Source organism: Peromyscus eremicus, chromosome 4, assembly GCF_949786415.1.
Source record: "Peromyscus eremicus chromosome 4, PerEre_H2_v1, whole genome shotgun sequence".
In the NCBI taxonomy this organism is placed as follows: Eukaryota; Metazoa; Chordata; class Mammalia; order Rodentia; family Cricetidae; genus Peromyscus; species Peromyscus eremicus.
In genome coordinates this window covers 84,819,363-84,891,451 of record NC_081419.1, presented here as the reverse complement: position 1 = coordinate 84,891,451, position 72,089 = coordinate 84,819,363, and the positions used below count along the sequence as shown (strand labels likewise).

General features: G+C 38.2%; 1 protein-coding gene across 1 annotated transcript; it reads left to right on the top strand.

The window, feature by feature from the left end:
• The first annotated feature begins 19,259 nt into the window (after nucleotides 1-19,259).
• Nucleotides 19,260-60,953, top strand: Bbox1 (gamma-butyrobetaine hydroxylase 1). Its single transcript, XM_059259476.1, has 7 exons — nucleotides 19,260-19,510; nucleotides 20,683-20,797; nucleotides 35,851-36,049; nucleotides 49,591-49,696; nucleotides 55,551-55,747; nucleotides 57,916-58,082; nucleotides 60,547-60,953. The coding sequence occupies exons 1-7, from the start codon at nucleotides 19,292-19,294 to the stop codon at nucleotides 60,705-60,707; spliced, it is 1,164 nt and encodes a 387-aa protein (XP_059115459.1). The 5' UTR covers nucleotides 19,260-19,291; the 3' UTR covers nucleotides 60,708-60,953.
• Nucleotides 60,954-72,089: the final 11,136 nt, after the last annotated feature.

Sequence of the window (72,089 nt, the reverse complement as noted above, 5' to 3'; positions counted from 1 at the left end):
TGATTTTTGTCTGCCTTAATCTCTCTCCTTTCACCCCTTTGTCATCATGGCTGGTCTGACCCTCACATATGCCAGGCTGACATCTGCTCAAACGTTTTTTTTTTTTGTCACTCGACTTTGGACTGTTCTCATCCTCGCTCTAATCTTGCTGTCCTCTCTGTCTGCAATGTTTCCCAGCTTCCAAAGATAAAGCCCTGCTCCTCACACATTTAGCTTCAGCATTTTCCTCACTTAAACTAATTTAAAACCCAACTTGTTCAATTCTAGCACCTTATTAGTTTTATAGCTTCCTGTAGGATAAATTGCTAAATGGTCTTATTAATAAAAACCTGGAGCCAGATATTGGGGTAAAAAGCTGAGAGATCAGAAAAGCAGAAAGAAGCCAGCCTTGTTTTCACATTTGGAGATCCTCAGCTAAAGAGACCTACTTCCTGTATACCCACACCTATATGCCTTTCTATTCTGCCATCTCATTTCCTCTCTGCCCAGCAACATCACTTCATCTTCCAGCCCAGCTCTGTCACTTCCTGTCTGTCTGTACAGACCTCCAGACGTTCATGGTTAACTAGTGTTGGAATTTAAGGCATGTGCCACCACACCTGGCTCTGTTCCCAGTGTGGCCTTGAACTCATAGAGATCCAGATGGATCCCTGCCTCCCAAGTGATAAGATTAAAGGTGTGTGCTGCAATTGCCTGACTTTTATGTTTAATATAGTGGATGGTTTTTTCCTCTGATCCTCAGATAAATTTTATTGGAGGACACAGATAAAATATTACTACATTTTCCCTTTTTTTGTCTAAATAAGAAGAAAGTTATAACTAATATAAGAAAAACTATATACAATAAGTACAATAACTATATACAATATGTATAAGCAATAAATACATCAATAATGTCTAGTCCATTTGCATTTGACAAATTCAGCGAAAAAGATTCCATTTTCTATCCCATTTTGGTGAGTCCAAAATGTACCTAATTCACTTTCTACCCTATCTTGTATTACCAACAGAAAACTATCTTATGATATCTTTCAAATTTATACACTTTACACCTCTTAGTGAGTTTCTTTTTTTGTATTTCTTAACAAGGAAAACTATAACTATCTAATCTTCAACTCCCTCAGGAACCTGAGAATGAAATACTATTACCAGTAAAACAGAAAGTACAAAAAGTGACTTCCAAAAAAAATGTGAGTTATGACAGAAACAACCAGCTACCTGGACAGTCACCTGAGGTTTCTCTGCAACGTTGGGGCATTCATTTGTTTTCTTGATGACAACCATTGAAACCAGGATGCCATGGAATTTCATTGTAGTTTCAGTTTTAATTTTTCTGATGCCTATAGTTACTGAATATTTTTCATGTGTCTATTGTATACTTGTATTTCTTCTTTTCAAATCTGATCAGTTCACTTGTCCATTTATTGATTTGATTATGCAGGGTTTTCAGTGTATATTTTTTGAGCTTTCTATGTATTTAAGAGCTCATTAAGAAGTGAATCTATTTCATGTGTTTCCGTTCGTTTGGCTATTTGTCTCTGTGCTTTATCCGACCTTGGTCTCAACAATACTCTCTCATATAAACCCTCCTCATTCTCGCTAATTGGACTCCCAGAGATCCACCTGGGGCCTAGTCATGAAATATGAACCAATGGCTGAGGGGTCACCAACTGGATCAGGCCCTCTGAGTGGGTGAGACAGTTGATTGGCCTGATCTGTTTGGGAGGCATCCAGGCAGTGGCACCGGGTCCTGTGCTCATTGCATGAGTCGGCTGTTTGAAACCTGGGGCCTATGCAGGGTCCCTTGGCTCGGCCTGGGAGGAGGGGACTGGACCTACCTGGACTGAGTCTACCAGGTTGATCTCACTCTGTGGGGAAGGCTTTGCCCTGGAGGAGATTGGAATGGGGGGCGGGCTGGGGGGAAGGTGAGGGGGGCGGGAGGGGGGAGAACAAGGGAATCTGTGCCTGTATGTAGAACTTAATTGTATTGCAAAATAAAAATTAAAAAAAAGAATAAATATTAGGTGTTTATTGAAAAAAAAAAAAAAAAGAAGTGAATCTAGCCGGGCGGTGGTGGCACACGCCTTTAATCCCAGCACTCGGGAGGCAGAGGCAGGTGGATCTCTGTGAGTTCAAGGCCAGCCTGGTCTCCAAAGCGAGTTCCAGGAAAGGCGCAAAGCTACACAGAGAAACCCTGTCTCAAAAAAAAGAAGTGAATCTAACTAGCATTTGTCATTCTGATTTTTGAAGGTAGCTTCACCAATGGAGAAGCCAAGCAATAATACATCTTTGGCAGGGTCAGAGAGATCAAAGTTTACCAAGAGAAAGTCCTCAAGCTGATGAATAGAAGGGCTTGTTCAGTAATCTTTCCTGGGTGAATTGACCACAATCAAGTACTGTCTATGTGAAGAACAGAAAACGTCAGTCTCCTAGAGTTGATGACATTTACTGGGACTGCGGGACTGCCTTACAATATCTAATTTGAAGTATGTAAAATAGATGGCAGTTTATTCAATTGTGATGAGAATTCTAATGCACAAATGTCAAATACTCATTATAAGCTGGTGAGTTCATTCTTTTCTCTAAGAAAAAAATCCATAGAAGTCAGATTTGGATTCAGTAATGGCTTAATCAAAGAAAACTACCATTGGACATGTGCTGTAAAGAATAATGCTTCCATCTGTACTGCCACATTCTTGCAATAGTGCAGGAGAAATTCTGTCATATTCCTCTCAACTTCTTTTCTGTCAATGTTTTTTTCATATCCCAACTGGGCCTTCCCTTAAATATATTAATATTCTATGATGACGTGGTTCTTACTAATTGAGTCAGGTAACCATGTAGTCTCTAGGACAGGAAGAAACTATTTGACTACTCAGTCACTATTCCAGAATGTGTTTTCTAAAATTAATTTATCTAATCAAATTATCAATATGTCTTTTAAAATAATAAAATTTTTTGAGAAAAATTAATACAAGGCGTATTAATTATATTCAACCACCCAACTCCTCCTAAATCCACCTTCTCCTCCTTAGCACCCCCCTATTTTATGTCCTTCCATTTTTTAGAATACAGTGCCTCACAGCAGATGTCCTCTTACAATCCTTGCACCCCCTCTTCTATGATGCTTTCTGAGCCTTCGATGTAGGAGTTGTGTTACAAATGTATTAATAGGGGTGGGTACCCATGGTAAGTTGATGACTGTGCTTTGACCAGCTGTAGTTTTTGAATTATCAAAGCATCTTATTTTAAAGATAAATTCTACTACGTCTCGCTGTATTCCATGTTTACTATTGGTATCTATGACTTAACACATTTGAAATATGTCCATGATTGTATGATTATTAAGGGTTTTCAGATATAATGACCATTTAAAAATATTCCATCTTTCCCCCTTCTAAAAACACAAGGAAGAGTCATAATATTCGTGAAGAAAAGCATGTTTAACTAAGAATGGATCTGTGATGGGTCACTCGCAAGTAAGTGTCTATAAATTTCATGTTTTATTGCCCATGCGTGCTCTCTAAACTCTGTCACAAGTAGCAGGGACTTCAACCTTAGTTATTCTGCAGGTTTCTGAGGCTTCCTGTGATGGGAATGAGGTTTATGTGAGCAATGCCCTCACTGTGGTAAGCTCCTTATCTACTTCAGTATTATAGCTATCACCACACCCCAAGCTATTCTAACTAATATTTAAAAAAATAGAAATGTCTACATTGTCCTCTGATGCCATCTGTTTTTATGCTAGCTTGAAAGTGTGTCATGTTCATCATTTATAAGATCAGATCATTGAATCAGAAAATGTCTTAAGTTTTTCCAAGTCACAAATTGTATTTATGAACATACTGAAGATTTTCCCCTGACTTTTCTTCAAAATGATGTTCATATTTACAAATCTGTCTTTCCATTCAGCCAGCTATCCAAATGACTTTTCAATATATTTATTTTCTCATTATAGGTTTTCCTCTTATGAAGCTCTTTTGGAGAAATGACCAGTTTTTGCTAGCAATGTAAGACTCAAAGGCATGATCTTTGCCATGTTTATAAGCCATTCTTCCTCAATGCATCAACTAAAATATCAAGGATGAAGAAGGTGTTCATATAGGATGTAAATAGAGCAATGAAACATACAGTTTAGGAGGGAAAACATCCTCCTGAGAGTTAGATACCTGCCACTTTAAACTATTTTAAACTGAGAAAATAGTAATGCTTATATGAAGTGTATAAATCACCAACCAATGGGATATGCTCATGACACGCAAAAATTACATATAGAAATTGCTGCTCACCAAAGAACTTCCATGTAATTAGGCAAATAGCCTAGAGGACTACTGAATCTTTTGTTCTTCCTTGTTCTGTACATGTTCATATTCAAAACTCAAAACATTCCTCACTGAGGACAGCATATGGAATAACTAAATCTCAAATTTTAATCCAGAACCATTTTTCTGTTACTGTCCCAGGATACAAATCACAGCTGAGAACAAAGTCAGAGCACAAAAACAAACTTTCCTTCTCTGGGCTCGGATAACAGACATACAGCCAAATGGAATTTTACCAAACCTTCTGAAATGAGTAACATGATGTGAGTGCCGTTCCCCTGGGGACTTCATGAAAAGGAGATGTCTACCACTAGGGTTCTCTAAGAAAAATTCCTGATTTAAAGGCAAATGCAGAAAATTGCAGACATCTAAGAAAAGCCTAAAACTTGAGTTTTCCCCAAAGATAATAATTAAAAAATTATTGAATACCTATGATTCATTCTTTCAGCAACATTTATTGGTTGTAAATAAAGTGCCAAGAATTGTGTTCAGTGCTTTCATATGAACTGTCTCCTTTAGTCAAACATGATGTGAATGAAGATCAGATTAATTTGTAGACTGGTGATGTGCCTAGAGTCACAGGATTAACAGAGCCTTTTATACAAGAGGCATTTAAGAGTGTGCTGGGACTTTTATATATACTAGGGTAGACCATAAGAAGCTCAGGGTGGGTGTAATAATTAAGGTCATTATACCAAATGGACAAAAGCTTAGAATTATAAACATTAATGTTCTGAAGTCAATTCTCATGTGCTTGAGAAAGCTGATTGTATGTCAAGCTTCCCAAATTCCCATTTAGTAATATTTCATTAGTAGACTGAAATAGGTCAGCCTAACTTCATTTTGACCTTTGACCACAATCAACGCAAACACTACCTTGGAGTGAACATTTGCTTTTATGTTTATTTGCTTTCCAAGAGACTTTAGTTAAGCATTTACTAGCATGGCATTGCTTATAAAGTCTGACTACTGAGTTATTTCCATCATCTAAACTTGAAAAAGTATTTTCACATAACCAAGAAAGCAAAGTTTAAATTTATTCCCAGATTCTTTTTGTTCCAGGCCAAAAGTTGGCAGAGTGAAGTGGGGAAGAAGCAGTTCTTTAGATCGCAATCCCCAGACTGCAGGCTGAAAGCCTAGATTCTTCTCCTCATGTCCCAATTTTCATTATTCACTAAGAAGTTCAGGTGAGCCCATTTGGATGTTCAAGTATATTCCTCTAATCTCACTGATTGATATACCACATTAATCTAGAGGTGTCCTTGACCATCCACTTAGACACATCTAGTAGAAGTGCAGGACAACTTCAGTGGACAGGAAGAAGGGGATGGATACACTCAGACCTGAAAAGCAGACCCACATCTTTACCTAATACATCTTGTTCTGGATTCCATAACATTACCTAGAGCAGAAGGATGGAATAGACTCTGGCTAGGTCCTTTGTTCACAGTATGATGGAGGCCTGCTAAAGCACAAGGCCTAGGGTACTAGTCCCCAGTGCCTGATCTAAGAATCATGCCAAATGCAGAACTTTTTTTTTTTTTTTTTTTTGGTTTTTCGAGACAGGGTTTCTCTGTGTAGCTTTGCGCCTTTCCTGGAACTCACTTGGTAGTCCAGGCTGGCCTCGAACTCACAGAGATCCACCTGGCTCTGCCTCCCGAGTGCTGGGATTAAAGGCGTGCGCCACCACCGCCCGGCTCCAAATGCAGAACTTTTAAGGTCCTTATGGAAGTCCTGGTCCACTAAGAGATGATATAAACAAACTTTTTACATATAAACAAATGTTATATTAAACATCAAATTGTCTTGTTAAACATAATATTAATAATTTTCGTTTATCAGCAGCTTTCTGGGTTTTTTTCTCACTAAATTGTTGATGTTGAAATGACTACAATTTCAGAACCTGCTCATTTGATTTAACTCACAAAAAAAAATCTAATAGTTATTGATCACAAAGTAAATGTTATTGGAAAGACTCGAGGATGCTTACCATGTAAGCCTCTGCCACTGTTCAAGCAGAATCCTGTGGCAAATTCTGGACTGGCCTTGCTCTTTACTCATGTCACCGTGGCTACTGAGGGCATCACCCTATTTCCTGGTAGAAGCTTGTGGACCACATGGCAGCAATGCTGCTCTGATGCCAATGACAGCACTCATGTGTTTCATTCCTCCTTTAGATCATGAACCATTGTGCTCATCTCCTCCTTCTAAAATTCACAGAACTGACAGCAGGAGAGGAACTAAAAGGCACATATGAAATCAAGCTAAAGACTTGAAAGAGTTAATGCAGAAAGAACCAAGCCCTTAGAAAATATACTTTTTAATCCCAAGAAGTACTAAATCACTTATTTTAGTTAAGGTATTGGTTAGAATACAAATGGGGTGTGTGTGTGTGTGTGTGTGTGTGTGTGTGTGTGTATGTGTGTGTGTGTGTGTCTGTGTGTGTGTGTGTGTGTGTGTGTGTGTGTGTGTCTGTGTCTATGTATTGTTTGGTATATATTGTTTTGTTTTGATATATGTATACATTGTGAAATTGTTAAACTAAGCTATCCACTACCTCTTGTATTTAATTTTGGTTGTGAGAACATTTAAGATCTTAGCTATCTTCAAGTAGATCACCCTTTATTAACTAGAGTTACCTGTGTAATAGAGCTCCTGAACTTCCTCATGCCTACTAAATATAACTACCTCCTAAATATAAGTCCGTACTACAACCTCCATCTAAGGGCGACCATCATTCTTTACTCTTTGCTTCCATGATCTTGGCCATTTTAGGCCCCAGGTATAAGTGAGATTGTGCGTTATTTCTGTGTGCCTGGCTGATTTCATTTAACACAGAGTTCTACAAATCCTTTCACACAGATCTCATTTTGTAGTAGTCTATGGTGTGTTACACATTTTATTAATCCAGACATCTTTGATGGGCATTTAGATTAATTCCTTGTCTTAGCCATTTTAAATAGTGCTGCAACGCCATTTGTCCTGACAATAATTTTCTGATATAACACAGAAAATAGTCAGCAAAACCAAGAATATCAAACTAAAATTTTTCTGCAGAGCCAAAAACACAATTTTAAAAAGTGAAGAGATGACCAATGGAACAAGATAAAATATTTGTAAGCAGGTCCTGATTAGTTTTTATTGTCAACTTGACATGCCCTAAACAAAGGGTCCCTGGGAAGAGCAAGTCTCAGTTGAATAACTGTTTTGATAGAATTGGCCTGTTACTTCGTGTCCCTGTTAATTTTCTCTCAGTTTCACACAAGCTAGTCATCCAGACAGAGGAATCTCAACTGAGAAGATGCTCCCATCAGATTTGTCTCTAGGCAAAGTCTGAATTTTCTTGATTAATGGTTTATATGGGAATATCTAGCCCACAGTGGGAGGTGCCACCTCTAGGCAGGTTACCCTGGGTTTTATAAGAAAGCAGGCTGAGGCCGGGCGGTGGCGCACGCCTTTAATCCCAGCACTCGGGAGGCAGAGCCAGGCGGATCTCTGTGAGTTCGAGGCCAGCCTGGGCTATCAAGTGAGTTCCAGGAAAGGCACAAAGCTACACAGAGAAACCCTGTCTCGAAAAGCCAAAAGAAAAAAAAAAAAGAAAAGAAAGCAGGCTGAACAAGCCATGAAAGCAAGCCAGTGGGAAGTGTTCCTCAGTAGTCTCTGTTCCAGCAGCTGCCTGCAGGTGTCTGCCCTGCTTGAGTTCCTGCTTTGGTTTCTTTCAGTGACTGTAAGTGTAAGGTGACATAAACCCTTTCTTTCCCAAGTTGCTTTTGGTTAGTATTTTACTACAGCAATAGAAAGCACACTAGAGAACCATGCCATTGAGAGATTGTCCTGATTGACAAGTGATGTGCAAAGGCCCAGCCAACCATAGGGTGATCCCATCCCAAGGTAGGTGGACCTGGGCTGTAGAAGAAAGTTAGCTGAGCATGAGCCACAGAATGAACCAGCAGGCAGCACTTCTCCATGCTTTCTGCTTGAGTTCCTGCCCTCGCTTCCCTCAATGATGAATCTTTCCTCTAAGTCTAGGTCGAAATAAACCAAGCTGTTTTTGGTCATGGCATTTATCTTAACAACAAAAGGAAAACTAGATCAACATATATCTAATTAAGGGTCAAATGCAAAATATATATGACCTCAACTCAATAGCAGGAAAGCAAATACTCTGATTAAATATAGAGAGAAAAGACTTGAATAGAGTTTCATCAAAAGGAGACACACAAATGGGCACTAGGCAGGTGACCATTGCTTCAAAAATGCCCAATAATTAAAGATGTAAAAATCAAGCCACAAATGACATCATTTCATGTTGTTAGAGGTGTTTGTCCAGAAGATTTAAAAATAAGTGCTTGACAAGACATGAATAAGAGGGGTCTATTGGACACTTTTGGGAGGCGGGATGTGAATAAGTTCAACTATTACGTAAACAGGATAGAGGTGATTTAAAAATTAAACAAAGATCTGCTACATGACTCAGCAACACTACCACTGGGTGTATAGCCAACTGATATGAAACCATTAAGTCCAAAGGTTACTTTGAGAGAACCCTTCCAGGGAAGAGTGGTGTTTCATTTGCCTGCTTATTTTATTTATTTGCCTATCTGCTGATGGAAACTAACTCTAAGTTTTTTGGATTTTTTTTTTCCGTTTTTGTTTTTCGAGACAGAGTTTCTCTGTGTAGCCTTGGCTGTCCTAGAACTAGCTCTGAAGACCAGGGTGACCACCAAATCACAGAGATCCACCTGCCTCTGCCTCCCAAGTGCTGAGATTAAAGGTGTGCGGCACCACCGCCTTGCCTTCTTTATTTAAAATTTAAGCTTTACCTATTGACAAATGTGTTGTTTCTTTTATTTACTCATAACGTTAAAAGCCATGGTCATGTGACTTAATGTTTTTCAACAACTTTTTCATATATAGGTATTTTTATACCATATTTTTAAAATTGTTTATGCTTTGAGATTGTAATTACATCATTTCCTCCCTCTAACCCTTCCTGTATACCCTTTCTTTCTCCTTTTCAAATTCTTGGTCTCTTTTATCATTAACAACTTTTTTTTTTAAGCTGGAGCTGAATTTACTTAATTTATCCCACTAATAGTCATGACAGCAAACGAGATGAAATAAAAGTCTCTTATGTCTCTTTCATTTGTGCCCTGAATTGTTAAGGCATAATTAATTGATTCTGGTATCTCTATAACTTCTGCTCCCATGGGGTTTTCAGCGCGGACAGCATTTAGGATTACACCCACGTCTGTACCCTTCTTCTGTGGGTGAAAACGGAACCTGCTATTATTTTCCAGGGCACTGGGTGCGTCATCAGTAACTTTAACTTACAGATGGAAGTCAAACTGAGGAAGTGAGACAAGCGCAAGGTTGATACTTTACTGTGAAATCGGCTGACAAAGCATCCCTGGTGGTTGCGGGGGGACATTACCATACTGGAGGTCACCTGGGAGCTGGGCAGCATGACTTCCCTCTTTGATTAAGGCTTTTGTTTATTTTTATATCAGTTTCCCAGCTCGGAGTCCTTAAGACAAGAAGCAACAAGTTGTAAGCTGAGATGAACTGTATCTTCTTGGGAAGCCTGACGTTGGCGGGAGGAGGCCAGAGGACTGCTGATCACTTTCTAGATTTTAGTTACCACTCAAAGATTCTGTTTTAACATAATGACTACACTGTAAGGAACTGGGTCTTGGGAACTGTCCAACAAATCCTCTGTGTACTAGGCCCTCCTGCAAGTAAAAAGTTTGTCAGCCAAGCTCTGGATCCCTGGCATATGGCCCACCCTGGATTTTCCCTTTTGTTGCCCTAAGGGCTCTGTGTTGTGAATCAAATCACTGGGCAACCAAGTATCTTCAGAAGAGCCCGAGGCTCTCTAGCTGCTACTGTTTACTCCAGACAAAACTGGACAAAGGGAGAGTATCTAGCAAAGGGAGGCCAATCCCAGCCTTTAGAGCAGACCTGTACAAAGATCTCTCTTAAAAACAGTTCTGTTGGAATATTCAAGGACCAAGTAGACGCTACTGCGCCTGTGCTCAGGTGAGAGCCGACAGCTCCTCCCTGCTAAATGCATAGGCTTCTTCAAGTGAGTTTTGCAATAGGAGAGCTGTCACTGTGAACAGGTGGAAACGAAGTAAAAGCGCCTGTCTGCTTGTTCCTGTTGCTGCAGCTGGCTCAGGCACAGGAGAAAAGACAGGTGAGAAATGCTTCTCTTCCTCTGTTGATTCGGAGCTGGGGCAAAGCTTTGCTTCTTGAGCTGTGGGAGTTTATGGTTTCCAGAAACCTGTTAGAGTACTTTCTCTTGCTAACTGCTTCTCCTGTGGACGATGAAAGCTTTTTGTTTTAGTGTTGCTGTTGTTTTTGTTGTTGTTGTTGTTGTTGTTGTTAAATGTTCAATCAAGGAAGTGACTGCACCTTCATATCAAGCTAGCCTTCCTCTTTTGCCAACCTCAACTGTGTCTGGGGGCAGGGTCAAAGTAGAGCAGCAAGGAGTACAGTGGCTTCCAAGGAAAGCACATCAGCACAATGAGGCAGATATGTCTGGAGCAAGAAGGTTTCTGTTCCAAAGGATATCTAGGACCAAAGCTGGTTTCCTTTATTTGATATGTTCTGTGTGTTTTGGTACCCAGAGAATATTTGATAACAGAGATGATTGGACTCAACTCTGATGATTTACCAGACACTAGATTAAACTCTGTGGACAGGGGAAAAAAAGAACATCTACATCAAACTCCAGGAGCATGTCATTCACAGCCCTGGGCTGCAGTAGGATGAGCCATCAGGCATCTGGAATAGGCTTGATTTCTGGAATGTAGTGGATCTGATTGCTTCTTGGCAGCTAGTCTTTTCCAATTATGTTTGGCTTAGTCTGATTGTCAAATTACTTTGCAATCCCCAAACTGATCTAGGATGTCTGTAGAGGGGACAGAGACAACTCTGTCTACAAAGCTGATTGCCTGTGATGGAAGGAAAGCTTTAATGAATTTTTTTTAAATGTTCTTTGAATAATCCACAATCCAGCCAAAAGGAAGGCGATGCATACTATTCCTTGGACCTTTGTTGAACCAAAAGAGCCAAAAGTAGCACACTTTTCTAAAATGCTGGTCAATTAAGGCCAGACTGCAGTTTTACTTTGTTCCCTGAATGCAGCTCAAGAAAAAATATTGCATGTAATTTGAATAGATTTAATTAAAAACATAAGATTTTTCATAATCAATGTGTGATGTAGTTTGAAGAATTTAGAATTTTTTTGTACTCTCATTACATCAGTAAACAAGAGGATTCATAATTTCAGTTCTCATTGACTTGTGGTAACTCCACTATGGTGAAGATCATATTTCCTTTTTACCAAGTATGAAGGAAGTTTTTGAGTGAAATCTGGTACTTTCAACAAGATAGCAAGCAAAACAGTGAACTTCTTCAAGACCACCAAGTGGTTTTTTTCTAATGGTTCCATAGAATTCATTATTTGTATGAGAATACAGTCAGCAAAGATCATGTGCCTCAGCCACTTTATTCAAGCAAGTTAAAATTAAAAATAAATGTTGACAAATTTAAAGCCTTAAGTTAAAAGTCTATAGGTAACAAATATCATGAGTTAGAGAGAGTATGTACTCCAATGTTATTAAGCTTTAATATTATTTAGGCACCATGAGCACAACCCAGTCAGCAGTAACTTTTCCACATACAAACTGTTTGATTTAAAGATTGATCTACAAGTGAATAATATTTTTTAAGTCTTAGTGATATAAAGTTTAGAAAAAAAACAAAAACCTCTTTTTCCTACTCTTTTCTACAAATATAAAACAAAAATAAAATGTCAAATGGTGAGGTTGGCTAAGCAAAGACCTTGAGAATGAGTCGCTGCTTTAATAGTATTGTGTTAATAAACTGAAATTATTCCCTGGAAGATGATACAAACATTAATTTTCCATGATGCAATAGTATGTCAAAACTACCCTGAGAATGAGCAGATGGAAATTCACAGACATTGACAGTTGATGTGTTCATGGTGTTCTCGTCTGATGCTACTAAAATATTCTGTGGGGTTAATGGTCTACAGTAGTACCCTGCAGTTCTAACTTTAAGTATGGTTACTATGACATCCCTGTATCATACTGTCATTCCTCTTTAGAGACAATTGCTCAAATTAGATATTTGATTTCTGTATTCTGTTTTTTCACAATAGACATTTTTCACCTAGTGAGTATGCATCAGACTAATGAACACAGGTTTGAGGTAATCTTGCCCACTAACAGTGGGTGTGGTGCAGAAGATCTCTTTGCCTCCATTTTCCTGCCTGGATCTGTATCTAACAAGGGCACTGAAAGCAGGGACATCACAGATGATTTCTTCCTGCCTCCAAGAGTCCTAGTACTAGCTTTTTTTTTAAGACCAGTATACAAACTAAGCTTCACAGCTGTTTTCTTTTCCTTTTTTCCAAGGAGAGTAAGAGAAACTGGTGATAAATTTCTACACATAAAATTAAGAAACAGAAAAATGACAAAGCTCACACTTATTTTTAAAGGAGGATCACGTCAAAAACAACTTAGTTATACCAAACAGAGTTCCTAGGTAAAGTCCCTAGCCGTGGAGAGGGAAACTTCAGCAGATGATTAAGAAGGAAACATACACATGGTAACACTGTGGAGTGGAAAGCAAACTCCTCCATCAGATAAGAAGTTGCCAGGACCCAAGGGCTGTTTTACAGGCCAGGCAGGACTGCTCTTTCCCACCACACCCAATATAATGCTTCATAAGCTAATAATTCTTTCTCAAAAACCAAAATAATAATAAGCATAAAATAAATATTTTCATTTTACAAGTAGAATGTCTACTGTTTTCCTTTTCTTCTTGGAAACATAATAATGTGTCACTAACCAAATTCCCACGATGCTTTTCTAAGTTCAATTGAAAGTTGGGTGAGTTAGAAACAGAGGTCAACAAATCCTGTGTGTAGCAAGCCTGTGGCTTTTCAGGAAGTTTTCTTTTAAATATTTATGATCCTTAATGGCCTTTTTCTTTTCAATTTTTCATATTTATCCCAGTAAATACTCAAACTTAGCCAAGGAAAGTTAAAATAGAGAGTGAGTTGCCCATCTCAACATGTTTTTGTTTGAATTATCATTTATATTCATTGTGAAGCTAAGAAGGAGACTATGCATTGTAGAAATGTCCTACAAAGTTCCTGTATAGACATCCAAATTGTTTTATTTTAGGAAAACCTAAGTCCTAGTGATTCTCCCATGCACTCCCCCAGGTATTCTCCATTCTGCACAGTACTGATGTCTAGGGCTCTTCTCTCCCCAGGTTATGTATTATTTAACCAGATGGGTTCCAGGCAAAGCTCAGGTTTCTTTAATGACTGGAAACACAGTTTTACCTCTTTAGCCCAAATGCTCTAAATAGAGGAGAAGGAAAAAAATTTAAAAGAGATAGATGAAGTTTTCAGAATAGGCTGGAATGAAATCACTACATGTTGGCACAGATGTCTGCAGTTCTGACATTCTGGGCATTTTCTCAGTTTTTGAAGAAGTTGACATCAGGGCATGACGCCATCTTTAAGTACAGAAACCGTGTTCATCATGATGGAAATATCTGTCTTACATGAGTATCCATTAAGTAACAATGTTTCAAATGCCAGATGGAAAACTATCATTTCAATCAGGAAATATTAAACAGGAGCTCCAGACATGGCTTGGCACATAAGAGGGCTTACTGCTCTACCTGAGGACAGGAAGTACATCCCAGGACCCTGACATTAGACAACTCACAAATACCTGTAGCTCCAGCTCTGAGGGATATAATGCCCCTTTCTGACCCCCATGACCATCAGCAACACACATAAATAAAAATAAATCTTTTTAAATGAGTATATTAATGAACATGTAATAGAGATGAGCTAAGTTTAGAACACATGCCAAGACACATGAAACCTATTTGATAGAACAAGAAAAAAAATTTATTCTAAAGGTAGATTCTACTATCATGCAAGAGTGTCCAGTTTTTGACATTGTGACACATACAATCTGCTGGCTAGCTGTTTACCACCTTAACATGAGCTAGAGTCACCTGGGAAGACGGAATTCAACTGAGAAGATGCCTGTGGGCGAATCAGTGGAGGACTTTCTTGATTACTGATTGATGTGGGAGGATTCAGCCTACCTAGGCACGTCGTTTTGAGATAGATTTTTTTTTTTAAGTAAGCAGAACAAGCCATGGAGAACAAACCAGTGAGCAGCGTTCCTCCATTGCTGTGCTTCAGTTTCTGCCTTGAGTTCTTGTCCTGACATACCTTCACGATGGACTGTAAGATGCAATAAACCCTTTCCTCTTCAAGTTGCATTTGGTCATGATCTTTTTCACAGCAATCAAAAGCAGAAGACACTATCTAGACATATACCTAGCAGTGGGAAAGCTGAATCACAGGAAGTTCAATTCTTGTTTTGTTTTGTTTTAAAAAGCAGATTCTACACGATTTTGCTTAATAGCTGTACTGATTTGTATCCCCTCAGTGTTCTTCATTCTCTTATCTTTGCTAACACTTAAAGATGTTCTATCATGTTGATTATAATAAGGACAAGAGATTTCTCATGGTGGTTTAGGTTTGTAGTCTCTGAACATAATTGCCCATTTTTTCACATACATACTGGCCATGTTTGTGTCTTCTTTTGAGAAATGTCTATGCATGTCCTCTTATTTTTAAAGGAAACTGATTTGTTCTTGTTGTATTGTGTGCCTTCTTAAACTTTTTGGTTGTAGACCCTTGTCTGAGGTATCATTTGCAAATATTTTATGCCATTCTTGTAGCTTTTACAGTTTTGAATCAGTCTCAGTCTAATCATTATATATATATATATATATATATATATATATATATATATACATATATACATATATGGTGACTTTTATCTGTGTTCTGGAAGAAGAGTCCAGTTTCAGTCTTCCAAATATAGACAAGCAGCACTCCCAAGATTATTGAAGAGGCCATCTGTTCTTCATTGAGTGTCTCAGAAATTTTACAAAACTATATTGACATTAGACACATGGTTTACTTCTGGTCTCACTAGTTTTTCAGTTTTCATATAAGTGCTGTGTTGCTTTGCCACAATAGCTTTACAATGTATTCTGAGGGCTGGAGAGATGGCTCATAGGTTAAGAGCACTGAATGCTCTTCCAGAGGTCCTGAGTTCAACTTCCAGCAACCACACGGTGGCTCACAACCATCTGTAATGAGATCTGGTGCCCTCTCCTGGCCTGCAGGCAAACATGCTGTATATATAATAAATAAATAAATCTTTTTAAAAAATGTATTCTGAAATCATGTGGCATGACACCTCCAGTTTTGTGTCTCTTTCCTGGTTGCTTGCTTTGACTATTTAGAAACTGTTGTACTGCCATACAAATGTCAAGAGCAACTTTTCTATTGCTCTGAATCATGCTATTGGTATTATTACATACACTTCACTGAATCTGTAAATCATTTTTGGTACTATGAGCATTTTAACAATATTGATTATTCCAACTCATGAGTACACGCTATTTCTTTCCACTAGCTACAATTATCTTCAAATAATTTGACAGTTGTCTTACAGTTCAATGTATAGATTTCATCTCCTTGGTTAAATTAATCCCAAGTCTTTTCATTGATGATATTGTAAGACTGTGCTCTTACATTATGAATATTCATATGCTTGTTTCGTATCCTGAAATCTTACTATCTCTTTTTAACAAATATTCCCTATGTGGAAACAGCCAAAATATTTCACTGGCTTGACTCACATAACACACAGTAATGTCAGCTATAGAGAAAGCTGGAAGTGTAACTATGTCCCAAGTTTATACTGAAAAATCAATATTATATTAGTGAGGAAGCAAAATAAGCTAGAATTGAGGTATATAAAGCAATATCAGTCACAGAGCCTCATAGAGTAAATTAAATGTTGTTCTCTAACAAATATTGAAACCATTTGACACCAGATTTATTTTGTTTACTTTGTAATCCTTTCAGTTTCCCTTGTGGTATAGAACTTCACGGTTGTCTTCGTATCTTCTAATCCATGTGTACAAAGAAGATATTATTATATGTGAGTGCTAACTTTTGCTCCATACCCAAGGAAATAAAAGAGCACTGCCTTCTGCATCAAAGCATCACAGTATACCACTGCACTAAAAGCCTCACAGCATACCACTGCACTGAATGCATCACAGCATACCACTGCACTGAATGCATCACAGCATGACACTGCACTGAATGCATCACAGCATACCGCTGCACTGAATGCATCACAGCATACTACTGCACTGAATGCATCACAGCATAACACTGCACTGAATGCATCAGAGCATTCCACTGCACTGAATGCATCATAGCATACCACTGCACTGAAAGAAAGAATAAATTTAGAAAGGACAGCTACACTACTGCTCTTGGCCAGAAATATCCTGCAGGCCACTTTTATGCATGTCCTGAGCTAAGAATAGCTGTTATGTTTTGAATGGGGTTTAAAAATTAAGAATAGAAAGGAGAAAATATATGTGCCCTACAAACCTAACAGCCTTTCAGCCTTTTTGTAGAAACTATTTGGTGACTCCTGACAGAAATAAAAAAAAAATTTGTCATTTCCCTCTTTTATAAAAGTTTAATTTATTTTTAATTATGTGTATGTGTGTATGTCTGTGAGTGGGTATATGCAAGTTACCGAGAAGGCCAGAGCTGTTGTGTTCCCTGGAGCTGGAGTTACAGGTTGTTATGAACCACCTGATTTGGGTACCAGGAACTGAACCAAGATCCTCTGCAAAAGCAGTATGCACTCTTAACCACTGAGCCATCTCTTTAGCCTCTCTCTCTCTCTCTCTCTCTCTCTCTCTCTCTCTCTCTCTCTCTCTCATCTTTGTGTTATATGTTGTTTAAAGGTCTAATTGTGCTATCTCAGAGTTGTTGACTGGAATCACCACTCTTCTTTGAAACTGTGCCTGTGGGAATCCCTGCAGCATTCACCACCTCCCATCTGGAACACTATGCTATCTATTCGACAGAGGAGCTGGTTCCAGACTTGCTACAGCTCTCTTCAAACTCACATGCTAACTTTCCAAGTTTAAACTAAATTATAATTGTAATGAATAGTTTACATAGTAATGCTCTTCTGTTGTTAGCATTTAAGAAACGCTTGGGCATGAGTTCCCAAGCAAGCATGTGCACTTGAGGCCCAGTGAATTGTCTCTCTCCTGTTTAGTGACTAGGTAAACCCAATGTACTTGAATTAAATAGAGGAAGCAAATGTTCCTGCATTGACTCAGCTCTATAATCAGAAGAAATCATCAAAGCTATTTGATTTGTGAAATAACACAATCACCTAAAAGTTGATTACTTAAATACCATGAAAAGACTATAAATTTATTTTAACACACTACAAAATGTTCCTATAATTTCAAGAAACTCAGTAAATGCCTTTGCCTTGCTTGCTAAGTCCCTGGAGCTGTTTTGGTTCCTGATACTTTGAAGAGGTTGTATGAGCAGACACTGCACTGTGTGACGGGGGTCTTGGCCATGTCATCACAAGGTAACAGTGTCATCTCTGCTGCCCTGTCACCTTTTGTTAGGATAGTTAAAGGTGTCAACCGTCCCATGAAAATACTTAAAACACCCTCGTTCTTTCATGTAAAGTTTTTAACTAAGTTCTACTCTTTGTACACATGTGGAGAATCTCAGAAAAACATATGCGGAAAGTTAAGTCTCTAACACTGTATCATTTCTGAAGGTCAGGTATATACTTACTAGCGAAATAAGGATTGACACTGAGTTGCACAGTGTAAGTAGCATGGCTCCTTTCTTTCACTTTATTTCTTTTCCTGAAATTATTGCATTGCTATAAATTTGGTAGATTTTGTAATAAAAAGAAGTCATACATTCCAGGAAAAATGTAGATATGTAAAACTACCCCATAAACTCTCAGGATAAAGTAAGACATTCCAAATGAGTAAAGGAAGATAATGTCAAAAAGCAAACCTGATAAGCTTTTGGAAGGATTTTGGTATTTTGATATTCCAGTGAGAAAATATACTGTGCAAGTAAAAAGAAAATAATAGAGCCAGGTGGTGGTGGTACACGTCTTTAATCCTAGCACTCGGGAGGCAGAACCAGGCAGATCTCTGTGAGTTTGAGGCCAGCCTGGTCTACAGAGTGAGTTCCAGGACAGGCACCAAAACTACACAGAGAAACCCTGTCTTGAAAAACCAAAAAAAGAAAATAAAAGAAAAAGAAGAAGAAGAAGAAGAAGAAGAAGAAGAAGAAGAAGAAGAAGAAGAAGAAGAAGAAGAAGAAGTAGAAGAAGAAGAAGAAGAAGAAGAACAGAAATATCACCATATTCTGAGTCATGCTAACCTTTAAGCAAATTAATTGCATTAGTAGTCCCTTGGTAGTCACTGACCATCATGGAAGCATGCTGTGTTTCAAAGGCCAGGTGGAGTTGTCATCAGTTAAAACAGCAGAGATGTGAGTTGGGGCTGAAGCTCAACAGTAGAGTACCTGTCTGGCCGGTGTAAAGCCCTGGGCTAAATCTTCAGCACTGAAAAACCAAAACAAGGAGGCAAACGTTACATTTTCCATTTGCCAAGCAATTTTTCTGAAAACACAGTTGTATAAATGGGGGTATCATTGGTTCTCACTTTATCATCTAAAATTTCTGCTAAAAGAACAAGGAATTCTTTCCATTGGATTTTGGTGTGGCATTTTTATCTTTAAGCTAGTCATTCTGTTTCTGTTTACAACATGTGAAATACTCTAATCAGAACAAAGGTCCCAGCATTGGTCAAACGGCAAGCTTACACTGCTGATCAGATAGCAAAGGCCAGAGTCCACTTGTATTATTGTAGAGGTCAGGTTCAGGTCCAATCTGCCTGCCTATTACTTTTAACATTGACTTGTCATAGCAGGGAGCTGGTAGGATTTATCTTCAAAGACCAGAAACATGCACTGTGCCATCCTAAAGGCGGAAGCAGTGGATGGGGCTCATCTGATGCAGATCTTCTGGCATGATGGGACAGAGTCCCTCTACCCATCAGTATGGCTGAGAGACAACTGCCAGTGTTCTGAATGCTACCTGCACTCTGCAAAAGCTCGGAAACTTCTCCTGGAAGCTCTCGATGTGAACATTAGAATCAAAGACTTGACATTTGACTGGAAAAAGGTAATTATCTCTCGTGAACTTTCCCTTCTCTTTTGAGTTAAATCAGGGGGTTAGTTTATAATAATGTAAATCAATCTTCTTTAACTTATATATAGAACAAGCCATCTCCGTCACATGTTTGTAGAGCACTTGGTATAGAGTAGGCATACTTAGTGGAAGAATCAGCTCTTGCTATCATAACTACAATGCTTTCCTTTACTTTTTCTCTTTAATGTGTATATTGTTTATTTTAACTGAAATTTAATTACATCACCTGTGCCTTTCCCTTTCCTTCCTCCAACCCCTCCCATATCCCCCTCCCTCTCTCTCTCTCTCAAACTGGTGGCCTAGTTCTCTTTAATATTGTTACATATACATATACACATATAAATATATATGTACAGCCTGCTGATATATTCTGTTTTCCCTTCAAATTGTATAATTTTTTACCTTTTACTACTACCATTTTAATAAAATATGCAAATTGCCTTGTTTACTTTCAGTGTGTAGCAGCCTTGAAATACAATCATTCAATTTATACCATAAAAATGGTGCATCTGTTACTCACGTTTACTCTTCCATCAAACTAGAAAAGTACAGAAATTGTTCACATCAATGTCAGAATTCAATGAGCTAATCTGGATGGAAATGTTTATCATACTGTTCAGCATAGTGCTCTCACTCAGAAATCACACTGATTGGTATTATTTATCCAAACTAGTGAGTAGGTGTGTAAGAAGTAATGTCCTAAGAGCATCACTCTCAAAATCAATGAGATGAGGCATCCACCATCTTTCTTTCTTTCTTGTTTCCAAATTCTCACCAAAAGAACAAATGTGATCAGAAAACCCATCCTTTCCCCATTAGTCAGTCTGCCATCCTCTCAGCTTAAGTTCTCTATTCCCAATTCTCACTCTCAGTAGTCATGCCCTCTCATAGGAAGTTTGAGGATCACATATTTAGAGCATGTAAAGCAGAAATGTCAGGTTAGCAAAATTCTATTTCTTACACATTGTCTCATCATCCTTAGGCACCAGAAGTAGACCTTCAACTTGTTGGGGAAAGGGAAAGTAATGTTTAACTGAATTCTCTGATCATTTTAAATAACATTCCAAAAAAAAGCAACTTCAGAAGGCAGAAGTTTATAGCTGTGCAATGTACAAATAGATGATAATTGCTTTCTGTGTTATAAGGTTTATATCACATGGCCCAACGAGCATTACAGTGAATTTGAAGCTAATTGGCTGAAGAAAAGATGCTTTTCCCAACAGGCCAGAGCAAGACTCCAAGAAGAATTGTTCTTACCAGGTAACATTGCCATCATCTTCAGTCTATACTAAAATCTTATAGTAGGAATTACTTGAAGAGAAATAGTATTATTTGAACTGGGTGTATTTACAGGACACTGTAGAATGATCTTATACATACATATATTACAAAATGATCAAATCAATGTAATCGGTATTTATATCTCTTTCTCACTTCCTAAGGATTTGCTCAGGAGAAAATTCAAGCCCTTGTATCTTCATTAAAACAATATTGTAGTTTATGAGGAATGTTTAATGTGTTAGTAACACAGATCATTTGGGCAAAACTGAAAATGAGAACAGAAACATTCTAAAGCACTAGCAGGAGAAAGGACAATGGGCTTGAGCCCTTCTCATCTGAAGTTAAAGCTGGGGATCCAAGATGTTCCTTCTGTGCTCTTTGCAAAGGACCAGAGTAAATCAGAGATAGTGTGTCATTCTTAACAATGTATAAAGTCAGAACAGCAAAAAAAAAAAAAAAATAGCAAAGCACAAATTCCTACCCTGGTATCCATCATGAGACTATGTGAGTAAAGCTGGGAAACAATGAGACCAGAATTGAGCTTGCACATGACTGTGTGTGCATGCCTGTTTCTCTGGAGAGCATTTATACAGGTCTCAGAGGATCTGTGAGCAAAAATACGTTTAGAGATAACCAAAAGATAGATTCAGTGGCAAATGGTCGGGGGTGTTATCTCACAGATAATAGGTAAAATAAATGCTGAAAACAAATGGGTAATTTAAAATAAAACTTCTAAGAAATTCACAATAACACAGGCCAAGTGGAAATGTAACGGGGGGCTGGAAAGTCTCTGATTTCTTTTATATTGTTCTACAGATCATTACATATGATTGTGCAGGTCAAAGGCAAACTCTAATAAACTCCCACAGGCACACTAGCCCAGCACATTTCCCTGAATCTTCTTTTCCACTGTCAGCATTTATCAGACTACCATCCCTTTCAGGAAATGACCACCTGGGTGAATTCTGTGCCACCTCTTTGGGGAACTCTAAGTCTTTTACTAAAGGCAGTTCTTCTTTACCCTTTCAAACCTCACATGTGATATTGTGTGGGATTTTTAAACTAGTCTTACGACAGTTCACTGGAAGTGGAAATGTTACTTAACAATCAACTTGTCAGGCAGCTTTCACTAACAAGGTACTGTAGTTTCCTCTTCTCTTTAAGCACAGACCAACCAGTCTTGTCAGGAATTAAACTCCTCTAAGAGCTTGGTTTCACCACTGTGACAGCTGATAAGGATTTGTCCCACTGTTATGTCTGAACCAAGGATCCATTCCCCTTTTTCTAGCTCTGCTGGGTGGTTGGAGGCAGATGAGTGTAGAGAGGAAACTATACTTGCTTCTTTCTTTCAAAGAGTATGTTTCTGGATTCTTTGGGGAGGGGGGTCTCCAACAACATAATTTCACAGCCATGGTTTGGGTAAATAGCAATGTCTTAAATGTGTTTTTTGGTATTCTTCTTCTTCTTTAACTCTGCCCTAGTTTTGTAATCCATTTGGATTTTGCTTTTATTGCTCTCAAGTTCTTCTCTGTGTCGTTTCAGGAAGTAAAAGTCAACATTTTTTATTACCACAGCTTAAGCTTTTAAATGCTGGAAGAGGAATGGCCACACCTCTTCCATTAATATTTCCTGACAAGTGAAGTTTTTTATAGCTTACATTGCTCAGTATTATCAGGCAGTAGCAAAATGGAAACGATAGTACCCTCCATTAAGTAGTGGAAAAAGCCGGTCACAATGACAGCTTGCGAACATGAGTAACATAAGAAAAATGGCTGCTAGGTAGACACTGGAAAATATTCTAATGTGTCAAAGTAAGATTCATCTTTAAAATATATTCTCAAGCTGTGCAGTTATGGGTAAAAGAAAAAATAGATGGGCCATTTTTAGAACCCTGGTTGGATGGCTTTTTGCCTGTAGAACTTGATACCCTGCTCCAATGTGTGTTTTCAAACATTAGTACTCCAAAGTATGTAAACAAAGTGATTTTCAATTGGTGAAAGCGCTTTGCTTTTGAACTCAATTGTAATGTTCCTCCTCTGCTCTCCCTTGGGATGAGAGCTACGGTGCTTAGAAAATCTGGAGTCCAGATGCACACCACTTTCTTCCTCTTGGCATAGGTTGCCAAACACAAAATGAAAGGATAAATGACAGTCAGCTGTGGACAGGACCAGACTGTCCCTCCAAACTGAAAGGAAGATGTGGAGAACAACCTTTCCCTCATAGACGGCCATTTAGCTGCACAGAAATTTGGTATCTATTTTGTGCAGGGAATACCAAGGTGTAAGGAAATACCAAGGTGAAAAAGGAAGCCTGGACATGTAACACGTTAAGTACATTAAGACCATGTGCTGAAGGTTAATGATGACATAAAGCAAAGGATATGTAGAAATGAGAGGTTGCTATTCACACTGAGTTTTGGGGAATAGTTTGTAGGCACAGACAGAAAGAAGACAATTCCACAGAGAAAAGGACATGCAGAAAACCACAGAAGTAGAAAACAGAAGGATGAATTCAGGAAAGTACAATGAGCTAAACACTGAAATCGCTAAGCAACAGAGGAGAGGTCAAAGGCCAAAGTAAAAAATAGATTGCATATACTGCTTGGTCCATAGACTAGAGGCAACGATGAGTTTTTTCCAACATAGGGTTCAAGTATACCATTCCATTCATCTCTAAGCTGATTCTCTATTGACAAACCAGACAAATGAGTTCAAGACCTTTACAGGTTTCAGATTGCTGCAAGGCTTTCCTTTTCATTGTTTACTTTTGAGTTTGTCTGCCTGCTTTTGATTAAGGTAACATATTATCATAAGAGCCTCCATGTCCATGGACATCTCCTACTCTTTAACTTTTCTTTTATTATAGCCTGTCTGCAGGACACTGTGGTACACACATGACATACAGACCCTGTACACAAAAAATAAATTTAAATTTTCTTTAATTTAATAAAATATAAAGTTTTTAGGTAATCATACTTTAACTTCCACATGAAATTTGACATAATTATTCATTCTTTTTTATTTTGTGAGCTGTGAACTTCTCAAGACTTAACTGACAGAGGTAAAATGAAAAAAGAAATGCTACATAGTACAAACATATACAGGAACCTATGTATTTCTCATTTTTATTATTAGTTTCTGTCTTAGGGTTTCTATTTCTGTGAAGAGACACCATGACCACAGCAACTCTTATAAAGGGAAACATTTAATTGAACTGGCTACTTATAGTTTCAGAGGTTTAGTCCATTATCATCATGGTGGGGAGCATGGTGGCATGTAGGCTGACATGGTACCAAAGAAGGAGCTGCTACATGTTAATATGCTAGCACAGGAAGTAGACTGTCTCACTGGGCATGGCTTGAGCATATATTAGACCTCAAAGCCCGCCTCCACAATGACACACTTCCTCCAACAAGACCACACCTACTCCAATAAGGCCACACCTCCTAATAGTGCCACTCCCTTTGGGGACTATTTTTTTCCAAACCACTACAGTTTCAAAGTGAATGAATCCTTATTTTTCTTATCTCTTTGTTGCTAAACATATTTCATATTACTCTCTGAATTTAATGACATTTGTTATTGAAAACTGAGATTTTTAAAAATAGAGAACTTAAAATCTCTCCATTGAACTAGTCTGTTTCATTTTTTCAGCAATGAAAACTGAGAACATTGCACACCAAAAATCATTTACTCTCAACTACATATTCCCTTTTTATAGATGAACCTTTCTTTGCCATGCACTTCATCAGATTGTAACTTCTCAGTCCATAACTAGAATCCCCTCTTTGTTTGAAAAGCACATGACTCAAGAAGTGAAAACTCACAGGTAACTGTGAGATCCCTCTCAAATCTATTTGCCTTTCACATAGCAAGAGAACTGTAGAGCTGGTTTTCTCAAGGAGAACTGGGCATTTACTTAATTTTCTTATAGTGCCGGAAATATAGTTGGTTTGGTGCAGAGAATGCTTTTACAAAACGTTGGCCAAAAGCAAGATTCACACATATGAGATTTTCTTTTTAATTAGCAGGAAATGCTCATAGCACAGCTGTCTAACTCATGTTATATGAGTCAAATCCATTCTTGACCTATGTGGGAGTCTGTGATGAAATATAGGCATTTGTACCATCCATGACTGTTTTCATCTACCTACGAAGCTTATTGTATTTGCTCTGTCATTAAAATAATCCATCATCACCACATCTTACCTGCTCTACTATCAACCCTATGTAGAATCTACTGCCACCAAATGTCCTTCTTCCTGAACCTCTTCCCCCACTCCCAGGCCACTCTTTCATTTTCACTTGTTTAATCATTTATTGTACAAATCAGTGAGATTAAGTATTGACCTATTTAATCCCAGCAATAAATGAGGCTAATAAAACTTAAAACTAGTTCAAAGAGTAACAGAGCCAAGAGTTGACTAGAGAGCATCTGCACTAATGAGCACCCCTCCTCTTTCTGTGCTCACAGTGATCTGTGTGTGTGTGTACCCATCTGACACCACATATGTTGCATTAAATGGTCATTATCTGCTCCACTAGATTTTAATCTAGAGAAATAATCATTTCAGTCACTGATTTAGCTGACTGAATATCTACCACACATTGGGCATTTATACATTCATCATCCTGATGGGTACTATTGAATAACGGGTACCATATACTGGGGTTGAAAATATAGCTGGGCGGTGGTGGCGCACGCCTTTAATCCCAGCACTCAGGAGGCAGACAGGCGGATCTCTGTGAGTTCGAGGCCAGCCTAGGCTACCAAGTGAGTTCCAGGAAAAGGCACAAAGCTACACAGAGAAACGCTGTCTCAAAAAACCAAAAAAAAAAAAAAAAAAAAAAAAAAAAAAAAAAAAAAAAAAGAAAAGAAAAGAAAAGAAAAGAAAATATAATAGGGAGAAAAACCAGGAAAAGGATTTAGCCCTTAGGCATTTACATTTTTGTGCTGAAAGAGACCCCCCCCAAAAAAATGTACACTTATCTGTAGTTCCTCAAAGAATGAAAAGCACACAGACACAAGCAAATTGATAAGTGTGACAATGAGAGTAGATGAAATTTCTTTTCTGAGTTCTTGTATTTTTTACACTAAAATGAGGAAAATCATCTGAGATTAAAATAGAGGAGGAAGTGTGGAAACTTGAGACTAGAAAATGTGATAAATAACTAGAAGAGTTTGTGTATTTTTTTAACTATAGATTCATGGCCATAGAGGGAGAGTAGTCACTCTGGTCTGTTTTCATCTAGACATATTCAGTACTTGCAGCTCAAAGGCAAATCAATCAGGCAGTGGAGCCACTAAATTCTTCACTGACATTGTCTCATTCTATTTTCATAGCTTGATAGGTTATCTTCATGCTATGTTATCTAGATAGAGGCTGAACATAGAGTTTCTTGTTTCCCAAAGCCCATGCTGATGGAAAGCATTGAACCCAAAATGACCATTTAAATCTCAAGTTATTAGCTTTGACACAAGTTCCCTGTCAGGTGGGACCTGCATTTTCATTTATAGGAGAACTTGTGAATTTTGCAGTAAACCAGTTTCAGAAATAAAGCATGTGAGTAATAGGGGGAGAATACTCAGATAACATTCAATCCCTATCTTTCTGGTTAACGGGAGAGCGAATATGAGCCAATGAAGTTAAAGCTGCCAAAAGAGATATGAGCTTATTAGTAAAAATATATCAGTGAGCTCACCAAGGAGGCACAGATCAGACCAGTTACAATTATATTCCACTGAGGAATTCAGGGGACTTTCACATGCTGAAACACAACATTCAAACAAAAACAGAGAAGGCTATGGATGAGGTCTCACAATCCATGAAGCAGTTGGGGAGAAAGGGGGTTAGTCACCTTAGAGAAATAGCCCAGCAGCTGTCTTTGTGACATCTCTAGGACTTCTGTATTTTCTGTGATTCTAAATGTACAACTCAGTGCATACATTACAGAGTTGTTGTAAGGGTTTCATGAATTAATCAATGTCTAGTGCTTAGAAGAGTCCCTGGAATTTTAAGTGCTTGTTTCATCATTAAACATCCTACACAAGCCACCTCACTCTTTCTGTATTGCATTCTCCATCTCGGTAGCCATTCTCAGCAAAGGCCTATGGATCTAGGATATTCCAGTGTCATGAAAATGAAAATGTGTTTCTCTTCTCAGAAGCTCAAACTTGTTTAGAAGCCTCATTTATATATTCACATACAATTCACTCTAGACTTTTAGAGTTAGGCTGGAGAGATAGCTCAGTGCTTGAAAGGTCTGGCTGCTCTTCCAGAGAACTAGGGTTCAATTTTCATGACTGGCATGGTGGCTCACAACCATCTGTAACTCCAGTTCTAAAGGATCTGATGCCCTCAATTGGCCTCTGCAGGCACTGCACACACATGGTACATTTACACAGAGATAAAACATCTGTGCACATAAAAAAAATAAATCTTTAAATTAGAATAATTAGATATGAGTCAAAGTAAGGAAAGATTTAAGGTGCAGAGCACAATTTGCTCTGTAAGACCTACTTTGTACTCTCCCTAGCATGCCCATTGGGGGAAATGGGGGAAAACTCATTATTAGTGGGGACATAAAAACAAATAGCGTGGTCTCCATTGTTTGTGAGGTTCTTGCCATCTAGTGGGAGAGGCAGAGATAAGGTGATGTGTCTGAACAAGTTCCCTCCCCACTCCCAGTTGCTGTTTATCACTGTTACAAGCTTCACAGGCACTTGACACAATCATTTTACTATTACATATTTGTGTTTGTTTCTTTACCTATCTACCCAAATTTCCAAGCAAGGAACTCAATCATAATACCTATCTTTATTCATGAATGTAATCTTTTTCAACAAATACATGTTGAAGAAGATTTCAACATGAAGAGATAAGCACTGTGGTATGCATCAAGGCTGAGCCAAGAGGAGAGACACCTCACCCTTGCCTAGCAACCCAAGCAGGTTTCCAGAAGAAGGCCATTTCAGAGGCTCTTGCCACATTTCCATCCACACCTGTGAAACTACCAGTCTCCCTCCCTGTATGAGGGAACAATCTCAGCTAGAAAGACCCAAAAGTGGATGCCAGGAAGAGCAGCCCTCAATCACTGAAGAGTAGTGTGTTGTCCTCAGATTCTTCGCTCCATATCCAAGACACTGAAAATGTGTACTCTTATGTCTCATAAGGTCCCATACTGGTGAAGACAGCTGCCAGCAGCAGTGAGCCATACACTAACAGTTCTTCTGGAGGCTTTCTTCCCTCTTCCTGCTTCCAGGGTTTCCCACACACAAACTTCTCATCTTCAGATCCTCGTCTCATCTGAACATTAAAGGAGGATAAGTGACCAGGTTTTTTTGTTTATTTTTATTTTTATTTTTATTTTTATTTTTATTTTGCAATACAATTCAGTTCTACATATCAGCCACCGATTCCCTTGATCTCCCCTTTCCCGCCCCCCTCACCTTCCCCCCAGCCCGCCCCCCATTCCCACCTCCTCCAGGGCAAAGCCTTCCCCACAGACTGAGATCAACCTGGTAGACTCAGTCCAGATAGGTCCAGTCCCCTCCTCCCAGGCCGAGCCAAGCGATCCTGCATAGGCCCCAGGTTTCAAACAGTCGACTCATGCAATGAGCACAGGACCCCGTCCCACTGCCTGGATGCCTCCCAAACAGATCAGGCCAATTAACGGTCTCACCCACTCAGAGGGCCTGATCCAGTTGGTGACCCCTCAGCCATTGGTTCATATTTCATGTGTTTCCATTCGTTTGGCTATTTGTCCCTGTGCTTTATCCAACCTTGGTCTCAACAATTCTCACTGATATAAACCCTCCTCATTCTCGCTAATTGGACTCCCAGAGATCCACCCGGGGCATAGTCATGGATCTCTGCATCCAGATCCCTCAGTAGTTGGATGAGGTTTCTAGCACGACAATTAGGGTGTTTGGCCATCCCATCACCAGAGTAGGTCAGTTCGGACTGTCTCTCGACCATTGCCAGCAGTCTGTTGGGGGGGTATCTTTGTGGATTTCTGTGAGCCTCTCTAGCACTTTGCTTCTTCCTATTCTCATGTGTGACCAGGATCTTAAAAGCTATACAGAATTCACCAGACAAGAGATAAAGGACCACAACCTCCATCCAGTGAAGGAAGGAGACCCAAAGCTCTGTTTCGTTCCTCTGCCTTCTCTCCTCTATTAGGGATCAGAATTGGGTTTTAGTGGAGCCCTTAGAAATTATTCACAATAAAATAGTGAAAAATAATAAAATGGCATTTATATGACTATATGCAATCATTACAAAATGAAATATAATTAACAGACTATGAAGATATTAAGAAAAGAGTAAAAATTTAACTAATGCTATGTACATTAGATAAGCCATCTCAGAGCCAAAGGCCCATCATGGTGCGGGTAGCCAGGAGGTCCTAAATTTTTGAAACGACACTTTGAAAACCCACTTTCTGTGCTCAAGAATCTTTAACTAAAGGCCTTCTTTGTGTCTTTTCCTTTCTGAAATATAGCTCAGGGCCCAGGAATGTAATGTTTAGCCCTCAGCAGGAACCCTTACACAAACAGTTCCTTGAAATCTGGCATGTAGCCCAATCATAAATTTTATGATGTGTGAAGCGCATGTTTGAGGAAGTATTCATTAGTAAGGCCATAAGTTAAATGAGGAAGGGTGGTCATTCCTTACATATTCCATCATTTCCATTCTTCTTATGTATCCAGACCCAAGTGTGAAGCCTAAATTTGTTCTTAATATATTCTCCTGACAAATGTTTTACTCTAGTCAAATATTTTCTTTTGCATCCCCTGATAGTTCTCTTTTGCTGTTGGAGGAAAATGGGAACATGTTTTGAAATCACTCTCTGGATGTTGATGTTTAATATTCTGTGTGGACATCACAGAATGCTTTGTAAGGCAGGTTTAGTGAAACACATTATTAATTCTCACTGATAATTAGAGTAATTTGTATTCCAGATCATAGGTCGGATTTGGCAACCAGCCATTCATAGTACCATCTTTGCAAGTCACATTTTAAACATTGGAGTATGTTAGTGGTTTATATTCTGTTACCCAATCTGCTATGGCCTTTAGCCTTTGGTCTCTGGTTTGAGGAAGGCATTGTAGGTACTCCAAAATGAGAGATCTTGTTTTAAAATTTTAAACTCTGTAGAATTTAAAAGATAGATGGAACATTTGCCTATCCTATAAGAGCTCTGGGCTAAATCTCAGCACCACGGAAAAAGAAAAAAAAATCTTCACACTATGATAATAAAAACTTGAAAATAAAAATTGTTGGTAGCTTGGACTGTGTTGGGTATTTGCTGACTGTGGGTTTTTACTGAAGTCTCTATGTAATACAGTTTTGCACATATCAAGAATAACACAAGAATCTACAGCTTTCTATATTGATAAACAACAGTGTAGTATGCATGTTCACAATGGGAAAATAACTCATACAAAAACAAATTTTCATTAAAACATCCTTTAAAGCCAGGTGGTGGTGGCGCACACCTTTAATCCCAGCACTTGGGAGGCAGAGCCAGGCCTATCTCTGATGCGTTTGAAGCCAGTCTGGTCTACAGAGCGAGATCTAGGACAGGCTCCAAAGCTACACAGAGAAACCCTGTCTCAAAAAACCAAAAAATAAATAAACAAAAATCCTTTGTATATATAGTATGTGTCCTAAATAAATCCTTCTTGGGTGCAATTTATATCTTTGAAAATTCTTTTTTAAGTATTTATTTATTGATATTATAATATAATTACATCATTTCCCCTTTCCCTTTCCTCCCTCCAAACTCTTCCAAATTCATAGCTTTTTTATTAATTGTTGTTATTTACATATATATATATATATATATATATATATAAAATTTCTAAAAGTAACCTGCTCAGTCTGTGTAATGCTACTTGTATGTATGTTTTCAGGACCGACCACTTGGTATTGGATAACAAATTGATGTGTTTTCCCCAGGGAAATTTGTTCCTCCTGCTTTTAGCATCTCTTGGTTGTCTGAAGTTCTGAGGCCTCGTGGTCTTTCCCCCCTTCCACTTTAGCATATCTGTTGTTATTGTCCTTGTTTAGCTCTTATGGGTGAGATGATCTATAGCTTCTGACATCACTAGGAGACACAATCTTACAGCCAACTCCATTATCCTCTGGCTCTTCCTGTCATTCTACCCCCTTTTCTGCAATGATCCTTGAGCCTTAGGTATGGGAGATGCTTTATAGATGAACCACAGCAACAGCCAACATGACACAATCACCCTAAGAGTGCAGCAGTGGCAATAATACCTTGGCAGTAACCAACAACTCTCCAGTTGGATTTATGACCCATTCAACAAGAGGGGAATCATGCCAGGTACTGAAACCTAGCCAGTTCGCTAGAGCTAGGGACGTCATGGATCTTGGTGGAGAACCTACAACTACTACTTCACTAAACCAGTATAATCCTTAAGTACATTCTAAATATTTTTTCCCTACCCACAAATAAGTGTCAACCCACCCCCATCGAAGAAACATCTATTTGTAGCATACATAGACCATTATAAAAAAAAGAACCCCCAATCAAAATACAGGTGTGAAAATGATTTTAATTTCAGTTTTATTTATTTTTCACATAATAACTGAAAGTTTCTGAGCATGATATTAACCTTTACTAAAATAAAAAAAAAAGGTCTGAATACACTGGCAGGAGTTACAGAAGGGAAACCGTTTTTAAATACAAAAAACTTTTGTTGATTTCATCCAAAGTGAAGAGTGATGTTATATACTGTGCAAATGAGCCCTTTTCCTAATGCTTTCTCTGTGTTTAAAAGCCTGACTAGTTGCCAGGTTTATCTTTAAACCCTCATGCCTAAATGAGTTCAAAGTTATTCCTCGGTATAACTTACCCTGATTTCTTTGTTATCTGTTAGATTTCTTTTGTAAATAACAGGATAATCTATGAACATTCCAATAGACAACATAAAAAAAATGCTCATGAGGTCTCAACCTTACACAAAGAACTTTCTTCAGGCAACTGAAGAAAGCTGGGTGTAGGAGAAGTGGTCTTCTGTGGTGATATATTATTTGTAATCTAGGAAATAAAGCTTTTCTGAAGATCAGAGGACAGAGCTAGCCACAGAGTTAGCCCTAGAAGTCAGGCAGTGATGGCACAAACCTTTAATCCTAGCACTAGGGAGGCAGAGGCAGAGATCCATCTGGATTTCTGTGATTTCAAGGCCACACTGGGCTGCATGAGATTAATCCAATCTAAAAAAGAAACAGAGCCAGGCAGTGGTGGCATACACCTTTAATTCCAGCACTTGGGATCACACACCTTTAATCCCAGCACTAGGAAGGTTGAGACTGGAAGTGATATGGCTGGGCAGAGAAAGGAATATAATGCAGGAGGAGACAGGAACTCTGGCTTCATTCAGGCTGAGGCGTTGGTGAGTTAAGAGGTGGTGGCTATGGCTTGCTCTGCTTCTCTGATCTTTCAGTTTTCACCCTGTTTTCTGGCTCTGGGTTTTTATTAAGACCAATTAGGATTTGTGCAATAGTCTTCCCAAGAAAAGGCATACCAATTGGTTGTCCAATGCTAAGTGTCAGCCCTGAAAACATGCATACAAGTAACATTATATGGAATGAACAAGTTATATTTAAGAACATGTATGTATATACATATATACATGTATACATGCAATAATAATTATTGAAAAAAGAGGCAATTACTTTGAAGGAGAGTAAGGAGGAGCCAATGGGAAGGTTTGGAGGGAGGAAAGAGGAGTGAGATGTAATTACAATCTCAAAAAATGTTCATTATGATAGTACTTCAAACCAACAAGTTATATGGTCAAGTTGCCATTGGGAAAAGTTACCTGGTTTTTTGACTAGCATTGAAAATTGTTAGCTGCATGCCTTAGGCTACTGTCCCCTACTTTAGAATTCATTAGTACTAAAACCATCTACCACACATATTTGTTATGGAGATTAAAAGAAATAAAATTGTAAAGCATCAAGCCTTCTGTACAATTCCTAGAAATTATTAGCAAACAGTTGTTGCGTGATCATTATATGTTAATACGTGCCATGTGTTATGATAGAGTCTCTGTACAGTCTCGTGACAGAGTTATAAATGGCCTGCAGAGAAAGTATAATAGTCCTTGTTTAAGAAATTAAACTGGGGAGGGGGAGATGGGAGGAGGAAAGAGAAGGGAATCTGTGGTTGGTATGTAAAATGAATAAAAAATTTCTTAATAAACAAAAAATAAAAATAAAAAAATTTAAATAGAAGTTAAACTGAAACTCAGATTCTCAGGAACACGCAGATAAAAGGCATAACAATGATTCAAAGCTAGACCATTCTGCCTCTATTTCCTCCCCATCATGATCTGTCTAATACAAGTTTCATACAAGTGTTCAAATTTTACCTAAAAATTAAAAGCAAATAAATTAAAAAATATTTCTCTGTTCCATCACCCAGATATCAATGGTCAATATGTTAGTAGTAGCTGTGGTACTAGTGCACACAGATACTTCTGTCACTTCTGAACGTTCTACTGGACAGTATCATGCATCTGCCTATGTTGCTTTAGTTACAATACAAATACAATACAAAGCATTTTTTTCTAAACATTAAAATAAATCTTCATGTATAAATTACTTAACCTCTGTGGGGATTTTTCACAGAGCTGGAAACTAGAGGACTCATCCCTTGTAGTTGAGGCAGTAATAGGAATAGTCGAGCAGTAATTAGAATACCAAAGACAATATGAAAATGTCCAGTAATTCTCTACTTTCATCAACTGTTGATATTTCTATAGTTCCCTGATTGTCCTCTGGGGCTCATCAAGCTTTAAAGTGTTTTCAATGTTTATTCTCAGTTTCTGTACATAATCCAGGTAAGCTTCGTTATCTATGACCATAACACTGATGATTTTGTCCTGGAAAATTTTCTCCTAACTGAAAACCAAATAGCCTTTCTATGTAATACTAATGACAGGCATCACCCTCTTTCTGGAGACTTCTCAATTACTACAGTCTGGAAATTTAAAATGCAATAAACAAATGATAATGGCCGAACAAATAGCCACATAATTCACTATTCAAAACAAAACTAAGTACATTGCTTATTTGCAAAGAGTCTCTTTCACATAGAGCCAACTTCGGTTTTAGAATACTTGGAGCGTAAGGAATAGACCTAGGAAACACCATGTATGGTAAAAGAATCATTAAGAATCATAGGAAGCATTAGTTGGGGATGAGATGAGTTCCTCTGCAGTATCTTGAACACATTTCAACAATAGCTTCAACCACACCGTGTTATAATCACCAGTGGCCAAGTTTTCCATAGACTTTGAGATCTTTGGAAGAGCCTTGTGACATGCTAAAATGCATTTTAGGGTTGGAAAAAATAAGCTAATAAATAGCTACTGAGTAGCTAATGCACTCAAGAAATACCACCATGATGCTAAACAGAACCTGATTGCTTAGACCTGTACCTGAGCTGCTCCAGAGTCTGGAGAACAGGTTCAGTAGAATGATACCATCGCCTCAACAGTAAATATAAATAAACAGATAGATAGATAGATAGATAGATAGATAGATAGATAGATAGATAGACAGATAGATAGACAGACAGACAGACAGATGAGAAAAAGGGGAGGACCAGGAAAATATTTCAGTGGTAGAGTACTTGTCGTTTGTTTGTTTGTTTGTTTGTTGTTTTAAGACATGGTCTCTCTATATGTAGCCACATAGTGTGGCTCACTATATAGACCAGGCTAGCCTTGCATTCACACAATCTACCTGTGTCTGCTTCCCTCCTGAGAACTGGGATCAAAGGCATATGCCACAACCTACTAATACTAAACAATACTAACATAGCCCAATAGAATTAATACAGCCACTAGGAACACCCAATTCATAGTTTTAATTTAGTTCTTAGAAAATCTGTCTCAGTATATAAAGTTTTATGCTTAATAGCCCAAATATTTGGGCACTATGTGACTTATTCCTGCAAGTACTCTCCTGTAACTGCTGGAGGAGCAGCAAGTGCCTCTCTGCATCTGTATATATCTTCCCACAGCTAGAGCTACTATCTTCTAAGAAGTTTTATATCACAATAGAAATAGCCATGTTGACCTCAAAGAGGAAATGAATGCCAGACCAGTACTGCAAGAAACAACCATTGACCTGTTCTTCATTCTTAAGCTAGAGGCTTTGGGGATGGCTTCTGTATATAACACATTCCCTAGTTAGAGGAAATAGCATCACTCATGATAATGAGAGCTCTTATCCTTTTACTTGTTAGGAAGGATTGCTGTGCTAAAACTGTTTCCTTCCCAGTTAAGAAAGCATGAATGGGTCAGCGAGCATTTCCTCTGAGTTCTACTTCCTTTAGGAAATTGTGGTTTGCAAGCCTATAATTTTTTATTTCTGTTTACCTTTCTGTTTTCTCAAGCAAACATATTTACAAGCATTTTATCATCATGAATAAGAGAACAAAGAACGGCATCTGGCCTTATCTCCTTTGGCACTGCCACCCACAGCTCTGTGCATCCCAAGAACACACCTTCATCATGCTGACCCCAAACAACAGTTTGATCACAAGACAGCTTCCTAGTAGAAGAAATGAAAGGATGAAGAATCTGTACCTACCTAGTCATAATGTTGTTCTAGTGCAGAAACCTAATTTTATCTACTTGGAATCAGACGATGTAACCTGCCGGCTATGCACATAGTATCTCATGGTTGTTTCTACGTAGTCTTAAGGATATCAAGGGCTGTCCTGTCATCTTCTAATCAACATTCTTTGAATAGATGGAACATACTGTATACCAGTTGGAGGCCAGACATATTGTAAGCAAGAGGCATATAGTAGGCACAACCCCAAAGAAGAAGGACCTGGTGACCAGAATTCCTGATATGACCAACATTTAATAAACTCCATGATAAATCAAAGGTCAACTCCAATGAACTGTTTTCCCTTAAGGTTTGTGTCTTTTCTAAAAGCAAGATAATCCAGAATTTTTTGTTTTATTTTCTTAATTGACAGAATGTGAGTACTGGGGCTCAGAGCTTCAGATGCCTACTATGAACTTCGAAGATGTGTTAAAAGATGATGAGCATGCGTACAAATGGCTCTCCAGCCTCAAGAAAATAGGCATTGTGAGACTGGTCGGAGCAGCTGACAAACACGGAGAGATCACCAAACTTGGAAAAAGGATTGGCTTCTTGTACCTCACATTCTATGGGTGAGTCTTCAGTTGGTTTGGATTCTGTCATCACAAATGCAGTTGGATCTATTCCCAAGAGGGGGCTTCGGTTATAAAATAAATACAATTATTCTTGTGCTAATATGGTAGAGCACATTAGAAGTGAATGAAACCTTCACAAGCCAAAGTTAACACACTAGTAGCACATAGTCTTACTCAGATGTTTGGTTTGGCTCATAAGATGTTGAAAGAAAATAGAATTAGTTGTCAACACTTTAAAACTAGGAGGCCTGAAATATATGTAGACTTATCTTTTCTTGAAAAAATAGGTCTATCAACACTACAGCCTAAGCCTAGCATGCCAACAATCAACTGAGCATAAACAGGCTGCACCTTGTGTCATTTGCTGAAGTCTCCCTCTGCAGACCAGCAAGGCTGTGATATCATAGGATTATGTTGTCCCTAGGAGAGAGTAAGATGCACAGATGATCAGGAACATTTAATCATCAACCCCCAATCATTTTAGTGAGTTTATCATAGCAAAAGACTGTGTCATGTTGGACATAGGAAACCTATTCCCGACCCTTAGCATATGGACTTACTTACACTATTAATAGATTTACTTTATATAAATGTATATAGTCTTTTCATCTGAAAGAACTTACACTGCTGGGGAGATTGCCATAATCACAGACCAATGAATGAGAAGAAGATATTTGAAATTAGTAAGAGCCTCAGGTATATTTTTTTAATTCCTTTGAAGTTTCTGAAATAGTGATTATCCTCCAGTTTGTGGGTAGGCAATATGAAGCTCAAAGAATTAATTTGTAATGCAGATTCACATGAGTAATAATAAAGGAGGCAAAGTATAAATCTAGGCTTGTCTCTTCTTCACTGTTAATAACACAAAGAAATACATGAGAAAGTACTGAGACTGAACTAAACAGAAAACCTCGAAAGAAATCTCTTGCAAGTCATTTCACTTAATTTTCATTTATGAACAACAAACACTGGAGTCTATTCCAATGCACTTCACAATTTCATAATAGTAACCAGTTTGGGTGCTCTTTTCAGAGGTTCTAAGCTCCACCCAAACCACTCATCCATCTAACTGGCGGTCAGAATCTTAATCCTGATTTACAGTTTGACGTTTGTTTTGTTTTGTTTCTACAGGCCCTATAAAGGGGCTTAATAACTTGGCCACTGATCTAATATTGTGAAATTTTTAGAATAAATAGTAAAGGTCCGTTGTCAAAATAAATCCGACCTTCTACACCTCCTGATTCCATTTTTCCAAGGCCTTCCCACCCAGCCAGAGTGGTTTATCCTATCCCACCACAAGTTCCCTGGCAAATCAAAAAATCTGCACAAGATCTCTCTCACACTGCACATATGTCAAGATAACCCTTGCTCACCACCTCATAGCTGTCCCTGCAGACTTTCCTCCACATTTTCTGCAGTGTTTAATTCTCTAAACTCAATAACTAGCTCAGGGTTTTGTTGTCATGCTGTTTTTGTTTTGCTTGCCTTTTCTGGACTTGGTTATTACTGTTAGTGTTAAGAGAATGGGATAAATTGAGTGTTTTCTTTGAAGTTATCCTTCTTTTCTGCTCTCCTTCTCCTAGGTAATGTGGGAAAGAGATCATTGAAATTGGGTAACATGAGATTTAAAAGAAAATATGTAGGGACTTTCATTAGCATTCTAAAGGGCACCTAAAATAGTATATCTCAGCCTGGGCAATATGTTGGAGTAGGCCATTTTAAAACTACAGATATCTGGGTCCCATCTTCAAAGATTTTCTTTAGCATGAGTGATATTTGATCTCTGCATTGGGATTTTAAGATGATTCTCATGTGCAATCAAAATTGAGAACTCCTGGTTCAGAGGAAGGGACCTTTCTAGACATACACAGTAGAACTTTGGGTGCCACACAACCTCTGAACTCTCACGGATGCATGCCACAAAAGTCCCTTATTATATTCTTAGGAAATAAGTACCCACCTGTTCTTTTACACTTAAATTGAGTTATTAGCTTGGAGAATTTTAAGTGCTTAAGAAACATGCCGGGCGGTGGTGGCGCACGCTTTTAATCCCAGCACTCGGGAGGCAGAGCCAGGCAGATTTCTGTGAGTTCGAGGCCAGCTTGGGCTACCAAGTGAGTTCCAGGAAAGGCACAAAGCTACACAGAGAAACCCTGTCTCGAAAAACCAAAAAAAAAAAAAAAAGAAAAATTTAGAACAGCTATCTTAGAGAACATTAAGAACAGCTAGTTTTAGTTCCTAGCTGTCGTTGCAATGGCTAATTGATTTGTAAAATAAAAACAATAGATTACAGTTTTTCAAGCATTCTTCATATATAGTAGGCAGAAATAAATGCGTAATGGACAAATGCATGCCTAGATATTTTTAAAGGGCTACCAAATAGCAGATGAGTATAGTAAACATTGTAGCATTTATTAATTATAAACTTACGTTCAACTAAATCAAAATGGTAATCAATTTGAGGACAAAGTACACATCAGCTTCTACATCTACATTTTCTCAGATGCTTGTCATTATTCTGCCAGTCTGAATCTTCTAGACAATATTGTTTTCATGCAACTATGTGCAACACTCAACAGCACTAATGCCCCTATGGTGAAAGCTTTCCTGGAATAAAGAATAAGAGCTGGTAAACAAACTCACACTGTCAGTTTTGTCATTTACATATGGATGTGAAGAGAAGGATAAATGTTTTCAAGATTTAAATCTTGATTTAGAGCAATGCATTTTATAAAGAATATAGACAAAAACTCTCACTCCTCCCATACCAATAAAAATAAATTATTGAACTTATGGAAACCCTTTGGGAATATATGAAGAAATTATTATTGAAAAAATATTTTAACTTTATCATATAATTGAACCCAGTCATTCTAAGCTACACTTTTCCTGAATAGCACCATCTTCTGTGATTACAAATTAAAATGTGGAGAATGTATCCTACAGAGTAAATCCTAAAGAAACAATTGCTGCCAATGAAACTGAATGTCTTTCTTGAATATCAGTGTGCGTAGAAACTATGCTAGGCATTTTTTTCTAAACTGGGCTTGAGTTTTTATTTTATAGAAACTGCTGTTTGCGAGTTACTATATATAGATGAATATAAACACTTCAATTGGCTTTCTCTAAATAATCTAAACAAATAAAAATTCCACTGAAACCAAACAGAAAACTTCAAAGAAGCCAGGGACATTTGACATTGCAATGAAGTAATATTTCAATTGACTCAATACGCCAATAGAAGTTCCAAGGGGACAAATGTTTCCTCAACATAGTGAAAGTAATGCAAAGTAGAATCAAAATGGAGCAGTATCTAACTGGCAAGATGGCCTTTAAAGAAACTAAATTTAGGGGGTGGTAAGATGGTTCTTGAACAGGACCAGAATTTGCTTCCTAGCACCTATGTTGTTGGGCAACTCACTGCCATCTGTAATTCCACCTCCAAGAGATCCAACAGCCACTTCTAGTCTCCATGGGCACCTGTACTCATATGCACAAACCCACAAATAGACACACAAATACTCATAACTTAATTCATACAAGCAACCATATATAAGTACGTATGACATTTATAGATATCTATTTAATTGACTGCTCTAAGTTACGTGTCATCTCTTCCTTACCCCTACATTAATCCAACTCAGGCACATACCATTCCTCCTTATGCCTGCCATAGACGAAATTAAGACATCTGTATCTCATTGCCACTGTCATTCAGAGCTCCTGAACACTGAAAATGGTGGGTAATCAAGGTTCAGTTTTTAGGTCTAGCTTAGTGCCTATGCTGCAGAGAGCCTGTGAGAGATGACTGTAACCATGGTTCCTTTCTCAGTTGTTTGCTCAGAATTGCTTCCATCCCTTCTAAACCCTTTTGCACATGACACATGGCCTTTGATTTTCCATCCCCTATCTTTTATTCTCTTGACAGACAACTTGTGCTAAGCCTGTTTAGACCTGGTTTTTTTTTTGTTTTGTTTTGTTTGTTTGTTGCTTTTGTTTTTCTTGTCTTTCTAACTTAGTCAACTAAGTTTTTTCATTCTCCCTTCCAACAACCTTTCCTGATTCATGCTCCTTGATCTGGAAGCTGCAGGGAAGCCCTGCTCTGTGAGATTATTACTGGTACTTTCCTCCCAAGTCCAGGCATTATGATACAAAACAGCATCTATTTACTTTTCACACAAATGAACAATTTTGTATTCTCAGTGACCAATGAGGAAGGAAAAATGTGAATTCTCTCCTCCACTAATTTGTAACATAAAATAATTTTTGCTTTTTTGTTGAACAGTCTGATTTTAATTATAACAAGCTCAGTATAAAAAAATGAACACAGTTGTAAGCGACCCCTATTGATTATTTGCTAGTTTGTCAGTGTTTAAAACTATAATTTTCTACACAGAGAAACCCTGTCTCGAAAAAAAAAACTGTAATTTTATTAAGACAATACTGTGAAATCCCAATGACCTCAAATAGGGGAAAAGAAAATGAAACCCTCAAAATTCATTTTCTTACTAATTGTGTGACTACATAAACTGTCTGGCTATGCCAAGATGTCACTAATTACATAAATGCATTTATATGTTACAAAGCAAGATAGAAGAAGAATAAAGAGGAAAGTCATCCAGTTCAAGCAATAAACCAGTCAACCTGCTTGTGACTGGACTAGTCAGGGTCACCTTTGAAATAAAGATGTAGATATCACTGCTCTGTTCATATTGAGCATCTTGCTAGTCAAAATGGTCAGGATCATACCATCAGTAACAATTCAATGTGTGATGCACAAGTTACTGCTATGTGAGTTTTCGATCCTAAAGACTTTCATCAAGATTTTAGAATTTCTTTCCAAGCATTATTGATGACTGTCTATCTTTATTTCAAAAGTTAACCTTATGAGGAACTCATAGTAACTCCTCATCAGAAAGTGGAGAAGAGGCAAAGGCTTGCAACCACAGCTAGCTAAAGAAACTACTTTCTTTCCAGAGTGGGGCCAGAATTGCAGATTTCTAGTTTTTGATTTTTGGTTTTCTAAAACTATTTTATTCCCTAGGTTTAGCATATATCACACATAGCAAGGGCTAGACCGTGTGAACAATAAACTTAAAGTGAAAACATTCTGAAATTAACTTCAGGAATAAGATTAAGATATGAGTCACAGAGAGAAAAGTGCTTAAATAAACAGGCTCTTGATGTTTGTCAAATGTTATCTTATTACCAAATAGTACTTACAAGGGCCCATCAGAGTCAAAAAATATAAATAATACTTTGCAATGCTGTCTCCAAAGACTTTAGAAACAAAAGAAGACCTGGACACTCTAGGGCATTCATATTAAATTACTTCCCAAAGAGCTGTCCCCCAAACAAACAGAGTTTAATCATGGATTTGCTCTCGGCTACTTAAGTGAGAAGTCCAGCTAAGCCTGTCATATAACTTCCCATATCTCTGTTTCTCCTCTGCTGAGGGTTTTAATTCCCACCATGCCTTCTGAGATCCTGGGATGAAAGTTTGCTGGAAAGAGAATAAAACACTGTGAGCACTGCCCAGTTTCACATCTGCACGAGTGCCTTGCGTGCAGACCTCATCAGCTGAATAAAATCAAACAAGTTTCTCGTGGGCTATCTGTCAAGCACACCAGCCAGAGCAGCTAGGAACTAGAACACTGAAATGGCATCTGGGGATTACAACTGAAGAACCTTCCCAGCATCCACTGGACTTGTACTGGTGTTTCAAAAGACATCTGTAAACCAGCCCAGCAACAGTTCACACACCAGTTTATGTTAGAGACTGTGGCTGTATGAGTGAAATAGTCACAGTCCCTGGCATCCATCCCTTTATAAATCATCCCCATCATTAGCACTGCCTCCAAAACTGACTTTGAAGCAGCTACTTATTTGACATGCATGTTACCAGAAAATATTTCTGAAGTGTGGGGATGAAACAGGCAAAGAAAAAACATTTTATTGAAATGTCTCGCCAAGAAACAACTTGGGGATGGAGGGGGAGGTCATAGCCTGTCTTGAATAAAAAATGGTTTGTGGGGTATGGAAACCAACCTAGAAGTGATTCAGACTTGAGAGAAAAACAGAGAAAACTTGTCTGAGTTCTGAATTTAGTTTGTAATCCTATGCTACTTTGAAAAAAACTGAACCACTGGATCTTCATAATGAGTTGTTTTAAATGTAGCACTGACTGCAGCGTTTGAGTAGGAGGAAAGCCTTGAAAATGAGCATTCTAGTAAGTACTAGGGTTTCTCAGGCAGGATAACAATGAGTCCTGTTCCTACAGCCATTGTGACCCCCCAGTTCATGTTATTTGCCAAGAGCCAGTCCCTGGGGTTCCCTTTGTGGTATTAAGTTTCATAGTAATTAATGCTGTTGCCAGCAAAACCACTTGACTATGAGGTCATCTCATGAATGGAAGGAAAAGTAATTTCTGTACCTCATGCTCCTCAGAAATCATTTGAGGAAATGTGTGAGATAGTCTGTTTAGGGGGTCACTTCTCAACAAGTCCTCTGGTGCCCATGGCCACTTCAGTTACATTCTATGCAGCCAGGACAAGCTGTTGCCACTGAGGCAAGATAAATGATTAAGCATTTTTTACCATTTTAAGTATTAAACTCAGTTCTCTGCCATCAGTATTTTGAGTCCTCACAAATCTAATAATAATTAATTATCCCCATTTTACAGGTAAGAATCTGAGGCACACAAATTGGGTTGCAAACACAGAGTTACTTACCTCAACAGCCCATGCTTTTTCCTTTGCAACACGCTACCATGACAGTTTGGTTTCCTTTATGGTTTGCACTGTTGGAATTTTTGGCTGTCAAATCTGGTTTCTGGGGCTGGAGAGACAGTAAAGTTGTTGAAGAAGCATGAGGACCTGAGCTCAGATCCCTAGATCCCACATACAAAACCCAAGTATGAAAGCTTACACCGGTAATGCTAGTATGGGAAAGGCAGAGACACAAGGCTGTCCTGAAGTTTGTTTGCTAGTCCGTCCAATTGAAGCTTGGAGCTCAAGGTTTAATGGAAGACTCTTTTTTAGTAAAACAGATGGAAAATAATTGAGGACGGTGCCTGACTTTGACTTCTGGCCTCTACACATACCTATACCCACACTCACACACACATACAAACACTCACACACACTCACACACACATACAAACACTCACACACATTCTCACACACACTCACACATACCTGGGTTCTCTGCAAGAGCAGCCAGGGATCCTCCTCACTGCTAGGCCATCTCTCAGCAGTTTTGTACTTTGTACCAGTGTCACCCCTTTCCTTCCATAGTAACCATCATCTACTCCCCATTACTGAGTTCTTTTGGTGTAAGATAACATAGGCATAGAAAAGTCACATAAAAGAAATGCACAGCTAAATGAATTATTATCATTCAAATGTTCTTAAACACAGTGCAGGTTAAAAAATAGAACTCTATGGCAACTTCAAACCCCAACCACATGTCTTGAGCAAAACCAGACTTCTGGGACCACAATGTTTGCTTCCTTGATGTCCTGGTTTAGTGTTGCCAACCCACGTGTGCATGCCCTGGCACTATGCTCACTGTCTCAATTTCCGAGGTTGGTTTGCTTGTTTGTTTTTATCTTTTTTTATCTGATGTCACTGGTTTGAGCAAATATAAATTTGCTGCTTAGCACAACTCCTATGTCATTGGGCCTGTTTTCATCTTGCTTGTCTGAACCCTAGCCTCTTGTAAATGTCTCAGGAAGGACCCACGGGAACAATATTGTCTGAATTCTTCCATGTTGACAGAAGCTTAAGGCTTTCCCTTCGTCTTGAAAATTGGCCTGGCTAAGTAAAGAATTCTTCGTTCACTCGTATTTAACAAGTCGTGAGAGTTTTATTGGTGATCAGATTTTGTTTCCTTATGAGTAATGTCATAAATATCTCTACCTGGACGGCGGGAGGTGTTTTTTTTTTCTTTGAAGTCTGCCACGTTTTGTTGTGGGTTGTTCTGGGGTCAGTTCTTCGGTGAGCAGCTACAAGTTTTCCTTTTAAAATCTTGAGAGTTTTGTTTTTTTTTTTTTTTCTGAAGCTTTTCTATTTGTTCTGTTCCTTTGTCTTGAGTTCTTCCTTATGGGTCTCCAGTCACCCATGCATTCAGCCCTCCTTACTACCCTCCTGCTGCTCGCTCTCCAATCTCTCTCACTTCACTTCTGTCATTCTTTCTTTGCTTAATTTTAATTTTTATTTATTTATTTACTTACCTATTTGTGTGTGTGTGTGTGTGTGTGTGTGTGTGTGTGTGTCTATGTATACCACTTGCCCTTGGAGGCCACAGAAGGGCATCAGATCTCCTGGAAATGGAGTTGTTAACCACCAGATGAGGGTGTTGGGAGCTAAACCCAGGTCTTCTGCAAGAGCAGTCAGTGCTCTTAACCACCGAGGAGTTATCTCTCTAGCTCTCTTTACATATTTTTTTAATTTACCTCTTTTTTTTTATCTCCTAGCCACCTAAACACATTACCTGCTGCATATATTCAGTTTCTCATTGCTTCTAGTTTAGTCTTCACTTATGGATTGTTTTTTCATTCCTAAATAGATCATTTCTTATTTGAATTTCTATTTCTGGTGGAAGTTATTCTTCACATATTGAACCTTTCCATAAAAGACTACTAGACTCATTAGAAAGGGTTATAAGTAGTAAAAAAAAATGCAAAATAGGAAAATGTGGGTCTGGAGAGACAGTGGTTAAGATTAAGAGCTTTAGCTCTTCTTCCAAAGGACCAGTGTTCAGTTCCAGCACCTACCTCACAGGGCACACAAGTTCATGTAACTCTAGCTCCAGAGGATCTGACACCTTCTTCTGGTCTCTGAAGGCCCCTGCACACACATACATCCATGCACACATGCACAGAGATTATAAAAACAGATCACTTTTTCCTTTTGAGAAATGGTCTCGCTTATGTAGACTAAGCTGACCTTGAACTCAGACATTATGGTTTTGATTTTAAAGTCCAGTGATTAAAGATGTACGCCACCATGCCTGGCTAAAATAAAACTTTTTAAAAAATAGGAAAATATGATATTTTCCACCTTTGGGAGGTCACATCCACCTGGCAGGGATTGTCAGTACTCTGTTATCTTACTGCTTCTTCCTAAAAAAATCTCACAATGTTCTGTTGCTAGTTTCATACAAAACAAAACATTAAAAAAAAAAACCTATAAAAAAGAGAGATGCTCTAGAAACCTGAACTTATGGTTTTAAAGCTCCATGTCAATGCTATAACTCACAGCTTTGTAAACCCGCTTGTTCTTCTCCTGAACTGTCACCTGAACAACTGTCTTCACTTTGTCATTGTGGGTGATGTATTGCTCAATGTGGAGACCACTCTTCAGAAAGAAGCTAAGTCATGTAATGGAGATTTGTTAAGGTAATTTCTAAAATTCATGATTACTTGATCCCGTACCATGCTGTGGACCTCTTAAGTTCAAGTATTTACTGCCATCCCTCTGCACTGACTTACTGCATGAACAGTGAATATCTGTTAGTGATCTATGCAGACAAGGCTGTGCCCCAAAAGAAAGCCTGGTACTGTGTTTCTTGCCATACATTTCCCATGTCAGCCTATGCTTTTGTCTTAAGTCTCAAACCTCTGTATTTAGTCATTAATTTTCTAGTGGTACAGAAAACAGGGGAATGTGCTGAATGGCAGCATAAATTCACCTTGACTATGCAGTTAAATTCCAAACTGGGATGCTCTATAGGTCAAAATCCCATAGTTCTTCAAACACTAAATTGAGAGAACAGTTTGAAGAGAAAACCTGTGGATTAAGAGACTTAAAAGAGGGACAAGGATGACAGCTCAGTAGATAAAGCACTTGTTGTATAAGCACAAGGGCCAGAGTTCAGATCCCAGCATCTACATAAATGTTGGGTAGCCACAATGGCTCAGCAATTCTAGTGCTCAGAAGGTGAAGACAGGATCAAGCTAGCAACTAGATCAGCCAAATAAATGAGCTATGGGCTCAAGTGAGATACCCTTCCACAATGAACAAGGTAGAAAGTGATTGAGGAAGACTCCCTGTGTCAACCTCTTGCTTCTACACATATATACATGCACTTGCACAATATGTGCCCCCACATGCACTGCACTTGAATATGTATACACACATACACAAATGACACACATGCAAAAAAATGAAAGATACTTAAAAGATACAATCAACATAACAAGCATTTTTCTGAGCAAGGTTAAGCACAGTGTTGATGGATATATATTTGGGTGATAACACTATAATAAAATGCAAAAAGTGATAACTATTGAAGTTATGGTTATGGTTACTCTGGAAAGAAGAAAAATTATTATTATTGAGACAGGGTCTGTGTAAGAGTTTCAATTTTTATTTCATCACCTAAGTAGTAATTCCAATAGTGTAATAAAAGTTGATCATTTTCCATTGGGAAAGGAATAAATCAAAGATGCTAGCTTTTGCCACCACTATTAAATATAGTTCTGGTAGTTTCAGATAAATAAGATAGATATTTTTGGTTGTGAGCCTAGCCTTTAACGGCTGAGCCATCTCTCCAGCGGTGGTGGCGCACGCCTTTAATCCCAGCACTCGGGAGGCAGAGCCAGGCGGATCTCTGTGAGTTCGAGGCCAGCCTGGACTACCAAGTGAGTTCCAGGAAAGGCGCAAAGCTACACAGAGAAACCCTGTCTCGAAAAACCAAAAAAAAAAAAAAAATAAGATAGATAGATAGATAGATAGATAGATAGATAGATAGATAGATGATAGACAATAGGTAGGTAGATTATAAATAAATAGGTAAGTCAATAATAGATGGTGATAGGTAGACTAGAACAGATTACATAGATAGATAGATAGATAGATAGATAGATAGATAGATAGATACAAAAACTGCTACCACTACTAATAATTCAAAGCAGCAAAGTTTCAGGGTACAAGATGAACAAGTAAAACTCAGTTAATAGCTACATATACCAACAATGAGCAATCTGAAGAGTAAATTAAGACTACTGAAATTTAGTATAGAATCCAGATGAATAAAATATCAAATAATAAGTGCAATCAAGGGGGTAGACAAATCATACAATTAAAATATAAAGCATCCTTGAAATGAATGAAAAAAACAACTTGTGCTCTTATAGAAATATGTAATATCAGTAATTCTACCCAAGCCTGTCTACAGAGTTAATGAAATCTCCACCAAAATTACCCTTCTCTTTTATAAATTGAAAAAACAGTTTATATAAATTTCAAGGGGCTACGAGTAGACAAAACTAATTTGCAATAATCACTATGGATGGGGTGCTGCTGGAGTAAGGGCAGACAAATAAATCAGATGAATTATTGAGTTCAGAAATAAACCTATTCCTTATAGCCAACTGACTCCCATCAGAGATATCAAGGATATTCAATATGGAAATAACTGTGTCTCCAGTAAATGGTGCTTAGACAGCTGGTATCCACTGGTAAGAGAATGAAATTGGATCCTCTACATCAGACTACATACAAAAAAAATTAACTGAAATGGATCAATGAGCTAAAAAAAAATAAGCTATAAATCAATACAAATCTTAGGAAAAAACACAGATAAATTTTAATGATCATGGCTTGGGTAATGAGTTTGTAACTATTACACTGAAAGTATGCCCAACACAGAAAAGTTGGATTTCACAAAAATTAAAAACCTATGAGCATCAAAAGATATTCATTCTCATGGGGCTGGAGAGACAGTACAGTAAAGAATAGTAGCAGCTCTTGCCAAGGACCCACATTCAGTTCCCAGCATTCACATTAGGAGGTTCTCAACCACCTGTGACTCAAGTTCCAGGGTACCTGATATCCACTTCTGGCACCACATGCACATGGTGCTCATACTCAGGAATGTATACATATGTGTAATATAAATAAGTCATTTTTAAAATTACAAGAAAATGAAAAAACTATAAAATACATGGTTTTCACAAATCAGATCATGACAATAGTCTGATATCCTAGCTATATAATGAACTATTGTCATTCAACAAAAAATATAACTCAATCTAAAAATAAGGAATTTGGGTAGATAATTCTACAAAGACACACAAATGCACAGCAAACACATTATGATATAATCAATATAATTGGTCATTAGGAAGATAAAAATCAAAACCATAATCACACAACATTAACTGGGTATACCATGATAACAATGTTTCTAAAACCAGACACTGTAAAGTCTGAGTGTGGGTGTGAGGGACTTGAAAACCCCAAACCTTACTAGTCAAAATTAAAATGGTACAGCTGTTATGGAAAACAGTCTGGCCATTCCTCAAATATAACACAGAACAAGTGTATGACCTTCCATTGTACTCATAGATATATTTTAGAAATAGAAACAGGTGCTCAAATAAGTACATGACACATGTCCAGACTGGCACTACTTGTAACAACCAAAAAGTAGAAACAGCCCAAATGGACACACAAATGAAAAATAGATAAGCACATTGTGTTCTCTGCATACAAGCAGTACAGAATTCAACCACCCAGCAGAACACAGTAGAATGTTTCGGGTATAAAGGGAATTGATGTGATAAGATGTACTTTAACACCATGAGTGAATCTTGACAACATTATCAGAGTGAAAGAAGTCAGGTACAAAAGGACAAAAACTGTACAACCTCACATATATCAAATATTCAAAATAGGTAAACTCATAAAGACAGAGAGCACATCAGTGGTTCTCAAGGATCTAGAGGAGAGCAGAATGGGAAGAAACTATTCACTCAATAAGAGCTTTAAACTGTTACTTTTCTATGTCTGTGATAAAACAATGACCAAAGCAACTTATAGAAGGAGAGGTTTATTTGGACTTACAATTCTAGAGAGTTAATAATCCATTGTGACAGCATGAGCAGGTATGGTATTAGGAACAGGAAGCTGAGAGCTTAGAGAAAATTGCAAGTAGAGTGAGGTCTTAAGTTCTCAAAGTCTACCACAGTAACATAATTCCTTCAATGAGACCATACATCAAAAACCTCCCAAATAGCACCACCAGTGAGGGACCAAGTGTTCTGATATCTGTGCCTATGGGGGACATTTCATTCAAACCACTACACAGTTTTAGCTATGAATGACCTAATGTTTTTAGACTAGCTCTGCACAATAGTGCTGCTACCATTTAGATGTACTAAGTGCCACGAACTCGTTCACTTTATAATTGTTCATTTTATATTGCATGAATTTTCTGTAGTGAATCATATGGGTTAAGCATTTAAAAAATGACTCATAATCTCATATACATCTCTCTACCGGTCCTCTAAGAGAGACTAGTTTGTACATTGTTCTTTTGTGTCTTGACAGGAGAAATATAGAAATGCTGGTTCTGAAAGAGTCACTTAAGAGAAAGAAAGGCTAAACTCCTTTTTCTGGCTCTCGGTCATGATGTTAATTATTTCATAAAATGAAAAGTTTCCATTTCCCCTCGCAGGGCAAATGCATTGTAACACATTTCCTCTGGCTTAGTGTCAGCCTCTTAAAACACATGTTTCTTGTATTTTGCAGACACACTTGGCAGGTGCAGGACAAGATTGATGCCAACAATGTGGCTTATACGACTGGGAAGCTCAGCTTCCACACTGACTACCCAGCTCTCCACCATCCACCTGGGGTAAGGTGAGATTCATCACATTTTCCACAAGCCAGGCCAAGGGAAAATGTTCTTCTGGACTGTCTAGGTGATATAGCTCACCACTGGATTTGTCTTACATACATCTTCTTTTCTGAAACACAATCTGAACTCACCAACATCTCATGTCTAAGTCCCGAACATCCTCACTTTTTAAAGGGAAAGGGACATTTTCACTCATCTTTTTGAAAATCGGTTCTTTATTTCTTCTTGGAAATAATTATTGGAGCACTTTTGCTTTGCCAAGACAGATTTTAAGACAGCAATATGTCTTGAGATGTTTCTGCACATATATCATTCCCACAAGAGTTAAAAGAGAATGAAATGTGGAAACACAGTGTGAAGTCACATGCCCATCATTTGTATCAGCAAATGAATGAAAACCTTTCCAAGTTCAGGGTTTTTGAGCTGGCTCAATTGATAAAAGTGTTTGCTACACAAATGTAAGGGTCTGCATTCAGACACCTGTCACCCAGGTAAAAAGGTATGTATGTGTGTCTGTAATCCCAGCTCTAGGGCATGCAAGACAGCCAATGTAACTGAATGGTGAGCTCCAAGTTCAGTGAGAAACCCTGTCCCTAAAATAAGGTGGAGAGTATTGGTGAAATTATTAAGGCAACTCCACGTAGTTAAAAGGGAGATTTATTTTGGGGGGTAACTTAGAAGTGAAGGGATAGGTTACAGGATCTGGAACAGATGTAGTTCAGTCTGGTGGTATTCTCTGGAGAGCTCTGCTTGGTCTACCTCCAGTGTCCAGGGTCCAGGAACCAAGCGAGCTCTCCCATCCGGATCTCGGGTCTTCAGGGGTTCTCTCTTGGCTCTGCCTTGTAAGCATGACAGTTACCAAAGCCTCAAAGGGGGTGGTATTTCCAGGTCAAAGCTACAGGAGAGTAATTGAGGAAGAAACCAATGTTGACCTGTGGCACACACACACACACACACACACACACACACACACACACACACACACCCCTATTCAATTTAACAGCTTACAAGAAAAGCCAATAGAGAAAAACTACTTGGCATCCTGATCCAGCCTACTCATGCACACACATGGGCATGTGTACACCTTCACATTGCATGCATGCATCACACAAACACAAAGTTGAACTGATGGACAGTACATATGAAATTAAAAGTTTAACAAAATACTGCTGGGGAGGGGATGTATCTCAATGGTAAGAGTTCTTGACCAGCATACATGAGGCTCTGTATTCAATCTTTGGTAGTGACAAAGAATAATAATGAATACTCACTATTATTATAATAAACAGCTAGATACTCATCACATGTGTTTTTACTATTTGGGCTGCACTCGGCTAAGCAGTTATTGTTTTCAGTCATCTGGCTCTTGACAGCTGCTAGGTTAGCTAGGAAGGAGCTCACTTCAGATGATGCTAAGATGGTTTGCCTCTGTTCCCCCTAGTCTATCATCTTCCAACAGGCTAGCCTAGGCTTTTTCACATGGCAACTGGCAACATTTTCCGGGGGAAGCCAAAGCATTGTGAGTTCTTGGGACCTTGGCCAATAATCAACATAAGGTCCCTTTAGTGAAGTTTTATTGATCTAACCAATTAGTGAGGCTAGCCCAGACAGAGGGGATAAGAAAGTGGGATGCTCACATGGAAAGCTGCAAAAATGCATTGTAAATGGATATGAGCATAAGGAGCAGAATAACCATGCTAGTATTGGAAGTCCTCTCCTATCCCACCCACAAGTTTCCTTGCCAAAGAAGATGCATTGTGCATAGCAGTTTTACCCAGGAGAATCCTGACTGGACACTTTCTGTCTCCATCTTTACAAATCATCATCTTTCAAACCAAATACATTTTTACAAAATCATTATTTTCTTAAACCAAAAGGCAGATGGTCAGGAGACTAAAGAGAGTGTAGCTCTCCATTTTTAGCTAAATTGAACTGAGCTGAACAACTGCATACAAATCTGTATCCTCAGATGTAGATAAGAAGTTGGACAATTCTCAAGTTAATTAAGCATAAATGGGCCCAAAATCAAAATGAATTCCTTTTGGTCATCATCTTAACTGAACATGTTTTCTCTGTGCCCTGCTTCTTACACATTGTTCTTGCCAGAATAAGTTAGCTAAGCTGTTCTTGTATTTGGCTTCATATGTTTTAAATTATTCTATTGATTGTAAAACACCACATGGTTTCTCTGAACCAAATGATGACAGAGAGATGACTCCTCTGATCACCTTTTTGGGTGGGAGATGGAGGAGAGGAACAGTGAGGCTTGTTCTGAACGTGGATCAGGGAGTCCAAACCACTCAATGCATCCTGCCTGCTAACAATTGCTTGGAGACATTGAATGTAGACCAACTTAAAAAATGAAGCTGAATAACTACATGTCTTACTTGAACTTTTAAATTGTGCTTTGCTCTTTCTGAATTTATGTCTGAATCTTAGCTAAAACTGAAATCCCAAGGAAAAATGATTAAATGGCTTCCTAAATATAACTGAAGTATAACAAAGCATTTTACACTTTCTCAGAGTTTTCAGTTTCTTTACATGATCTCTCTTAGAAGTCCTTTAAGGTTAACAAGCTTGATCATGCCCTGTAGTGGTAGATGAGGACATAAAGCAGAAGGCTTTTCTAGGATGACAACTAATGAATGAGGAACCTGGACTTGGACATACATCTCTGCCTACATTTTCAACACACCAGTATGATCCAGAACTGGAGTTGCTAACTTCCATAGTATGTGATGTGATAGGTTATTTGTAGACACTGTCATATTTTACAAAGCTCTTCAAGGACAGTAACTGGACCTGGTACTTCTTTATATCTCAAAATTTAAAGCATCTTGTGCACAAATGGAGACATGAGAGATCTGCTCTAGAGAAGCCATGAAGTATGGCATGGCAAAGGAGGTGTACAGAGCCAACAACTTTCTATGGTTTTTAAGTAATGAACCCTGACATGTTTTCATCCCAACAGATAAACACACATAGGCTGTCTGTCTTATTGTGCAGCTTCCATTTTAAATTATGAAGAATTTTTAATACCAAAGTTTGATCTTTTCTTTAACAAATGGAAAAGGTAAATGTCCTTTTCAGTATATTTGAAATGATCTGGAAAATGAGTTTCCTAGTGAGGGTTCAGCTTGATCAGCATGAGGAAACATATCTTAAATGATACACAGATGTGACTTTGCTCACTTTTTTCTCTGGGCCAAAAGTCACATGCTTCCATAAGGAAATATTTAGAAAGGAATTTTTTTATTCTGAATGATTTATGTGAAATAAAATTGGGTTTTATACATGACAGGAGGATATTTAGCCTTTGAATTAGCGGTAAAAAATATTGTCAGGCTTCATAATCTATTTTCTTTTATAAGATTGTGTTAAAATATAACTATACAAAAGGAGATATTATTTGGCCTAGTCAGATGTAAAAGATACCAACTGGCCTTTTTAAAACTAACATTTGAATCAGTGGGATCATTATGGCTAAATCCGAAATAGTTTAACTGCTGTGATTCTCGTGAGGACAGTGCTGTGTTCTTGTTTTCTGGAGCTCTGCAGACTTGCAGCTGACACGGCTATTTCTCCGTTGTTTCATCAGCGTTGCCTGATCTCTTCTTGACCTACTGAGATTTTCTAAAATGGCTTGATCAGTTAATGCACATATTTTTCAAGGTTAAAATTTGACTTCATTTAAAGATGTAATCATTATTAATCTGTTTGAGTTATTGTGCAACATTGGGAAATAATAATTTACTTTTTGCATATATATATATATGTATATAAATGAACACCTAAGACTGGATTTTTTTTTTCGAGACAGGGTTTCTGTGTGTAGCCCTGGGTGTCCTATAACTCACTCTGTAGACCAGGCTGGCCTCCAGCTCACAGATATCTGCCTGCCGCTGCCTCCCGAGTGCTGGGATTAAAGGCGTGCGCCACCACCACCTAGCAAGACTGGATTTCTAAGAGCTCTATAAATGGATTCCCTGAAAGGAAAGGGATTTCCTGTGTTTGGCACTTGTGACCAATGTGCCAAAGTTTGAATGACATCTTTATCACATATTAACTGAATTTTTAATTGTGAACTTTGACACCTCTGTATTTCAATCACTCCATCTACAAAATTAAGATAAATTTATCAAATTCTAAGTACTATTATAAAATAGTAACATACATTACACAATTATCATTTGAGAACAACTTGTGTATAAAATCATAAAAATTGCAGTAGATAAAACACCTGCCAGGCATGTGTGAGGGCCAGAGTTTGGATCCCCACATTGCAGCCCTCCTGTAATTTCAGTACTTATAAAACATACACAAGGGATCTCCTGATCAACCTACTTTGCTAGCTAGCCTTATTGGTGAGACCTGGGTTCAACTGAGAAATGTTGCCTCAATGAATAAAGTGGAGAGCCATGGAGGGAAATCCCCAATGCTAGCCTCGTGTCTCTGCACACATGTGCACATGCAGACATATACCACATACATATGTACCCACATGCATGCAAACATGCAAACATGCACACATGCACACACACACACACACACACACACATACACACACACACCACATAGACATGTGCAAAAAATAAATATTAAATACAATCTCAAATTACATTATTTAGTTATAATAACTGTACTTCAAGTGTACAATGGCCATGTGGAACTGGTGGTTACTGTATTACATAACAAAGAAGAGCAAGTCTGTCACTGCAGAAGATCTTGACAACCACTGTTCTAGACCAGCTATGGAGGAAAATCAAGCTAAATGAATATTTTCTCACTAAAACTGATATCCACCCAAATATGGATATCACATTTTATTCTTTCATTCTATGAGAAATCAGTGAGAAAATAATTTAAAAATGTATTAGAATCAGTAAAAGTGAAGTTTTCCAAACAGAACACCATTAGTTCCTTCAAGCAGAAAACCAGGCTCTAAATTTAGGTATCTAGAATCACCCAAACTAACCTACCAAAAGGAGTCACAAAATCCATGAAAACTCTACTCACAAAATAACTCTTTTAGTTTTTCTGATTTGATTTTCAAATTGTAATATGCTCACCATGTTCTGCTAAAACATAGTTATGTTAAAACTTTCCCTATTTGGTCACCGTTTACAATGTTTCTTGTATTTACTCATCCTCCCTAGTCACAACCTACTTCATTCCCTTGATGTCTTCAAGCCAGAACTGTCTCATTAGAGTCACAGGTAGCTATGACCTAGCTTGTTCCCGTCTTAAAATTAGTGTGTCTGTGAGACACCGCTGGACTGACACATTATTCTTCAGCTCAGCCCATGTGATCTCCAGAGTCAATGTCCTTTATGCACAACAGAAAGTACAAGAATCCTTCATCTCACATTTAAGACTTTTTGTGACAAAAGCCCAATTATCCTTTCAATCCACCCATTATAACCCTCTGCTATAGCCAATCTTTTCATTATTCAGTAAGCTATATATTCTTCAGACCTATCAGCACAGTCACCTATTTATGTTCTCATTCTTTCATGGAACTCAAGTCTTACTCACACTCCTCTGCCCAGGTTAAAACTGCCTCTGATGTTGCCTTCCCGTCCTGCAGCAGCTTGCTGTGCTCCCTGCCTACAGCTGGTGTAATCTGTGAACCTTATTCCTTCGTCCATGACTTCAGCTGCAGCAGACTTGAATTATATCACATTATTGTAGGCAACTTTTTCACCCCTACTTCCTCTCAATACTGAATTGGAGAATAGATGTTTTTCATTTTATTCATTTTTATCTCTTTGTATCTTTTTGAATATTTAACATAGTAGTTTTTTAAAGTAGGTGCCATTATCTTTACCTGTTTCTCTGTTTCTCCTTATAGGTTCAGCTTCTGCACTGTATAAAGCAAACAGTCACAGGAGGTGATTCTGAAATTGTAGATGGGTTTAATGTATGCCAAAAGCTCAAGGAGAAGAATCCTCAGGCATTCCACATTCTGTCCTCCACCTTCGTGGATTTTACAGACATTGGAGTGGATTACTGTGATTTCTCTGTGCAATCTAAACACAAGATTATAGAGTGAGTAGTCTTATAAATTTCCTATAGTTGAAACTGAGGTTTAAACAGCAGAAAGTTTTGATTAACTCCGAAGCTTTGGTTTCATATATTGCTAGAAGAAAAAAGAAAAAAATTGCAGGGCTGGAGAGATGGCTCAGTGGTTAAGAGCACCGACTGCTCTTCCAGAGGTCCTGAGTTCAATTCTCAGCAACCACATGGTGGCTCACAACCATCTGTAATGAGATCTGGTGCCCTCTTCTGGCCTGCAGGGACACATGCAGGCAGAATACTGTATACATAATAAATAAATAAATCTTTTTAAAAAAAAGAAAAAAATTGCATAAAAAAGTTACCAAATGACATGAAATTTTTTCTCAATCAATATTAGATTTTTGGGTAACTAAGAATTCATCCATACTTCATTATTAAGTATAAACTCTACCTTCTTGATGTGATTATAGCTATTAGAAAGTTTACAGCTGGAAGTGAAAGAATATAAGGGGGAATAGATAGGTCCAGGAGTTAAGTCCTGTCACCCAGAAGCTGTTGTTTTTTTCTTCTTAACTTTGTCATCTTGTTTGGCTTCATTTTCAAAGAATTCTCACATGCTCCAAGTTTTTCATCATCCTCCGTGCTAGCAACCACAGCACAAGGATAGCATTTGTTTTTCAAAAACTATGGCACATCTGGATGCATCCCTGCCCAGTCTTGTCTAAGTCTGTCCACGAGACAATCACCAGGATGACCTACCAGGGGATTGCAGAATGCTGCTTGGCCATAGTTAGATCCCATGTGCATCTCTAGAGCAAAATCTGTCTTATTTTAGCACATGGACTAAGAATGAAACATCCCTCAGAAAGTGCCAAGTCAATGGAAATAATTTTAATCATAAAATGGTCCTACATAGACCATTTTATATTATCCTTTTTCTGACTTCGGTGTGAGTACATGATGAGAAACATCTTATTTTCCTTGACAAGGTTGATCTTTCATTCTTAATTATGACACTTTTTTCTGTTTTCTTTTTCTTTTTCACATATTCAATTAACTTTCTCTCTTTCTGTATGTATGTATGTACCTATGTATAGAGATGCATATACGTGAATGTTCACGAGAAGGCTAGAGTATATTTCTCAATTTTTCTTCACCTTCTATTTGGAGACAGAGTCTCTCATTGAGCCTCACACTTATGCAAAAAGCAGTTTACCACCTGACTATGTCCTCCATCCTATTTTTTTCCTTTAACATTATTTAATCATGATTTTCTTGAACATAAAAAGGACACTGATTTAACTTTTCATTTGAGAATTGCCTTATTGTTGTGTTTTTAGGATGTCATGCATTTAATAATATCTCAGTCAAAACTGGGAAGGGTTGCACTTTAGAATCAATCTGTATTATTTCAGAAGAAATAACTAAATAGTATAGAAATAAAGCCATTTAGTAGATATCAAATCTTTCAGCTGACATTTATATACACACACATGTTTCATTCCTTCATTCAACAAATGTTTATTGGAACCAGGGAACTGCTCAGTATTTGGGAAGCACCACTGAAAAAAAACAAAGCTTTATAGAACTTAGATTTAATGGGGGGGGTCTTTAAATTTTTTGGCCAAATTATAATTATTGTTATAAAAAAAATGTGACTTTCTAAGGATGAAACTTGGGTTGTCAAACTTTCCTGACTGAGATTTCAGCAAACTGCTTGACCTATATTTTATGGATAGAACTAGATGATTTTCTGGAGAAGGTGAATGGAAAATATGGAGAAAAGATAAGTTTCAGGAATAAATTTTAGATAAAAATAAATCTAAGGAGTTCGTTGGTGACTGTGAGATGAGAATTTCTCCCCTTTGGAGATAAGGTATCTCTATACAGCTCTTGTGTTCACCCCGAGATACTCATGCCTCAGATTTCTGACAAGCATGTACCGCTGTCCTCAGCAACACAAGAGTCTTAGGTATAACTTCATAGTTAAATTCAAACATTACTTTTTAAAAAAATGCTATTTGGTATTTTAATTTGATATAAACAGTCACAACATGCATAATTATGCATACATCTAAACATCACATCACCCCCATTATGTTTAATTTGTATGTTTTTATATATGCTGTATTTCAGACATATCTTCTAAGATAAATTGACCCTTAGTAGATGTTAATTTTGCCTATTGAATAAAACAGGTTGGATGATAAAGGCCAAGTGATTCGCATCAACTTCAACAATGCAACCAGAGATACGGTCTTCGATGTCCCCATTGAAAGAGTTCAGCCTTTCTATTCTGCTCTGAAAGAGTTTGTGGACCTCATGAGCAGCAAAGAATACAAGTACACTTTCAAGATGAATCCAGGTGAGTGGAAGAAAATGACATCCAGACTGGCAGACTATTAATGAGCACTGATTTGCCTAAATAGAAGATTCCTGCCATTTCCACTTCTAGGCCATTGACTCCCCAGACTTAAAAAATAGTCCTTTTTGCAAACTGTCATGGAAATCCCAGCACATGAAATTTAAAAGCTTCCAATCCAAGGATACTTCAAAGTGAGGCCGGATGAAGCCTGTGTCTAATATTAAGACTGTTTTACATTTCTGTCCTGATAGTCACCTTCCTAATAAGCTTTTTGAAAACTCTTGTCATCTGTGTGATTTTCCTTATTTTATTAAAGCTATCATGGCTCTAATCCAAGAAAGGATGCTATCTTCCCTTACAACAAATGCTGTGTTATATTACAGTATCATCTAATCTACAAGCTAGATTCTAAGAGATGGTATAGAAATTACAACATGAAGATCACTCACCATCCTAAAAAGTCATCACTTCCTCTCGAGATAGTGAAAACTACAGAGAGTACAAATGAAGTTTGTTTTAAATTCTTCTGTCTTGCTAAACAAAATTATCTTTGTAATTCCCACTCCAAAATACATGAGTAATGTTTATTGATAAAACTTGTTCGCAAAGATAGTAATACTAAAATAAAGCAGGACTCAGACTATTCCAGTGGCTTAAAATGAATAAGGAAACATGGATAATTTTTCTAGACAATCTCTAATAATTAAAGTGTCATCAAACTTGAACCATTTTTTCTTGTTATTGTTTTTTATTAACAATAAAATTGTGAGTGTTTTATCATGTGTTTATTTTGAGATATGTATATATTATGGAATGGCTAAATTGAGTTAATTAACAACATACATACATTATTTTACGTATCTATCAGTTTTCATGAAGGAAACACAAAAGATATACCTTCTTAGTGATTACAGCATATCCTTATTGATTATAGTTACCATGTTGAACAATAGATCTGAACATGAAGATCTACATGTTATTTGTAACAAAAGGCATAATTTCTCTTTGCTGTTGGTTTGGCCAATTTGAACATTCTTTTTATTGTTTTAATTTTTGAGATTTTATTTTATTTCTGGTTTTTATGTGTATGAGTGTTTGCCTGAATGTATTTATGTGCACTACACACATATAATGTCCACAAAGTCCAGAAAGGGACATCGAATCTTCTGGGAGTAGAGTTACAGACAGTTGTAAGCCACCATGTGGGTGCTGGATATTGAATAAGCATCCTCTGGAAGAGCATGCTCTTTGCTGATGATCTATCTCTCCAGCCCCTACCCCCCCCACACACACACACACATACACAAACCCCCTACCCTACCCTTCTTGCTATATCATAAAACCTCATCTTTAGCTCCTGAGCTGGACTTTAGCAGTACTCCAACCTCTTTCTCCAAAGTAGATGGGCCTACAGGCACACACACATACCACACCTAGTTGAGTTGTTTTTAGAAACACTCTTTGACATAATAAAGTAAATAAATAGAACTAGGTAACTCCTTAAAGCTTTTGGCATGCGGTCAAAATGCATTGATTTTAAGAGTGACACCATATAAAACAGAAATACCATGAGAAAAAATAATAATAAGAGTTGGAATCCAAGCTTCACCATTTAGTGGCAGAGTAGCTTTGGATAAATGCCTCAATTTGAGTTTTCTCATAGATGAAGAGATGAAATTCTGCTGTCTTTTCAGTATTTCCTTTTTAAAAAAGTGTATATAAAATGTGAAGAATGTAAGATATCAGCCGAAAACTGCACTATCCTTATAATTACTTGAAGCTCTTAAACTGGGAAGAAATGTCTGTTATTGATGTTTTCCAAAGTAGAACAATACAAAAGCTTTACACAAAGAAAACTCTTTTATGTAACCATGTCCATGATAGCCTGTCAAGCTATGAAGTTTAAATGTTGTGCATATGGGGAGCCACTTCCTATGGTTGTATGCCCACAGATGATCCTAACAAGTTCCGATAGATACTTCCAACCCAGTAGTCATACAAATGGTCTTGGAAAAACTAGAGAGGTCACGAAATCAAAATTCAAGAATCTAGGAAAGGGACTGGATGTGAGGAGGTAGGAAGTGATAGGCATGGGAAGGAGATATGAGAAAGTGGAGGGAGAGAGTAATTAGAATGCATTATCTACATGTACAAAATTGTCCAGGAACAAAATTAATTAGTAAAAAAAAGTAGATGTGTAATTTTGTTTATAAAAGAAATATTCTATTTTTGTGTGAACTGAGTAGTGGTAGCATCTCGCATATTGCATTTTCTTGGTATTTGTTTTCTTAATGAATATAGTACATTCTTACTAATTATAGTCACTATGGTAAGCAACCGATCTGATCATGGAAATTTTGTCATTTGCAACAAAAAGCGTAATTTCTATCTTGTAAAGAATAATTACTATCTTTGTAAATCATTTAAACACAAATTATTCATGTTGAAAATTTCTCCTAATTAGGTGATGTGATTATCTTTGACAACTGGCGCTTGCTCCATGGACGTCGTAGCTTTGAGGCAGGAACTGAGATATCCCGCCATCTGGAAGGAGCTTATGCTGACTGGGATGTAGTGATGTCAAGGCTTCGTATTCTAAGACAGAGGGTGAAGAATGGGATCTAAATTTCCTGACCTTAGATTTTAGTGCAAGGTCAATGACTGAATGTTACTAGTTATAGCCTGGTTATTCTCTTATTGTAATCAACATCATTTACATGTTAATTTAAAACTGAACATGCAATTTCTCTCATCAGAGTATTCTTCCTTGGAATCACATTCAATGTCAACTTGTTAGATGTCATGATAGGGGGCTGTCTTAAAGCATCCCTTCTATGGAATGTGTGTTCGGACTTCCTTTGCTTTCAAGGGTGTCACCAGAACACCTGCAGATAGTTTTGTATCAAACAAATCTTTCTGACAAATAAAGATATATATATATATATATCTTGTGTTTTAAATAAAAGGTCCTAAACATAAAACATGTCCTGCTCAGTTGCCTACATGGTCTCATTTTTCATGACTGCATATCATGATCCTTAGTATGCTTGGAAAAGTCTTCATATTTTCAAAGATCTGCTTGATTCAGTCACATTGCAGGATTTTGTTGCCCATGCTTGAAGAGATCCACTCTCTTGACAGTCCTAACAATGTTTGTAATACTTAAGTCATGATAATAAACCCAAGTATGTCAAATTAAAATAAAAGTCTAGTCTCCCTAAATTTGTCTTGGCTAAAGAAATGCCCCCATGGACTTTCAGCATTACTGCCACCTAAGGACGGGTCATTCCTGCTCCTTCCTTGCCTTCAACTCATGAATTCTTCAAAGATGCAAGCAACCTACTGTAGTGGACAAGATGTTTACTCACCTCTGGACAGCCTCACCTGCTGGTCTCAGCTTCCTGCATGGCCACCGTCCTAGTGATGAAACACTGAAGTCATAGTGCAGCATGAAGCTGTAGCCTATTGAGAGCCTCCTACTCCAATGGGATAACGAGCTTTGAAATTCCAATTTGCTGAGATTCTGACATCACCTACAGATTTCATTTTGCATGCATTTGAATCTGCGTGAACTCATTTCTAGAATTTATTTATTTATTTTACATCCCAACCGCAGGCTCCCCTCCCTCCTAACCTCCTACTCCCTCTCCCCACCTCTGTATCCGCTCCACCAACCTCCCCCAATCCACCTCGCCTCTATATTTAAACAGAAAGGGATAGGCCTCCATGGGCAACAGCAAAGCATGACAAGCATTTCCTCTGAATTCAGGATGGGCAAGGCTATCCAGTATGAGGAGTAGGTTCCCAAGAGACAGCCAAAGCACCAGGGATACCACTGCTCCCATTGCCAGGAGTTCCACAAATAGATCCAGCTACACAACTGTCACATATATGCAGAGGGCCTAGGTCAGTCTCATGCAGGCTCCCTAGTTGTTGGTTCAGACTCTGTGAGTTCCCATGAGCCAGGCTAGCCATTTTGTGGGGTTTCCTCCAATGTTCCTGACACCCCTGGTTCCTACAATCTGTCCTCCCTCTCTTCAGCAGGGCTCAATGTTTGCCTTTGAATATGCCTCCATAAGTCACTAGATGAAGGATCTCCACTGACAATTGGGGTAGTAACCAATCTGATCACAGGGGACGGCTGTTTCACACTGTGCATTCACTGCTGCCAGGAGTCTTAGCTGGGGCCATTTCCAGAATTTCTTTTTAAATTAATTTCAGTTAGCATGCAAAATAGGGGGTTTCATTGTGGTAACACCACCTTAATACATATTCCTCCTTATTTGCTTTCTCGATGTCTTGTCTCATCTCTCATCTTGCTGTTTAAGGCTCTGAGCACTACATTGAGTAAGAATGGAAAGACTGAACCAACCTTTGCCTCATTTCTGGTTTTAGAGGATATTCATTCAGTCTTTCTCCATTAAATATGGTGTTAGCTATAGGTCGTCATATCTAGCCTTTAATATGCAGGAGTACGTTTCTTCTGTTGCTAGTTTCTTCCAGCTTTTGATCATGAGGGAATACATAGGCCTTTTTCTGAATCTAATAAGTTGATTCTGTGATTTCTTCCATAGCTTATTTGTGTGCTGTATTAACATTTTATCAATTTGTGTATGTTGGAAACATCCTTGTAATCCCACAACAAAACCAGCTTCATCCTCATGTATGATCTTCTTAAAAGTTCTTGAATTCAGTTTATAATAATTTTATTAATAAGTTGCATCTGTGTTCATCAGGAAAATTAGTCTCTAGTTTTTTGTTGTTGTTGTTTGGTCGTTTATGTGTCTGCTGTTACTGTGTTCTTAGCTGGTTCTGCCATCAGGATAGTGCTGGCTTAGTAGGAGTTTTTTAGCTTGCCTTCCTTTTGTAACCGTCTACAGTCTGAGAAATGCTAGTGTTTACTTCTTTTAATGGTCTGGTCCAATTCAGCAGAGCCTCCTAACCCTGAGCTCATCTTTAGAGGGACACTTGTTATTACCACTTCAACCGCTTACTTCTTACGGATCTGTTTAAGGTCCTCACAACTTATTACCTTCATACCCTATTGATCTAATTTTGGTATGTCATATATGTCTCAGAATTCATCCATTTCTTTTAAATTTTCAAGGTATTTTTGAATTATAAATTATCAAAATTTCACTAGGATCCTAAAAATGATATGGAAGCACAAAAGGCCACAAATGTCTGACACAATGCTGAAGGTATTGCAATATTTGATTTCATTGGAATCTATTGTAACAATCCTCTTTCCATCTCTAGTGTTATGAATTTGAGTAGTGCCCAATTCACTAATTTCTACCCTGATCTTTATTTTGTTTTCTATGGTATGTATCTATTTGTGAATATGTGCTCATATAAGTGCATGTGCATACTCCTGGAGTCCAGAAGAGGAAGTCAGATTCCCTAGAGCTGGAGTTATAGGCCGCTGTGAGCCATTTGACATGGGTACTAAGAACTGAAGTCAGGTCCTCTGAAATAGTAGGAATGCTCTTAACTGCTGAGCCATATTGCAACCCCTTTTCTACTGCATTTTTTGGACTTGCCTTCTCTTTGCCTTTTAGAGCCTTAAAGTGCATCATTAGCCTATTTATTTGAAACATTTTCTGCTTTTTAAACGTGAGCACTTACATGAACTTTTCTCTTAAATGCCTTAGTCATATCTCTAATGCTCTACTAAATTATACTCTTTTCATTTGCCTCTAGGATTATTTTTCTAATCTCTTCCCCGATTTCTTTAATAATCCATTGGACATTCAAAGTGCATTGTTCAATCCTTGAATATCTGCATAGTTTTTATAGTTTTTCTTCTGTTAGTTTCTTGTTTTGCTTTCCTATGATCTGATGAATTATAAGAAATTATTTTAATTATTTCGTAGTTGTTACGACTTGTAGCCCAGAATATGCTCTGTTTTAGAGGCGGCTGTAAAATCATCTGAAACGCACATGCTTACTGTGCCGCCATGGCGTCTGGAGCATGAGTGTAGTTGTGGATGGCAGGCAGTCCTGGTAATGGAACATTTCTGTGTGAAGGGGGAACAATGGCATCTCCTTCTCCAGGGAGGTGCAGAAGTGGTTCACTGGTGAAAGCTCCTGCTACTTTCTACAGGGCAAGCCATGGGGACAATACCATTGAACACTATGAGAAGAATGGGGAGTCCATGAAGTTTATGGGGCTATTAAGACACATCTTCCTCCACAGAGCAGACGCCATGTGACCTACCATGATGGCACTCTTCCCACGGCACATGCAGAGTCACTGGCATTCTTGCTCTTTCTATCCATCTCTAGACTTCTGCTGTGTGAGTGTGTGCCCTAGTGGTCCTTTGTCTGAAGTTACTCTCTTCCTTTTGGCCCCCTGTGTCACTACTCTAGATTCTTCATTGCATTCCTCAGCTCCCCCAGAGCTAAACATTTTTGTGGCTAGCTATCTAAGTTTTTGAAAAGGAGTGAAGAGAATCATGATTTCTCCTGCCCCATATTCTGTGTGACATGACTGCTTCACTGTTTTTTAAAAGCTACATAATTAACGGTAACTAATACATGAAAGCAAATCATATCTGATATCTTATCTAAAGAAAACTGAGAAGTGGGTAATGACTCTGTTTCTTTAGTAGATAACTCCTACAGGAATTCCTATCACTCTGGGCATGTATTCTTCAAGACAGTATCAAGACTTACTTTGATTCTTGGAAAGAAGGAACATTACTTTCTACCATCAATACTTCCAGCTGTGATCAGGAACAAGGTCAAGATTTTTCAGACATCATTTGCTGATAGCTGTCACAAGCATTCCACTTTCATTCTAGTGCATCCAACATTTTAAATACACAGTCTGAAAGCAAATTTGTACAGGGAGTGGAATAGAAATAGGGAAATATGTTCTATTTTCATATGCATATTTAGATTCAATGCATTCTTTTTGTTAGTTTTTTTATTTTCATTTTTATTTAAAAGGGTTTTTTTCCATTTTATATATCATCCACAGTTTCCCCTCCCTCCTCTCCTCCTCCTCACCTCTCCCACATTCCCCCCACCCCACCACCCATCCACTCCTCAGAGAAGGTAAGGCCTTCCATGGGGAGCCAACAAAGTCTGGCATATCAAGTTGAGGCAGAACCAAGCCCCTCCCCTGTATTGAGGCTGAGTAAGGTATCCCTCTATAAGGAATAGGCTCCTAAAAGCCAGTTTATGCACTAGAGATAAATCCTGGTCCCACTACTAGTGGCCCCACATACTGCCCAAGCCACACAATTGTCTCCCACATTCAGAGGGCCTAGTTCGGTCCCATGCCAGTCCAGAGTCAGTGAGCTCCAACTAGCTCAGGTCAGCTATCTCTGTGGGTTCCCCCATCATGATTTTGACCCCTTTGCCCTCTCTTCAACTGGACTCTGGGAGCTCTACATCTGCTTCCATCAGTTACTGGATGAAGGTTCTATGATGACAATTAGAGTAGTCATCGATCTGATTACAGGGCAAAGCCAGCTCAGGGACCCTCTGCACTATTGTTAGGAGTCTTAGCTGGGGTCATCCTTATGAGTTCCTGGGAATTTCCCTAGCACCAGGTTTCTCCCTAACCCCATAATGGCTCCCTCTATCAAGATATCTCTTTCCCTGCTCTCCCTCTCTGTCCCTTCTCCAACTCAACCATCCTGTTCCCTTATGTTCTCTTGCTACCTTCCTTTATCTCCTCCCCCCACCCCTGCCCATGCTTCCAATTTACTCAGGAGATCTTGTCTACTTACCCTTCCTAAGGGAATCCTTGCATGTCTCTCTTAGGGTTCTCCTTGTTACCTAGCTTCTCTGGAGTTGTGGATTATTGCCTGATTATCCTTTGCTTTGCATCTAATATCCACTTATGAGTGAGTACATACCATGTTTTTCTTTCTGAATCTAGGTTACCTCACTCAGGATGATTTTTTTTTTCTAGTTCCATCAATTTGCCTGCAAATTTCATGATGTCATTGTTTCTTCCCCACTGAGTAATACTCCATCGTGTAAATGTACCACATTTTCTTTTTCCATTCTTCAGTTAAGAGGCATCTAGGTTGTTTCGAGGTTCTGGCTATTACAAATAATGCTGCTATGAACATAGCTGAGCAAATGTCCTTGTGGTATGAATGTGCATTATTCAGGTATATGCTCAAGAGTGGTATTGATGGATCATGATGTAGATTGATTCCCAGTTTTCTGAGAAGCCACCATACTGATGTCCAAAGTGGTTGTACAAGTTTGCATTCCCATCAGCAATGGAGGAGTGTTCCCCTTACTCCACATCCTCTTCAGCATAGGCTGTCATCACTGTTTCTTATCTTAGCCATTCTGACAGGTGTAAGATAGTATCTCAGAGTTGTTTTGATTTGCATTTCCCTGGTAACTAATGATGTTGAGCAATTCTTTGTCTTTTGGCCATTTGAGAGTCTCCTGTTGAGAATTCTCTGTTTGATCTGTGCCCCATTTTTTAATTGAATTATTTGGTATTTTGATGTCTAGTTTCTTGAGTTCTTTATGTATTTTGGAGATTGGCCCTCTGTCAGATGGAGTAGCCCCACCAGTGGACTGAGTATGAGATCTTTCCATGTATGGTGTATTTCAAATCAACTTTGGTGGTAAGAATTACAATTTGTTATAGGTGTATTAAACAGGGAATAAGACATTTGTGTCCTAAAATAAAATGGCATATCCATGTTTATTGTATCTTCTGTACCTGTGCATCCCCCATCAGTCAAACAGATGTATATCTCTGTGTGACTAACCCAGAGCAACTCTTGAAGTAAAACCGGCAAACCTACATCAAACTAGTGAAAGAGAAACCTTGTGATTTACATCTGTAGGTATGTACAAATTCTTAGGAAACCCACAGTGGCAACTGGGTTTATAAAGCATCAATGACAATGGTTGTTTTCAGTGTGGCTTACTGAGAATAGAAAGTTTAACTCAAACTTTCACTTACCCTACATATAAACAAACCCTGAAGGGGAGGAAGGATTGTAGAGCCAGAGGAATGGCCTCCAGAACAAGGACCACAAAATCAACAAAACAGGGCTCATAGGGGATCACAGAGACTGAGGCAACAATCAGGGACCCTATATGGGCCTGAGCTAGGTCCTCTTCATATACAGTATGATTGTGTAACTGAGTGTTCTTTTGAGACTCCTAACAGTGGGAGTCAGGGAGGTGTTTCTGACTCTTTTGCCTGCTCATGAGACCCTTTTCCTCCTCCTGATTGCCTCATCCAGCTTTGATATGAGGGTTTGTGCCTAGTCTTATTGTAACTTGTTAGGCATTGTTCAGTAGATATCATTGGGAGGCCTACTCTTTTTTGAAGGGAAATGGAGGAGGAGTGGATGAAAGGCTTCCCAAATGGAAGGCTGGGAGGAGTCAAGGGATGTAATATATAAGAGAAAAATAAAATAAGCCCTTAGTATATTTTTGTACTCATTGCTAATGTCTTCTCATCATACTGATTTCAATTATTTGAAAACATTTATAACCAGTATATATCTGGCCATATAATGGGATGAACACTGGAAATGTCACTTTCTCCAAGAATAAAAATATGGGAAAATTCATTCTCTTCTATTCAGAAATTACAATTTTTGGATAATTTCCAAATAAAAAAATATCTGCACCACAAAATGGTGTTTTGCTTGTTTAATTTGGCAACTCCTTGATGACTGTTGGCTGGGTACCATATACACAATGTACTGTGACTATAATGTCACAAATGTCCATATATTTACCCATGGAGAAAAAAAGATAAGAAATTAATAATGCAGAAAATTTTTAACACAATTGTGCCCAGTGATTCCAGGAAAGATTTAGTTTATAAGGAAAACATGAGGAAGGCAAGACACTGAGAAAAAAATGTTTTACTGGGGCTGACTGAGGGATCTGTTTGCCAAGCCCTAATTAGACAGAATAAGGTAGAGAGACCATTTCTAGGTCTTCTCTTTGCTACTTACTGAAGAACCACAGGAAAATAAGGGAAATCATCGCTGAATGAAGTGAGAATAGATAATGCATTTGTGTTGAACATCTCTGAGGTGCTTCAGGCAGGAGGGACTGTTTCCTTTGACCCAGGAGATCAGAGCACAGTGTGTTTCCTGAACTGCCTATAAGCAAACCCTGGATTTCCATAAGTGGAATATCAACCCCACTTACCATAATAAGTTATGAACAGTATAACATTCTTAAAGCCTATCTCAGAAGCTCTCAAACAATCTCATCTACTGTTGATGATGTTGTTATTTGTACTGTAGGAAATAGGGAATTTAATGCTGTTTGAGACAACTTTTTAAAAACAAATCAGAGTGCTTATTGCAGTGCTGTTCCATTATTTTTGGAAGGAGCAAATGGAGTCCAGACTTTAAAGCAGTTTCTGAAAACTCAGCTTTTGGTAATTATCAGGCAAAACTCCCAGCATAACAGTTATTAAAAAAAATAATAAGGGTGCTTCCTCCCAAAACTAGCCTTTAATGGTACTCAACAAATTAGTTAAATGTTTCTATTATGTACACAGTCTAAAGCAATGGATATCTTTCTCCCTTAATTACATCTGCCAGTCCCATCTGTTCCTTTTTCAAACCTTTAAAACTAAATTGGAATTAGTCAAAAATTACAGTTTTAGTACAAGTACAATTCCCTGTCAGCTCACATTACACACATTGTACATTGGCTACTAGTTGTTGGTGTTGGAAAAATGCTGGGAAGTGGGTGTTTGTGGTGAGTAATTTCACAGCAGTACCTTCTAGAAGAGCTTTAATTTGGGGCTGCTGTCTAGGTCTCAAGCTGTTCTAGGCACACTGCTTACCTTTGAAGAAAAATGAGAACAGTTTCCACCAAGATTAGCCACAGTGATTATCAGTAATGGAATAATGCTGTGGTTCTGTGTACAGAATAAGAAAATAATTGGTTCGTTCATGGTGAGGGTATAAAAGCTGGCTACCGTAAAGAATAACTCCTGCTGTGTAAAAGATTTATTTCCTTGTTTACCAGGAGTATTGCAAATGGATAAAAGCCCCCTCTCATTGAAATACAGTGCTCCACAAACAGGAAGAAAACAGCGTCTCTTCTACTGGGAACACGGTTGGTTGAGCAAACCTTGCCTCTACCAGACACCCGTAATAAAAAATAAGCAAGATCTTGGTAATGGATTTAGAAGTTTTAGTTTGTGGGGTTTTGAAACAGGCATTTTACTGCATAGTTCTGGCTGTCCCAGCACTTGCTTTGTAGACCAGGCTGGCCTTGAACTCACAGAGATCCCCCCAACTCTGCCTCCCAAGTACTGGGGTTAAAGGCATATGCCACAATACTCAGTGGATTGGAATTATTTTGAACGGCTTAAAAAGGAGAAAACACAAAAGGTGGTAGTTTTTGCTTTGGTTTTTGGTTTTTTTCTCCTCTCAGAGCATATCATGAACTTTTGAGAAAGAGTTATCAATCTTTTTGTTTATAGTTTTACATCTTGACTGCAATTTCCCCTCCCTCCTCTCTTCCATTCCTTCCCCCACCTCCCACCAGCACTCCCTCAATCCACTCCTCCTCTGTTCCTGTTCAGAAAGGGGCAGGCTTCCCATGAATATCAATAAAGTATGAAATATCAAGTTATGGTAAGACTAACCACCTCTGTTGCATTTAGGCTAGGTAAGGCAATCCAGCATGAGAAGCAAGTTCCCAAGAGCTAGCCAAATCATTAGGGACAGCCCCTGCTCCCATTGTTATGAGTTCCACAAATAAACGAAGCTACGCAAATGTCACATATACGTAGAGGGCTTCGATCAGTCCCATGCAAGTTCCCTGGTTGTTGGTTCATACTCTGTGAGTTCCTATGAGCCAGGTTAGTTGTTTCTGTGGGTTTTCTTGTGATGTCCTTGACCCTTCCTTCCTCCCTTCCTTCAGCAGGATTCCCCGAGCTCAGCCTAGAAGCAAGCTGGTGTAGCTATCCTAATATCTAACAAAATCAAGTTATTAACCTTTTTATAGGCCATCTCAGTTAACTGAGAATCTGCTGTATCATGGTCTCCTAAGAAGACTGCACAGAATACATATTTTTACATAGCATTCCTCCAGTTTTCATTTGTCTGAAAAAAAAAGTCTAGTTCTCTCTCACATTTGAAAAATATTTTTTAGAGGTTGGTAGGATTTTGTTCTAATGTTTTAAATATTTTATTCGAGTAATGTACTACTGTCTTTATTTGCTTGTATGGTTTCTTAAATCTGATAGGAAGCTCATGATTAGTTCTCTGTAGTGAGGGTACATCTACTCACTATGCTTTTAATGTTATTATTTTCTGAAGCTTCAATATGCTGTGTCTAGATTTTCATTTGGTTCTGGTTTTGCTACAGGTCCTACTTTGTGTTCTCTGAGCATCTTGCATCTAAGGGCTAATGTCTGACATTCACTTTAGAGTTACCAGTAATTGTTGCTTCAAGCATTGCTTCAGTTGTTCCGCAGTTCTTGTTTTGATTTTTTTCCCTCTCTTTCATTTTCATTTGGAGAATTTATATTGTCATATCTGTACATCAGAGATTTTTCCCCAGTCATGTCTGCTGCTACTCACAAGCCTTTTGATTTCTGTTCTGTAGTGATTTTTATTTCCAGCATTTCTATTTGATTCTTTCTGTGAGTTTCCATCTTTCTGATTATGTCATCTATTTTAGTTAGGGTTTCTCTTGCTGTGATAAAACACCATGGTCAAAACAAACCTAGGAGAAAAGGGTTTATTTCATCTTACAACTCTCAGGTAACACTCTTATTACTGAGGAACGTCAGGGCAGGAACTCAAGGCAGGAACCTGGAGGCAGGAACTGATGGAGAGGCTGTGGAGGAATGCTGCTTACTAGATTGCTCCCCATAGCTTGCTCAGCTTGCTTTCCTATATACCCCAGAACCACCTCCCCTAGAATGGTACCATGTACAATGGGCTGGGCCCTCCCACATCAACCACTAATTTTAAAAATGAACCATAGGTTTGTCCAGAGGCCAATTTTAGGTGGAAATTTTCTTAATTTAGTTTCATTCTTCAAAATGATTCTAGTTCGTGTCAAGCTGACATAAAACTAGCCAGCACTTCATCCATTTGGTCTTGCATGACATGTTTGTTCTTCCATATAGTGATCATAGGTTCAAAGATTTTCTGTTCTAATTATTCCAAAATTTCTTCTTTACTCAACTGATTTTTTTTCCTCAATTCTACAGAAGCTTTTTGGTTTTATGAGGTCCCACTTGTCAATTGTTGGCCTGAGTAATCAAGTCCTATTTTGAAAGTCCATTACTATACCTATATCTTGTAGGGTACTGTATGTTTTCTTCTTGCAATTTCAGTGTTTGGGGTTTCAAATTGAGGTCTTTGTCCCACTTGGAGTTAATTTCTGTACAGGGTGATAGATGCAGATACAGTTTCATTCTTCTGTGTGCAGACATCGTTTTCCAGTGCTATTTGTTGAAGATGCTTTCTTTTCTCCCATGTATGTTCATGGCATCTTTGTAGAATATCATGTGGCTATAGTTATTACAGTCAATGTTTGTAACAGTTAAGTCTTCTACTAGAGTAAAATACAGTTTGGGTTTTCTATTTTGTTCCATTGGTCTACATTTATGATTTTGTAACAGTACCAGACTGATTTTATTACTATTACTCCATAATATATATTGAAATCTGGAGTGGTAATCCCTCCAGTATTATCCATTTTACTAATTGTTTCAGCTGTGCAGGGTCTTCTCCAGTGACATATGAATTTTAGGATCTTTGTTCTATTTATGTGAGGAATCTTGTTGTGTTTTTATTGGGATTGCATTGAATATGTAAATTTCTTCTGGTAGGATTGTCATTCTCACAATATTAATTCTACTGATCCATTAACATGTGGGGGGGTGTACTTCCATTTTCTAATGTCTTCCTCTTTCTCTTTCTTCAGAGATTTGGAGTTTTCCTCTTAGAGGACTTTCACCTCATTAGTTAGGTTTATTCCAAGATATTTTATTATCTTTGAGGCTATTGTAGATGG

What these genes read in the sequence shown, in the direction of transcription:
- Bbox1 (XM_059259476.1), top strand. Translation starts at nt 19,292, where the DNA reads ATGCACTGTGCCATCCTAAAGGCGGAAGCAGTGGATGGGGCTCATCTG. An exon ending in TGACATTTGACTGGAAAAAG is followed by an intron (nt 19,511 to 20,682) that starts GTAATTATCTCT and finishes CTGTGTTATAAG; the next exon opens with GTTTATATCACATGGCCCAA. An exon ending in CTCTCCACCATCCACCTGGG is followed by an intron (nt 49,697 to 55,550) that starts GTAAGGTGAGAT and finishes TTCTCCTTATAG; the next exon opens with GTTCAGCTTCTGCACTGTAT.